The 60,948-nt window shown below is 38.4% G+C and overlaps 3 protein-coding genes and 1 pseudogene across 3 annotated transcripts; 3 read left to right on the top strand and 1 right to left on the bottom strand.

Annotated features, from left to right (window-relative positions):
* Positions 1 to 2,385: 2,385 nt before the first annotated feature.
* On the top strand, positions 2,386 to 12,489 carry LOC137749233 (protein ABC transporter 1, mitochondrial-like; annotated as a pseudogene).
* A 16,316-nt stretch (positions 12,490 to 28,805) lies between these two features.
* Positions 28,806 to 39,593, bottom strand: LOC137707643 (meiosis-specific protein ASY3-like). Its single transcript, XM_068446557.1, has 10 exons — positions 39,441 to 39,593; positions 34,661 to 34,732; positions 32,520 to 34,163; positions 32,263 to 32,416; positions 31,825 to 31,888; positions 31,559 to 31,708; positions 31,422 to 31,480; positions 30,229 to 30,363; positions 29,646 to 29,737; positions 28,806 to 29,150 (listed from the first exon to the last, which is right to left on the bottom strand). The coding sequence occupies exons 1-10, from the start codon at positions 39,591 to 39,593 to the stop codon at positions 29,079 to 29,081; spliced, it is 2,595 nt and encodes an 864-aa protein (XP_068302658.1). The 3' UTR covers positions 28,806 to 29,078.
* Positions 39,594 to 45,144: 5,551 nt separating this feature from the next.
* Positions 45,145 to 49,140, top strand: LOC137708732 (protoporphyrinogen oxidase 1, chloroplastic-like). Its single transcript, XM_068447876.1, has 9 exons — positions 45,145 to 45,711; positions 45,951 to 46,142; positions 46,256 to 46,340; positions 46,862 to 47,009; positions 47,095 to 47,175; positions 47,346 to 47,517; positions 47,733 to 47,892; positions 47,994 to 48,097; positions 48,673 to 49,140. The coding sequence occupies exons 1-9, from the start codon at positions 45,307 to 45,309 to the stop codon at positions 48,970 to 48,972; spliced, it is 1,647 nt and encodes a 548-aa protein (XP_068303977.1). The 5' UTR covers positions 45,145 to 45,306; the 3' UTR covers positions 48,973 to 49,140.
* Positions 49,141 to 58,496: 9,356 nt separating this feature from the next.
* On the top strand, positions 58,497 to 59,486 carry LOC137749428 (auxin-responsive protein IAA30-like). Its single transcript, XM_068489522.1, has 4 exons — positions 58,497 to 58,786; positions 58,873 to 59,114; positions 59,198 to 59,303; positions 59,435 to 59,486. The coding sequence occupies exons 1-4, from the start codon at positions 58,497 to 58,499 to the stop codon at positions 59,484 to 59,486; spliced, it is 690 nt and encodes a 229-aa protein (XP_068345623.1).
* Positions 59,487 to 60,948: the final 1,462 nt, after the last annotated feature.

The following is a 60,948-nucleotide window of genomic DNA, read 5'->3' as shown; positions in this document are numbered from 1 at the left end:
TAACCGGAGCGAATATCTAACTTTGAAAAATAGGTGGCACCACAAAGTTCATCCAAGAGATCATCAATCAGAGGAATTGGATATTTGTCTTTGATAGCAAGAGCATTAAGCTCCCTATAATCAATACATATACGTCAAGTGCCCTTTTTCTTCTAGACAAGAAGTACGAGAAAGGAAAAAGGACTATGACTGTGTTGGATAAAGCCGACATCCAATAAATCCTTGACAACTCGTTCAATTTCATTCTTTGCAAGAGGCCCCTAGTGATAGGGTCGTATATTAGGTGGTTTGGCATTGGGCAGCAATGGAATGTGGTGATCATGTGAGCGAGAGGGTGGAAGTTGAGATGGTAACACAAAGAGGGACTCAAAGTCAGCCAATAGTTTGTTCAGTTGTGTAGATTGAGCTGGGGACAACTCAAAGTCATTAACAAGCATCGGTTGTGTCTCCATAGAATACAACAAAAGGCCTAAGTTGGAATTAGCAACTTCTTTCTCAAGATGCTGTAAGGATACTTCTTGGATAATAGAGGGTGAAGTCGCCGAATGAAACAATTTGTATTGCTAATTGTTCTTCGTGAATTCCATAGTCAAGTGGTGGAAATCCCATAATACAGGACTAATGGAAGAGAGCCACTGAACCCCTAGAACTAAATCATAACCCCCGAGAGGCAATGAATGCAAGTCAACACTGCAATCATAACCCCCTAAGGACAATGCACTGGACCTCCAACAACCTGAACTCTTAACCTTACCACTATTGGCAATCATGACATCAAATGTCTTAGTAGGATGAACCAGTTGACTCATTGTTTTAACAATCGAGCGTTAACAAAGTTATATGTGCTGCCGGAGTCTAACAGAATCCTCACAGAATGACCATGGATAGTGCCCTGCACTTTCATAGTTTGAGCCTTCGGAGTGGCAGTGGTCCCATAAAACGCACACTCACTAAGTTCCATGTGATGAACTTCAGGAGGTGAGTCCGAGGTGAACTCATCAAGCTCCTCATGGTCAGCAACATCAAGCATAAGCAATTGCTTCAACCCACAATTATGACCTGGAACCTATTTGTCAGTGCAAAACCAACATTCGCCCTTGTCCCATTCTAATTGAATTTCAGTTGGAGAAAGCTTCTTAACAGGGTAATTTTGGACCCGAGGAACATAAGGAGTGATGGCTGATGTAGTGTTGGGTTGGTGTTTAGGGACTGTGGGTGATGGTTTAGTGATGCCGCCTTTAAGCTCTTGAAACTTAGTACCTAACTGAACTGTTATGGCAATAACATCATGAACAGAATGAGGCTTCAACAATTTCACATCATACTTTAATTCTCGTTTAAGACCACCAAGGAAACAACTCTTTAACAAGAGAGGACCAACATCACAAGTACGATTAGCAAGTTTGTGAAATTCAGCTATATAATTACGCAGGGTACCTGTTTGGCGAAGTTTGAAGAGTGCCTCAGCACTATCTTCAAACTCGGAAGGACCAAATTCCTTACACAAGGCCTGAGTGAAGTCCTCCCAATAGGGAGTAGTAGTGGAACAATCCATCCATCTATGCCATTGAAGAATCTCCGTCTCGAGGTGGAATGAAGCTGTGACCACGCGTTGAGAATTGGGAATGCCATAATAAACAAAAAATTGTTCAGCCTTATAGATCCAGGCTAACAAATCGTCACCATCACCAAATCGGGAAAATTCGATGTGCGAAGACCACGCTAGCTTGACCGTAGCACTGCCAGGGGTGACCGGACTGCGCAGATCCTGGATTCGGTCCATGTCACGAGGTGGAGGAAGATCGGTGAAAGGAGGAGCAGAACCCTCGCCGCTGTCATAAGCGGCTTGCTCACGATGAAATTGCTCGAAATGCACAAACAATCGAGTTTCAAAAGCATGATCAATGGCTTCAGCGAACTGAGTGGGAAGGTTGACTAAGGTGTTTTCGATGGCAGCAACACGAGATTCCATGGCGGAGATGCGGGTCGTGGTGGTGGGACGGGGCATATACAAAGGGATACCAGAATCGAAGGGTGATACCAATGATATAACCCAAGCCAATACCTACCTACAACCTTCACTGTGTGGTAATGGTGGGTACTGAGGAAAGGAATTACACAACAAGAAGAAGGGAAATTCTAATTGTATTTCATATATGCTTTCAAATCCACTAGCTGAGGCTTTTAAACCACAAGCCAGCCATTACATTCGCGTGAGTGCCATATGGCATAACAGACAACTCAATTAAAACTAAGACCCACAATTAACAAAACTATTAGAATCTAGTCCTTACTCTAGTACAATCTGACCCCATTATTTAACTACTATTTCATAGTGATCCAAGGATTCACTAATAGGCCAAATGCAAGATCATAACAGTGAGAATGGTGAAAGGGGTGTCTCTAGTCGCCAAGGAGTTGGCGAAGCGATCTCCCACTTTGCTGAGCGTCAAAAATGGCGATTTGGAAGCCCTGATCAAGAAAGCCGTGGTGTCCGCCACCGACCTCTCCGGCCTCACCAAAGGCACCCTCTCCCAATTCACCAACAACCCCGTTGGTACTAATGACTTCAATTCCAATACCAATACGAATACCACAGGCCAAAATTCCGTCGTACACTTCACACATAAACAAGTTGAAGTTGAAGCAGCACCACCTCCTCTTTCACCTTCGTCCGCTCCTGCGGCGGAGCATGAACAAGAAGAACACAATCAACAACAGTTGCAGCAACCAGTGCAACAACAAGAAGAACATCAATCCACCACAGTGGACGTCCTTGATTCCGCCAAGAAGGAGAATTTGGTGGAACAAGAGCCACAACCTCAGCCGTCGCCGCAGCCATTGCAGAGGCGGAAGCCCAGAGAGAGACGAGTTCCTTCCACCCCCTTCTCCAGAGCACTCGGGTCTCTACTCTTCTCCTTTTTAGTTTCCTTATGAATGATATCATGAATATGTATGTGATTTGCGATTGTGATTGATAATTTAAAAAGGTTTGTGGTCTCGGAACTGGGCTCGCGTGGGGAACCATTCAGGAGTCTACCAAGAGGTTCGTTTATGGTACGCCAACCTCATCAGACAAGCAATCTCCACTTTCTCCATTTTTGTCCCTCCAAAATGCAGAACGTTTGGCTCTCGCACTCTGTAGAATGCGTGGAGCTGCCCTCAAATTGGGACAGATGCTCAGTATACAAGACGAGTCCCTCGTCCCTGCTCCTGTAACATTCTACTTCTCTCTTTTTTGAATAAAATTCATACGCATTACAATGTATTGCATGTTTTCAGTTTCTTAATGTCTTTGCTATATTCATTTTCTTCTAGATCTTGGCAGCTCTTGATATTGTCCGTCAAGGTCCAGATGTCATGCCCAGGAAACAGCTTAATCAAGTTTTGGATGCTGAACTAGGACCTGACTGGCAATCTAAGCTTATTAGTTTTGATTATGTACCTTTGGCGTCTGCAGGTATAGGCCAGGTGACAGCGACAGACATTGCTTGTTTCTTGTTACTTGTTACTTGTTACACACACTGCTTGTTTCCTGTTACTTGTTACACGCAGTCATGCACGCCTACCTACCCACTGTATGTGTATATGTACAACTTTGCATGGTGGCATCAATGTACTTGTAATGCCATCTCTTTGCTTAAGAATACAATCACAATCAGACAGGAACTTCTCCATCTCTTGATAGATTTCTGTAATTGAAACTGTCATGTAATATACATTGTTCAGACTGTTTATGTTACCATCTATAACATTTTTAGGTTCATCGAGCTGTCACAAAGGATGGTATGGATGTTGCAATGAAAATTCAGTACCCCGGTGTTGCTGATAGCATTGAAAGTGACATTGACAACGTCAAACTTCTTCTAGATTATACAAATCAAATCCCCAAGGGACTTTATCTTGAAAGAGCTATGAAGGTATTTTTATTTTGTATGCCCTTGGCCATTTCATCTGTATGATTCACATGGTATATTAGGAATATTGTAGGTAAGTTTAATTTTTCTAATTGCTCCACTTACACATTTGGCTTTATACTTTTTATTTCTTATGGATGTGTATCTAATCCTCATTGATCATTCCCTTGTGCTCATGAAGTTGGAACTTGATTCCATATGGAATGTATCTGGATGACATTGAATTGTGGATTATGATTTCAAACTCAGAAGATGATAAAATGTCTTAAATGTTCAAAATTCATGCTTATATTCTTCCTAAATCCTTTGTAGGTGGCAAAAGAAGAATTATCCCCTGAATGTGACTATGCGTTGGAGGCACAAAGTTAAAAACGGTTTCGTGACTTGCTATCCAATGCACAAGGATTTTATGTTCCATTCGTAGTGGATGATATCTCGAGCAAAAGAGTCTTAACTACAGAACTTGTTTCGGGCAAGTAAACTTTGCCAATTATGCTATTCCTTTGTTTAAACTATGATATAGTGTTTTTTTACTCTGAAAATTTTATGTTGTTGCTTGGGGGCAATTTCTCTGATTAGCATTTACAGAACTGATTCCCAACTGTTTTGTTTTGTTTTGGGACTTTCTCATGGACCAAAATGCAGAGCTGGTTAGTTAGTTAATCTTCGAACACTCTTACTTGAAGAAACAATGTTTATTTCAAGATTTGTTGTAATATTGAACAGTACAACGTGTTGTGGCACACAAATGCTGATCGAGAGACCACCTTTTGTTTTCTACTAGTGGTGGCAGCATTGGGAATTTCTATCAAAATTGTGTGTGTAGCTAAACTAAGCTTATGAATCAAGGGATGATATTGAAAAGCAAGCTACTAATTGTGTGATGTCATATTCTTTTCAAGCTCCATATGCATAAGTCACCTTCTATCGTAAATGAAAGTAATTACGGACAGTTGTAACTTTTGGAAATGAGTTGCAACATTTCCATTAAACCCATTTGCTTTTGGTTAGAAAGTTCCTTTCGATCTTAAGTTACAGGGATTAAGAATTTTATATGTTAGAAAGTTGCATTGCTGCAATTTGAAGAAAGCATAAAATGGTAATGATTAAAAGTAATTAGGGAACTTTAACAAAAAGCTCCTGGTATTGTTTACTTTAACGAAAAACCATATTTTTACATTAAAAAGTCAATTCTGGTACTATTCACTTTACCCTTTGTTTTGTCCTTATCGTTAAAACTCAAAGTTTTCAAGCCCTTTTCATTAGTTTTCCTAAGTAATTAACCAGTTTTAATGATTTTTTTTTTTTCTGTGGTATATGTCACTTAACTTAGCTATCTTTTCTAGGTTTTTTCTATTGTTATCATTAAAAGCAGTTATCTTTTTATGGAGCTTTCAATGTAGCGTTGGTTGTATCATCAATAGAGGATTAATGTTGATGTGAACATGATATTGCTTTCTCATGCTGCAGGAATACCTATTGACAAAGTGGCACTCTTAAACCAGGAAACTCGCGACTATGTTGGCAGAAAGTTTCTAGAGCTCACTTTGAAGGAGTTATTTGTTTTTCGTTCCATGCAGGCATGTTCTGTGTTATCTCTTCACCTATGCAAGCATATATAGTGTTTTATTTTAATCTTTACTTTGTTTTTCTTACATTACTTTTATAAGCATTCACTTTGCTCAACCTTAAGAATAACTTACTCTCAACGATGAAATTGACTTCTATCCAATGCACAAGGCTTTTTCATTTTACTAGTCATCTTAAAGTATGTCTCCTACAAGCAATCCCACCAACTAAGTTCATTTGTCAGGGACCTAGGGTAACAATATTATTTAGCGGCAGTAGCCAGTAAAGTTGATGTAGCACAACATAAGTGTTTACTACGATTATGGTGGGCTGAAGATGACACAAATATTAAGCAACAACAAGAGCTTTAGAAGAAAGACGAGTCTGGCAATGATTTATGATTGCTTCCGTTGGAAAAGAAATTAGTAAAGGGACCAACGGAGGCTCAATGGGAGTGGTTGAGGAATAGGTTTGCACCATTTGGTCTTGGGTTTGAAACCCGAAGGTACTTATGTAGCAATTGCTAGTGCTTTGTGCCCCTAAAGATTGTAGGGTTTTGGCGATGGGCCCCAGTTTTGAAGCTAGTACATTAGTAATCCTTAACAGGACCCTTTTTATCACGTATGCTGAGTTTTAATCTCCAACTGCAGATTTAAGGTAGCTAATTTCCGTGGAGTGGGGGTCAAGTTAAGCGACACCTTTGGTCTAGTCCAGTTCCTATGTATAAAGGACTTAAATCTTCAGTGCATTTAACATATCAAAATTCTGGGATATCCATTTTGCTGGACAACTGATCCACTGTTATTCATCATTTGAACTTTATTGTATGGTTTCTGTTTTATATTTTTTTTTTCTGCACTACGCTTATAGGAATTAACATTCTGAGAGTTGGCAAGTCATGCATTCTTCCTAGTTTTAGGCTCGCAGCTCATCTTGCTTTAATTGTGCCTTATGGAATGCAGACTGATCCTAATTGGAGTTATTTCTTGTACGAGGAGGCTAAGAAATCAATCTGATAGACTTTGGAGCAGCTAGGGATTACCCCAAGAGTTTTGTTGATGACTATCTAAGAATGGTGAAATCTCCTTTCTCTTTATATTTAACTGAGTTTTGTGGTTGAGTATTAGTTATTTGTTTGATGTTTAAAACTTTTTAGACTGAGCTGCAAGTTGCTGAGGACTTTGCATTGTATTGAAAGTCCTATCTGTGTAATAGGGTTTGTGTCAACCCTAGTAGTGCTTTATCTAGTTGTATAAATGTCTTATCTTGTTGGCAGCTTGTTGGCAGCTAATAGGGTTTGTGTCAACCCTAGTAGTGTTTTATCTAGTTGTATAAATGTCTTATCTTGTTGGCAGCTTGTTGGCAGCTGGTTGACAGCTGATTGGCAGCTCCTTAATTCAAGGAGCTTAATTATGTTTCCTATGTCGACTTCTTAGCTTGATTCAAGGAAGTTCTAGGTTAGAGTCTTGAGTGTTGAGTGTAGTTTGCAACTCACTCAAACTCCTCTATATATTTGTATCATGTTTCTGTTCCTTGTACGACAACAATATACAAAATACACAAACTTCAAAAGTTAACATGGTATCAGAGCAGGCATCCCTCTGAAGCCTGTCTTTGAATATCTTACGCTGTGATTTCTCTTTAGCAAAACTATGGCTGATGAGCATTCGGAGGAAGAGAGCATCATTGCTTCTCCTTCCACTCACATCTCTGAAATGGATATCAATCCAAATCAACGACTCAGTTCAGTGTTACTGAATGAGTTCAACTATTTACCGTGGGCAAGAGCGGTTAGTCTCGCACTAGGTGGAAGATCCAAACTGGGTTTCATCGATGGCAGTTTTCCTGCTCCTGGAGTCACTTCTCCTGAATATGGAGGGTGGCTTTGCAAAGATCAGCTGGTCATGTCATGGCTGCTTAATTCCATGGAAAGGAAGATTGCTGAGATCTTCAGCTATTCCGAATCGTCACTCACTCTCTGGACAACAGTGAAGGAGATGTATGGTAATCAAAATAATTCTGCCCGCATTTTTCAACTCAAGAAGGATATCTCCAGCGTTCAACAAGAAGGTAAAACCTTTGTTCAACATCTTGGCTCTCTAAGAAGCATGTGGAATGAGCTGGATGTCTATAGACCTCACACCATTGATCCCACGGTGCTTCTTAAAAGAGCTGAAGAAGATAAGATATTTCAATTGCTGTCTAGTCTGAGCTCAGACTATGAGGATTTGAGAAGCCATATCCTCATGAATCCTGAGCTACCATCCTTCACTAGCATTTGTGCAACCATCCAACGTGAGGAAGTAAGAAGAAAAGTCATGAACAATGGTACAAAAACCATTGTGACTGAAGCTAGGGCATATCTGACAAATGAAAAAAGATACAAAGGAAAAAACCCCCATCTAAAGTGCCTACACTGTGACAACATCGGGCATGTGAGAGATAAGTGCTGGATTCTCCATCCAGAACTTAAGCCAGATTTCATGAAGGACAAAACCACGCAGAAGACAAGTCGAGCACATCCTCGTGCCAACATTTCATCATCTTCATCTTTCAACAGTTCTGATCCATACAAACAGTTCACTGCAAATCCTGCTACTCTTATAAATGAGTTCGCAGCCTATCTCCATCAAAAGAAGGGTAGGGAAGATCGAGCTGCTGAACATGAAGATGGAAGTACCTCGGCATTGCTTGGCAAGTTTGCTGGTTTCCTGGCTGATGCTGATCACTTACCTCAACAAGGCATGAAAGGTATCATGAATGCTTTCAAAACTGCTCTTAAAATGAATGAGTTGTATGATTTTTGGGTTGTAGATTCAGGTGCCACAGATCACATGACTAATCAAGTGTCAAAATTCCATAAATTCGAGAAACTTCATAAACCATCACATGTGTCTGTAGCTAATGGTGAAGGTGCTAGGATTGTAGGCAAGGGAAAAATTCACTTGATATCTGATCAAATAGAGTCCATGGCCTTATACGTGCCTTCGTTTCCATTCCAACTTCTCTCAGTAGGGAAAATCACAAATTCCTTAAACTGCTTAGCCATTTTTTCACCAGAAAATGTCATTTTTCAGGATCTTGTCACCAAGAGGAAGATTGGTGAAGGATTTTACCTAGATGGTCTCTATTACATCTCGAAAAGCTCTCCCAGTGGATTACAAGCAAAGTCCATACCCGTACATGTCTCCATTCAAGACCAGTTTTTGTGGCACCAGCGATTAGCACACCCATCTCAACATGTTTTGTCCACATTGTTTCCAGATTTAGACAAAGAACAAATTCATTGTGAAACTTGCCACATGTCAAAGGCAACAAAGCTACCCCTTCGTTCATCTTTGTCTAGAGTTTTTCATCTTTTTGAACTTGTACACTCGGATGTATGGGGACCAACTAGTGAGTCTTTTGATGGTTACAAATATTTCATAACCTTTGTTGATGACTATTCAAGAGCAACTTGGTTATATTTGTTAAAATCAAAGAGTGAAGTGATGGAAGTGTTTAAAGACTTTCATAGTCTTGTTAAAAACCATTTTTCCTCTCAAATCAAAACACTAAGGTCTGATAATGGCACCGAATACATGTCCCAAGTCATGACTCAATATTTGAGCAATAATGGCATCATGCATCAAACTAGTTGTGTTGGCACACCTCAACAAAATGGTATTGCCGAGAGAAAAAATCGAGATCTCCTTGAAAAAACTAGGTCATTGATGTTTCAAATGAATGTACCTAAACGTTTTTGGTCTCAAAGTGTTATGGCAGCCACTTATCTGATCAACAGGTTACCTAGCAGGGTTTTGGGGTTCAAATCACCAATGGAAATTGTAAAGAACAGGAAAATAGACTTGTCACACCTTAAAGTCTTTGGATGCATTTGTTTTGTCCATGTTCAGTCCTTGCATCGAGACAAACTTGACCCGAGAGCAACCAAATGCATTTTCCTTGGTTACTCATCCACACAAAAGGGATACAAATGTTACAATCCACAACTTAAGAGGTTAATTGTTTCCAAGGATGTCAGATTTCATGAAACTAACCCTTATTACAGCCAAGCTCTGGATAGTTCAAGTGAGGGGGAGAATTACTTGGATTTGTTTCCATTGCCAAGAACTGAAATCCTTGCCACTGAAGTACCTGATGCAATGGTGCCTGTTCATCACACAAATGTCCCTACTGAAAATGACAACCAAGCCTCAAGTAATGATACCAACAATTCTGAATCAATCCACAGTATTGCTCCTGAGGAATCATCCTACGAGTTGCAATCGACTGCACCTCGACGCAATCCTACTCGTGAAAGACATCCTCCAGCAAGACTGCAAGACTTTGTCACTTACAAACCAAGACATCCACTGTCTCACTACGTGTCCTATCACAAAATGTCTCCTAAACACACTGCTTTCCTGTGTACTATATCTGAACATGTTGAGCCTCAGTCATTCCAAGAAGCAAATCAATCACCAGTTTGGCAGCAAGCCATGCAAGATGAACTGAATGCCCTTGATCAACACAAAACCTGGAGCATTGAGACACTGCCTAAGGGAAAGAAGACAGTAGGTTGCAGGTGGATATACAAGGTTAAATTCAACTCAGATGGATCCATAGAAAGACACAAGGCAAGATTGGTGGCTCGTGGCTTTACTCAAACATTTGATGTGGACTACAAAGAAACATTCGCCCCTGTTGCAAAGATGAACTCTGTAAGAGTACTACTTTCAGTTGCTGTTAACAAAGGATGGCCTATGTTTCAAATGGACGTAAAGAACGCCTTCTTACATGGTGAGCTTGAAGAAGAAGTCTTCATGAGGTTACCCCCAGGCCATCCTCAAAGTCATGAACCTGATCTTGTGTGCAGATTGCACAAATCAATTTATGGTCTTAAACAGTCACCAAGAGCTTGGTATGCCAAGCTAAGTTCAGTCCTCACAACGGTTGGTTTTAAAAGAAGCAATGCAGACTCTTCATTGTTCGTACGCACGGGCACTGCTGGGAAACTGGTCGTTCTTGTCTATGTCGATGATTTAATCATCACAGGAGATAACATGGATGAAATAACTAAGCTCAAGCATTCACTGCAACAACGTTTTGCCATCAAAGATCTTGGCATACTCAGATATTTTCTTGGCATCGAAATGGCTACCTCTCCCAAGGGTTTCTTTCTCAGCCAACGGAAATATGTTCTGGACCTTCTCAAGGAAGCAAACATGAGTGATGCTAAACCTGTCAATACACCTCTTGACACGAAACTCAAACTTAGCTTGGAAGGACAACCACTGCCCAACATCAGCTATTATCAGCGTCTTGTGGGTAAGCTGATCTACTTGACTATTACAAGGCCTGACATAGCCTATTCAGTAAGCATTGCTAGCCAATTTATGCACTCTCCCACCATGGAGCATTTTAACCTTGTCAAGAGACTACTTCGGTATCTCAAAGGTTCAATAGGTCGTGGCATCATCATGAAAAAGAATGAGAGCACTGAGATCACAGGTTATTATGATGCTGATTGGGCTGGTAACTCTATTGATCGTAAGTCTACAACGGGGTATTGCACATTTGTGGGAGGCAATCTTGTTACCTGGAAAAGTAAAAAGCAAGCCGTAGTTGCTCGATCCAGCACTGAGGCTGAATATCGCGCCATGGCATCTACTGCCTGTGAACTAATATGGCTAAAAGGTTTGCTGTGCGACTTAGGTGTCTCTACTACTCAGTCCATGTCTCTTTTCTGTGATAACCAAGCGGCAATGCACATTGCGTCCAACCCCGTCTTCCACGAGAGAACCAAGCACATCGAAGTTGATTGTCACTATGTCCGTGCACAGGTACAATCACAGGTCATCAAAACTCATTTTGTCAAGAGCTACGATCAACTCGCAGACCTATTCACTAAACCTTTAGCATCACCTCAGTTTCAGCGGCTTCTCGACAAGCTTGGATCCATCAACCTCCTGGATCCAGCTTGAGGGGGAGTATTGAAAGTCCTATCTGTGTAATAGGGTTTGTGTCAACCCTAGTAGTGCTTTATCTAGTTGTATAAATGTCTTATCTTGTTGGCAGCTTGTTGGCAGCTAATAGGGTTTGTGTCAACCCTAGTAGTGTTTTATCTAGTTGTATAAATGTCTTATCTTGTTGGCAGCTTGTTGGCAGCTGGTTGACAGCTGATTGGCAGCTCCTTAATTCAAGGAGCTTAATTATGTTTCCTATGTCGACTTCTTAGCTTGATTCAAGGAAGTTCTAGGTTAGAGTCTTGAGTGTTGAGTGTAGTTTGCAACTCACTCAAACTCCTCTATATATTTGTATCATGTTTCTGTTCCTTGTACGACAACAATATACAAAATACACAAACTTCAAAAGTTAACACATTGCATATGTGATCAGGTTCTTGCCTGTGCAAATGGTGATAGAGATACAGTCCTTGAAATGTCTAGGAGACTTGGATTCATCTCAGGGACGGAATCAGAAATAATGTTAGAAACGCATGTTCAAGCTGGGTTTGTTGTGGGATTGCCATTTGCCAAGCCTGGTGGGTACGACTTCCGCGCATCCAACGTCACTCAGAGCGTTTCAAACCTTGGGGCAACCATGCTGAGGCACAGGGTGACTCCACCACCTGATGAGGCGTACAGCCTTCACCGCAATCTTTCTGGCGCGTTTTTGGCTTGCATCAAGCTTGGGGCGGTTGTGCCGTGCAGGGAGCTCTTACTCGAAGTATATGAGCATTATCAGTTTGGCGAAGAAGGCGGAGAGGTGTTGTCAAGTGGGATTGGTTTATATGGGGCTTATAAATGATTTTGATTTAATTTTGAACATGTAATAAGTGGGGAAGGATCAACCACTATAATAAATACGAATGATTTTTGTTGATGAAGGGGAAACTTAGGGGTAGATTTGATTTCTCGTGGGGGATAGTTTTACGGTTTTACCCTTGTGAGATAGAATTTATTTGTATATTCATTCGACCCATTAGAATTTAGATATAAAACATTCTTCGACAGTGATTCATAAGGAGGGAGGAGGGAGGGAAATAAATTTCTTATTATTTTACAATAAAGAGCTTGAAATTTGAAGTTTGATAGGAATTCCACTCAATGCAAATGCTTCGTTGTATTGGCGCAAAAGAAAAGGGATGATGGAAACAGCTGCATAGTCTCTGGCGTCGTTTGGCACGTCGTATAAGAGGTCGGACAAGACTAATAGTATGAACCTGACCATTTGATGTTCTTTCATACTAAATAGTTGCCGAATTAATTTAAGCAGTCGGATGGGATAGTCGGGTATACACCTTCTTAATAAACCCTTCCAAAAGGAGTGGATTATTGGTCCGGTTCCCTTTCCTCTCTCTCGCACTTTGTTCTCCACGACACCTCCTCTCGCTGTCGTCCCTCTCGCCGTCATCCCTCTCGTCGTCGTCGTTCTCCCAGTCATCTCCTATAGCCGTCACCTCATCTCGCCGACGTCGATCTGCCTGTGAGGTGCAGAGAAGAAGAGAGGCTGAGGGGGAGGTCTGTGACAGTGAGGTGCAGAGAAGAAGAGACGCTGAGGTGCAGAGAAGAAGGGGCAGGTCTGTGACAGTGAGCATCGCAACTTTAGGGAGGGGGACGTCTGTGACACCGAGCATCTTCTTCTTCGTTTCCCCTCCCTCTGTTCTTCCCCCTCCTTCCTGTTAGAGTATACATAATCAAGCCATCAGGATTGTGACATGTGTAAAAAGCTGAAAGGATAGAATACAAGAATTAGTTAGTTAGTTAGTCCAAGTTGTATAGGTCAGGACAAATGTAACTAGCTCTTGAAAAAGGATATAAAGAGTAGGTAGCAATCAGAAAGATAATAAGAAAAATATACAGAAAGATTTTATCTCTCTCTCTCTCTATTTCTTTTCTCTCTTAAGATCTTCTTCTTCCTTCTAAGTATTCTAATCTTTTGATACATTAGTAGAGATAACTGTGCTATGGTTAACATGGTATCAATCGCCCGAATTGCTTAGACAGCTTCTTCGTTTCTGGTTTATTGTGCTTCCGCGTCGTCTCTTATCTCTGTGTGGCTTCTTTGTGTTTTCTGGGCATTTCTCTTCACTCTTACGGTCTCTGACTTGGTTAGGTTTTTCTTGCCTACCAAGTGTTTGTTTTTATTCTTCAGAGACAATTCTTCATAATGGTTACAGCTTCTCAACTACAAATCTTGCAGTCTCCGATTACTGGGTTGATTTCCTCTGTATCATCCTCTGTGTCGGTTAAGTTGGATGATTCTAACTATCTTCAATGGCATTTTCAAATGCAGTTGATGCTTGAAGGATATGGGATAATGGGTTTTATTGATGGATCGACTTGCTGTCCACCTCAATACTCGAGTGATTCTGAAGCTTTATCTGGTGGTGTTGGTTCAAGGATTGAGACGGATGATTACAAAGTATGGAAGATGAATGATAGGGCTCTTATGCAGCTTATCACTGCAACGCTATCGTCTGTTGCTATTTCTTGTGCGATTGGGAGTATCAGTGCTAGAGATTTGTGGGTTCGTCTTCAAGAACAGTTTTCCACGGTTAGCAAGACTTCGATTTTTCAACTCAAGTTTGATCTTCAGACCATCAAGAAAGGGGCAGATTCTGTGACTCAGTATCTTCAGAGAATTAAAGAGGCAAGGGACTATCTTGCAGCTGTAGGGGTTAACTTTGAAGATGAAGACATTGTTATTTTGGCTTTGAATGGGTTATCAGCGGAGTATAACACATTTCGGTGTGTAATTCGTGGTAGAGAGAATGTGATTTCTCTTAAAGAATTCCGGGCTCAATTGCTTGCAGAAGAAGCAATTATTGAGAACAGTCAAAGTTTACAATTTTCTACTGCATTGTTTGCCAAGAATCAAGGTTCTAATGCTGGGGTCACATTTTCTGAATCTCAGGGAGTCTTTAATTCTGGATTACAGGGTTCAAATGGTTATCATGGGCACTCCGGTTCCTCTCAGTTCTTTAATAATGGTCATAAGTCTAAGTACAAGGGTAAAGGCAAAGCTGGGAACTTTCAGGGTCAGAAATATTTTAATAATCAGGGACAAAGGTATTTCAATTCGAAACCTGTGGTTCATGATTTTACTCCTGGAATTCTTGGTAATCCTTCTCAGCTTCATAATGTTGTATGTCAACTATGTTCTCAACATGGACACAGTGCTGCTACATGTGTGTATAGAACCATTGACACATCTGAGACTTCTGAGAAATGTCAAATCTGTGATCGTAGTAATCATACTGCCAAAACCTGTTTTTATAGGAATAAGAATCGATCTCAACCTTCACAAATGACTGCTATGCAAGCTATGTTTCCTGGTTATATGCAGACTCCATATATGTCTCCTATGATGCATGTGGTCTCTCCAAACATGTTTACTATGATGAATATGGTGTCTTCTAATTGTGCACCAAATCTTCAACCTTCTGCACATATGGCCACTTCTAGTGCATATGCCCCTGCCTATATGCATGCCTCCACTTCTAATGTTCCTGTCCTATCCAATTCTGCAACTCCACAAGTTTGGCTGACAGATTCCGATGCTACTAATCACATGACAAATGATCTCAGTAATTTGTCTCTAGCATCTCCATATCCAACTAATGAGACTGTTCAAACAGCAAATGGGGAAGGTTTGCAAGTCTCTCATATTGGGAACTCTATTATTCAGCCATCATCGCAGTCTCTCCGATTAAATTCTGTTCTTTACATTCCAAAATTGTCTCATAATTTGTTGTCAGTTCATAAAACATGTTTTGACAACAATTGTTGGCTAATATTCGATGCTTATTGTTTTTGGATTCAGGACAAAACCACAGGGAGAGTCTTGTATAAAGGACACTGCAACAATGGACTGTATCCAATTCCTTTTTTTCCTCATTTACCATCAGGTTCATCATCTCAGCTACAAGTTCATCCACCTGTTGCTCTTCTTGGACATACTGTGAATTCAACCTTATGGCATTGTAGACTAGGTCACCCTTCTAATCCCATAGTTTCTCTTATCCTTCGAAAGTCAAAAGTTGCTGTTAAAACAGATGTGTCACCTACTGTTTGTCAAAGTTGTTTAGAAGGGAAATTTAGTAAACTTCCTTTCTCTCATACCTCTACCAAATCTGTAATACCATTCGAAATTGTTCATAGTGATATGTGGGGACCTGCACCTAGTGTATCTGTGGATGGGTTCAAGTATTATGTCCTCTTTGTTGATGAGTGTACCAGATTCTGCTGGCTATTTCCCTTAATAAATAAATCTGATCTGTGTTCAGTGTTTGTTAAATTCTACCATTTTATCTTTACTCAATTCTCAGCAAGAGTTAAGATATTACAAAGTGATGGGGGGGGTGAATATATTTGTAAACCTATGCAGTCTTTTCTTGCTCAACATGGCATTTCTCATCATAAATCATGTCCCTATACACCTGAACAAAATGGCTTGGCTGAAAGAAAACACAAACATGTAGTTCAAACAGCTCTTACTTTGTTACAAAATGCACATTTACCTTCTAAGTTTTGGTCTTTTGCATGCCAAACTGCCATCTACTTGATCAATCGAATGCCATCTTCCATTCTTCAAAATCAGTCACCTTTTGAACTTTTATATTCTGCTATTCCTGAAATCCAACACTTAAGGGTTTTTGGTTGTGCTTGTTTTCCACTTTTACAACCTTATAACAGCAACAAATTACAACCTAAGTCTGCAAAATGTCTCTTTTTGGGATATGCCTCCACCTATAAGGGATATATATGCTTTGAACTTACTCTTGGAAAGATATATATTTCAAGACATGTCATTTTTAATGAACTTGACTTTCTATACAGTGCTCTCAGTTCTAAGTCACAGTGTTCGCAGTCTCCAAGAGTAAAACCTGATAGTAATACACCAATCCTACCTATTGTGCTGCCAACCTTGCAAAATATTCTTGTTTCTTCATCCTCTCCTCCTTCTCTAGCCCATGAACCTTCTCCCTCTTCTCAGTCATCATCCTCACCCCAGTCCATTGATGCACAAGATTCTCCTGCTCCTGTGGTTCCTGATCATAATCCAGAAAGTTTACAAGTAGTCCTTGATATCCCACCAGTAAATCTCCATCCAATGCAAACTCGTTCCAAGAGTGGAATTGTGAAGAAAAAGGTGTTTTTTGCTGCTGCACACACCTCCACAGTGGTTGATTTGACTACCACTGAACCTGCAACATATAAGTCTGCACTAAAGGTTCCAGTATGGCTCAATGCAATGAAAGAGGAACTTAATGCTCTTTATTCTCAGAAAACATGGAGTTTGGTTGCTCTCCCCCTAACAAGAATCTGGTCGGGTGTAAATGGATTTTTAAAGTGAAGAGACACGCTGATGGGAGTATTGCCAGACATAAGGCTCGTTTGGTCGCCAAAGGGTTTAGTCAGGAAACAAGTTTGGATTATGGTGAGACATTTAGCCCGGTTGTTAAACCAACAACTGTAAGACTCATCCTTGCTCTTGCTGCTCATTATAATTGGCCTTTGCGCCAACTAGATGTGAAGAATGCCTTTCTTCATGGCATTTTAAATGAGGAGGTCTATATGTCTCAACCTCCAGGTTTTGAGGATCCTCAGTTTCCTTATCTGGTTTGCAAGTTACAAAAATCCCTATATGGTCTTAAACAAGCACCAAGGGCTTGGAATGATAGGTTTACTCAATTCTTACCACAGTTGGGGTTCCAAACCACTACTTCAGATCTGTCTTTGTTTGTTAAACCTGTTGATGATGCTATTGTGGTTCTTCTTTTATATGTGGACGATATCATAATTACTGGAAATGCATCCTCTGCTATTCAACAGGTTGTTGCAGCTTTAACCAATGAGTTTGAGCTTAAGGATCTTGGTCCCTTACATTTCTTCTTGGGCATTCAAATTTCAAAAACTGATCACGGATTGTTTCTGTCCCAAGAAAAGTATATTGTTGACTTGTTGAAGAAGACTGACATGACAGATGCCAAACCTGCAGTCACACCGTGTTTGCCTTATAATAGACTCCTCAAAGATGATGGTCAGCCGTTCAATAATCCAGGTCTCTATCGGAGTGTGGTTGGAGCCTTACAATACCTTGTGTTCACCAGACCTGATATTGCTTTCTCTGTGCATCAGGTTAGTCAATTTATGCAAGCCCCAATGCTCTCCCACTTCACTGCAGTTAAAAGGATATTAAGGTATCTCAAAGGGTCTTTGTCTAAAGGCATTACTTATAGTAAAGGAGAGTTACTTCTTAAAGCCTTTAGTGATGCTGACTGGGCTGGGGATCCCAATGATAGACGTTCAACTACGGGTTTGGTTGTTTTTCTTGGCAATAACCCAATCTCTTGGTCCTCTAAGAAGCAGCAAACTGTCTCTCGTTCATCCACTGAGGCTGAATATAGAGCCATGTCTACTACAACGGCTGAATTAGATTGGATTCAACAATTGCTTGTATTCTTGCAGATACAACCTTCTGCTCCTCCAGTGTTATTCTGTGATAATATGTCTGCTATAGCACTTTCTTTTAATCCAATCAATCATCAGCGCACGAAGCACATTGAAGTTGATGTTCATTTTGTGCGTGAAAGGGTTGCAAGCAAGAAGCTCCTGGTTCAATTTGTTTCTTCCTCGGAACAGTTTGCAGACATCTTCACTAAGGGCCTCAGTACACCTCTTTTTCACACCCATTGCAACAACCTCACGCTTGGTTTCTCCACCCATGAGCTTGAGGGGGGATGTTAGAGTATACATAATCAAGCCATCAGGATTGTGACATGTGTAAAAAGCTGAAAGGATAGAATACAAGAATTAGTTAGTTAGTTAGTCCAAGTTGTATAGGTCAGGACAAATGTAACTAACTCTTGAAAAAGGATATAAAGAGTAGGTAGCAATTAGAAAGATAATAAGAAAAATATACAGAAAGATTTTATCTCTCTCTCTCTCTCTCTATTTCTTTTCTCTCTTAAGATCTTCTTCTTCCTTCTGAGTATTCTAATCTTTTGATACATTAGTAGAGATAACTGTGCTATGGTTAACACTTCCCACAAATCCCAAAACCCAATTCCTCCGCAGGCCACCATGAACCACCACCACCACCAGGTTCCATCCAACCACCCAGAACAAGACTCTTCTCTCCTTGCATCTTCTTCTGGCTACCGGATCTCCCTCCTCCGCCGCTGCATCTCCAAACCCTACAAATGAAGCCAGGATGTCAATTTTTTTTTCTTTCCTTTTCTTATTACCAAACAAAGTATAAATAATATGATCATTAGTCCGATACTATACTAAATGCCCGATTAATTTAGTCAGTAATATTCGATGTCTATTTATTCTATCCAACAGAAATAATCAGTACAATCCGAATTACCAAACGAAATCTATACGTGCTTATGCTTATACAGCAGGGAAAGGAGAAGGATGAAGAAATTAAATAGACAAGTTGACACGACACAATCCTCTCTCTTCCCACACTCAGCAATGTCACTGATAATTTCTCTATACAAAAGTAAAAAGACTATCATGACTGATTAATGACCACTTTTACGGATGCTTTTGCTTTTGCTCTTTCCTTTTTTGGACTTTAATGAATTTAACTTTTGGAAGTTTTTATTAAAAGGAGTTGAACTAAGTTTATTTTAATAAATAATTATATTATAAATTTATTTAATAAAAAAATTAAAATATTAATAAAAAACTCTTAAATTTTAATAAATATGACAAAAGAACATAAATTTTAATAAAACGGACACAATTTTAATATATAAAAAAATGACCTGATACTTGAGACTCGTTGATATTTTTATTAGTTTTCTTTTAACTTAACCCGTTGATATTTTTGTGCTTAATTAGTTAATTATGCTAAAGGGAGCTAAATTCTAAATTCTAATACGAGTTTGAGAAAAGTTGAGATAGCTTGCTTGAGGAAGAGGGGAGCAGAAAGGATCGAGGAAGAATGAAGCATCAACCATGTCGTGTGGTGGTGGTTGTGGTTGGTGGTGGTGGTGACGGTGGCATTGGCGGCTGCGTATGCGAACGGATCCCAGAAATATGAGAGAGCAATTTGGTTAGAGTTTCAGTTTGCCGAAAAGGAGGATGTATGGTTGGCCTCAGTCTTATCGACTCTGCTGCTTCCAAAGGAGCTGGTTAGTTCGCCCGAAAAAAAAAAGAGCTGGTTCTATCGTCTCTTTTGAATTGATCATTCAACAGAACTCTTTATTTATTAACTAATAACTCATTGATTAAATTAATTTAAACCCATTGTTTATTATTGAATGAAACTTAAATGGCAATCTGTTTGGATGACACATTGCCTGGTTACCATATTCATGGTGGGTATGGATTGGGTGCAAATAGCTGGCTGATTCAGTTGGAGGGGAGGTGGGCTAAGCAGAGCCCAGTGATGGCAACGGATCGGTTTGGAGACGGAAAGCTATATTCATCCTCATAATCATGAAAATTAACCATATTTATAATCGCAAATTAATCATCGGGTATTATCCATAACCATACCCACCGGATAACGAATTTCCCATTGGTTAACGGTTATATTCATCTTCGTCAATACAAAAAATATATTCGCCCAATTGACGCATGATAATTTAGTAAATATTAATTTCATCATTAAATATTTGATGTATAAAATGATTTAATTAATGGATCTTGTGGAACATAAAAATTAAAGTTATACATTGATAATGTTGGTTGATCTTTGATATCTCGCATAAATACTATTAAATTCTCATAAATTTTGATTCATATCAAAACTTTTGAACTTTGCCACAAAATGCAACTCACACAATGCAATTTTTGTATTCTCAAGGTAATGGATTCGATGAATAATGAATACACACATATATATACACACACACACACACATTTATACATATATATATATATATATAATTATATTATATATTATTCGGTTCGGATTCAGGTACAGATATGGATTGGGGACCCTTATAACCATATAAAAACCATAACCGAATAATACTCACGGTTTTTTCCCATACCGAAAATATACCCGAATTTTTATACCCATATCTAATCCATTCGGGTGGTTATCCACGTTTATCGGGTTTAACGGTTAGAATTGCCATCCGTAGCAAAGCCCAACCAAGATGTCAGGTGGAAATCCAAGGCCAGAGCACCTGGATGGATGCAATGTAAGGCTAATGTCATGCTGACGTCAGCCACGTTATTAAAAAGATTTGCGTCTGGCTCGTGGAGGTGCGTCTCCGACATATTTTCAGACAATGGGGCCCGCATGTCAACCCCACTAAGTTACCATTGCTTAATCAACGTGGCTGCTTCCAAGCCATTGGATTTCTAACAGCTATTTTTCTGGGTCATTGGATTTCCAACAGTAAAAAAAATTCAAACCTTTCCCACAATTAGATGATGTGGCACACTCTGGACCGTTTGATTTCCAAATTAACTGTCTACGTTTTTCAGCTTTAAAATATTTTAAAAAAAAAAAATTACGTTGGGCCACATATCACATTCTGGACGGTTGGATTTTAAGTTTTTTGAATCCAATGGTCCAGATTAATTAAGTTAATAAAAATTTAAATCCGAAAAATTTCAAATTCTTTTAGACAATTATAATTTTTTTTTTCTATAAATACCTTACCATTTTCTCCCACCTTACATCACATTTCAATATTTTCAATGATTCTAAACAGGTAAGGACACGTGACGTGATAAAATTGGTTAAAAATCTTATCAAAATCTATTCACAAAATTGTACTTACGGAGAATGACATGTGGTGTAACACGATCGGTTAAAAAAATCCTATCCGAAATTAAAAATAAAATTATTTTTTATTATTTTATAATAAAAAAAACTAATATTTTAATACGAATTGCCTCGGCTATTCATTATAGGGGTGGATATGCAATAGGCAATTACTGTTCATTAAAAGTAATTACTATTTGTCACGCCCTGATCCCAACATACGTCCAGGATCGACATGTGACGTCATCCAAATACTCGTATAACTCACATACCCCGTCTCAGGAATATGGCAATCACAATTTGAGAATCAAATTGCAAAGAAAATTTTCGTTTACCTTATGGCTGCATCTAACCTCCTCGTTAGACTGCCTACGTCCCCTCAAATAGGGATCAAGCCATTCGTAGTTCATTTCCACAAAACTAGACGTTTATTCTACAAAGTTCAAGCAAAGAAGCATAGCATTCCTCAATCATTTATTATAACCTAACAACATGAAATTCCTGGACTCATGCTACATAACCAACCCCTATGAAAACATGATTTCTCTCCCATCCAACATATAAATCATTATGTCTCACCATGATATCACAATTCACAACATGCATCATATTTAAGAACCGACGAAACACAAAACCATTCTCTAGCCGCATTAATTAATTAATTTGATCAAAGTAATAACAATCATTCCCATATCTTCTAAATTCATACCTTATGAAATCATAATCGAATCATGAAAAATCCTGAAGGAGTCACTCAGACGTCCAACATATTTTCTAACTCAATTCACAAGACTCTCGAAACCATTGACACAAATATATATATATATATATATATATATATATATATATATATATAACACTAAGGCTAGAGTTACATAGTTAGGCCAAGCCTACTTCTCCAAACAATGGGATTTTAGGCCACTCCACGAAATTCAACAATCTCGGGTTCTGGACCATTCAACAGAACCAAACCAAATATGATCGCCTAAAAATGTACCATGTACAACCAATCAACATCACCTCTAGAATGCGTATGGTCCCCCATCGCGGATATACCAAGTAAGACCATCCATGTACCACAACTACGTGGTGCAATCTCATCATCACACATTAAACATAATTATACGCATACCTGCTATTGATTCCACATATCAACCATCATCCAACTATATGGAACACAACACAAGGAATTCCCTTAATTACTAATTCTACTAAAAATCTAATAAAGTACCCAACTCAGCTCCTGACTTCCATCTTCATCTCATGCTAGGTAGTAATGCCAAGTTCACATAGGTATTCAGTTGGCAAGCATATCCAAATAATTATCAAACAATATTTAGATCCCATAATTGTCATAACATTCATCATAATTATCATTCACATTATTAAAAAGTTAATCAAACACACACACACACACACACACACACATATATATATATATATATATATATATCACAACATCAATACACAAGCCAAATCATAGTTAATTAGCATAGGTCTATGGCTAAATATATAAAATTCACATTTCAATAGAAATCATAATTATAATACCAATTTATATTTGCAAATGATACTAATATAAGAAATTAAGATAATAACCATATCACATATGTTAAAGTTTGGTGACATTCCAACGGTCAGATCATCGATTCACACTTTTACCAATTAACGTATCGTAGAGAATTTAGGTTCCAACCATCAACTTATGTTATACAATTACCAAAACTAAGCTCAAGGCATCCAATTTAGCCTAAGAATGAGATCAATTGCCCCTTGGCCAGGCGCCGCCACACGCACAACCGTGGGTGGCGGTCGGCCGCCCCGACTCGCCGGAAAAATCCAACTATTTCCAAAAATTACCCAAATTTATAGGAATGAAGATCTCAATGAGTAGAGTAAACTTTATACCTGTAGCCAAAGCCAATTTAGCCAGAAAACACCCCAAACTGGCCATGAACTGCCGGAATCCCTGTGACAGCCCGTCCCAAATTATTTGTACCGTAGGTGCAAAAAGACTAAAATTCCCTTGGACGTTAATTGGTGTTGTGGGGTGTTGTTTAGTTGTTTCTTTTGGTTGTTGACTCATCTAGGACCACACACCCACACACACACACCCATACCACACTCCCGTGCCTTCTCTCTTTCTCTGTCCCATTCCTCTTTCGATTTTCTGCAACGTCTGTACAAGTCGTACGGACAACACCAAACCAACCCATTTCTGTGCAGATCGAGCTCGTGTTTAGTACCATCACCTTCATCTCATCATCATGAACTCATCTATACCAGTTTTTAGACATGAAACCCTCGAAAACCTAAGAACTGGGGAATCCCGATTTTGTGCACTGTTCATGCACACGTGATCGTGGGGGTTTTAGAAGTTTTTAAGGTCATAGGAAGCTTTAGAATACTCTCACGAAGCTCGGAGAAGAAAGTTGAAGTGTTTTGGACGTCGGGAAGTCCAGTTTCAGTGAGTTGCAGGTTTGGCCGGAATATCATGGGTTTTTCCGATGAGATTCCATTGGTTTTAGGTCCCCAAAGTAGTAAGGTTTTGTTCTACTCTTCGTAAGCTTCATTTTCATACAAAATTCATGAATTTTGGTTGAGAAACGAGTGAGATTTGACGAATGGAAGTTTTTCCTAGTATCTGGCAACGACAATGGAGTCCGACGACTAGCCAGAGAAGAAAGGAGAATACTTCGTTAAGATTAACGGAATATTCATAACGGCAGTTAACGGCGTTAGGTTAGTTTTAACGGTATATTCTATTTTTGGACGGAATATTCCCTAACGCCGTTAGGGTTTCCATACTTGTGCCAGGCACGTGCCCATGCGTGGCCAGCGCGTGGCGACGCGTGGGTGGTCGGAAAATTATTTTAAAAATATGGGGATGTTCGTGAGGTTGAGTAGATCACGTTGGTGTATTCACATCCCATTTGAGCATTGTATAAGAAGTTATTACCTATTTTTGGTTGTGCTTTAAATTGACGTTTTTATAGTTGTTTCGCATATAGGTGAGACCTATCCTGAGGACGAGCGCAGTCACTCGAGGCAAGGGGGTTACGACCCTTCCACATATCAATGAATGGGCTTTTGGTTTTCCGTATATACCTATATACTTGTGGTTTTTCCCAGAAAATGATATGAAATGTTTATATGTTTTAAATGTCATGCATAGCGTTTGCCTATTTATTTATGCATTAGTAGTTGCATATATGTATGTTTGGTGCTGCGGATGCACAGGTAAGTGCCAAGTATGTTTATGGTTTATGATTGTGAATTAGTGGCTATGTGAGATGCATAGAGAGCTCATAACCTGCACCCCCAGTGTTAGTGCTCCCTCTCATAGTAGAGCACAGTCCTTCACGTGATGTTCACCTCCTGCACCATACGCTCATCTTGGATCCAAGTTAGGTGCACAATTCTGTCGTACAGACCACTATAGGTGGTTCCGACTCGTAGGTGACCCGTGATTATTCGCCCAGTCTTCACGTGATCGTAGCTCTTGAGCGTATTTATTTACTCCCAGTCCTGTCGTACAGACCACTTTAGGTGGTTCCGACTCGTGTGCATATATAGTTAGTGAGTTGGGGATTTGAGCTCTAGATTCTACCGCACAGGTCACGTTAGGTGACTCCGGCTGACATGTTACTTGCATTGATTGACATTACCTGGGTTACTTACATTTTATGTGGAGGCATTCGACATGGCATATTTTTTAATATGTTTTCGATATTTGTGTATATTCTATTTTCTGGGAAACTATACAGGTTTTACGGTGAGGGGTTAGAATTTTTGCTAATGAAATGATTTTGAAAAGATTGGTTTTTGTCCACTCACACTTTCTGTTTTACACCCATCCAGGTTTTAGTTAGAAGCAACTTTAGTGGTTCACGAGGACTTGACGGTGGTTCTAACAGAACATCACAAATGTAGGATCATCTTTGGGTGTTGTGTAATTAGTATTCGTTCTTCTGGACTGCACTTAGGCTTTCTGTGCTCTAATTATGTTTATCACACTTAGTCACGCACTAGTGTGTTACTTTAACTAGTTTATTTAGTAGTTTGATTTTTATTTATTCGTACTTTTATTATTATCTTTTTCTTCCGCACTGTGCACATGGCTACGTTACCCTCATGTGACAGCCAGCACGCCTTGATTCCGGTCGGGGTGTGTCAATCCCTGTGGGTTTGTGGCTTCGAACTGGAAAAATGGGAAAGAAATTGGGAAATCTAACACTACAAAGATGTAGGGCTCATCAAGGGCTTTCCGTGGACACCAAGATCACCTAAAACGGAGTTTGGATGAAGGAGATATGGCCGGGTCAAAATTGGAGTTTCGTGGGTCAAAAATAACCCAACTCTGGTCTCTCTCCTTCCCCCTCCTTGCCCTCCTCTGTTGGGTTGTTTCCCCTTCCATAAAAATCTGATTGGTTCCCTTTTTTCCCTTCCCTTTAACCCACATGTGGGAATTAAATAATTTCCACAATTTATAGTTCACAATTTCAAACGTCTATAACTATACCGTTATAATTCGAACTTGCAAACGACTTTCGCCTATGCATTCGTGGGTTCGAGATTTATTTGAAAACGTTACTTGTGACTTAAAAAGGTCCACGAGTAAATAATAATTTTCTAAACTTCACTCTTCGTAACTAGTTTAATTGAAGTCTAGTTTCAAATAAATTAGTATACTTTCTCGAAAAATAATATAAAATCTTAATAATACAAATACGTAGATTATAACAGTGTAATCCGGGAACAAGATTTCATGCTATTCACTCGAGGAGATTGAATTGCTTATTGCCTAGATTGCCTTTGCATTAAAGGCATCAGAAATTGTGTTTTCCACAAAACCACTTGCCGCAGTTCTTCCAAGTACATGGAAAAGCAATTGCTTTTCACTGGATTATTGAGCAATAAACCTCAACAAAACTTTGGTTCGTTGGTTTGCTTAAGAGAAAATTATAGTAATGGTCTCCAACTTCAACCTAATTGGAATAGTGATCTCTAAACTAAAAATTCATGATCATTGGTCTTTTAACTTATCAAAATGTGTAGCAATGGTCATTTTCGTTAACTTCGTTAGAATTCCATCAGGATGACTCATTGGAAGGATCATTGCTACAATTGAGTTAAAGTTGAAGGTCCACTGCTCCAATTGGTTTAAAGTTAAGATACCATTTCTCCAATTGGGTTAAAGTTGAGGGACCATTGTTGCAATTTTTTTATTTGGTTTTTCATATTTGCCTTTGATTTAGCCTCACGTGCGTGGCACGTGACTCATTTTAATGAAAGTTCTAACAAAGTTGACGAAAATGATTATAGCCGCACATTTTGATGAGTTAAGGGACCAATAGTCATATATTTTTAATTGAAGGACTATTGCTCCACTTGAGTTAACGTTGAAGTGCTGTTGCTACAATTTCCTCTTTGCTTAATGCACTCCTTTTTTTTTTTTATTATTATTATTGTATCGATTATCAAATCAAATGCATTTCCAGTTGGACATGCTTAAGTTTTAATTGTTCTGTAAAACAAAAACAATTAAATCAATTAAGAAAAAAAAAGATTGCTATCAATTAATCCTCATAAATAATTGAGGTTTATTTTTAGTTACGCCCCCCTAGAATTCTATTTTGTTCTTAGTTTGCCCCATATAACTCAAAAGTCATCACTTTATTCCCTAAAACTAAAATTTCATTCCACTTTACCATGTTTCCATTTCTTTTGTCAAATAGCTGTTAAAGTTGTTGAAGAGGATGGGTAAAAATGTAATATCATAGCCTTATTTTTAGCTACGCCATTTGAAACTCGATTTTAATTCCACTTTACTCCCTGAAACTCAAATGTCGTCAATTTATAAATTTTCACCATGAATTGTTGAATGTTAATGCAAAGTGGAGATTTATAATCAAATTCATCTCCACTATGTGTTAACATTCAACAATAATAAAAATATTAAGTTAAAAGAAGAAATTAAGGATTGGAACTTTTTGGGGTTGATGTGCTTGAATTGCAGAGATTAGAAGAAAAAAAAAATTGATTAATCTGGTGTACACAAATCTGACTCACAAATTTGCTCCAATTCCACTGGATCGCAAATCAATCTTAGAGAAAAAATGAGAGAGAAGTTCAAAGCAACCTGAGTATGCATACTTAAGCTGGTTTGAATCTTGCTTTTTTTCCATATATGCATTTTTCAATCCACATTAGCATATTTGATGAATTTTGAACGAAATTAACAGAATTAAGGCAATGTGGAGCGAATTTTGAGTTTCATATAAAATGACGATTTTTGAGTTTTATGAGGCAATGTGAGACCAAAAATGAGTTCCAGGGCCAAACTGGGATCAAAATGGAGTGAATTTGACATAAGAAATGGAAACATGGTAAAGTGAAACAAATTTTGAATTTCAGGAAGTAAAGTGATGATTTGGAGTTACATGGGTCAAAGCGGGCAAAATCGAGTTTTGAGAGCGTAGCTAAATATAAAGCCAATTGGCATTGAGGTTACAATTTGATAAATTACTGGTGGAATCAGACTATGCAGTTACAATTCATTTGGTGTTGCAAGCTGCTGACAATAATCATTTGTTGGGTCCCTTTGTTTTGGCTTGCTGAGAATTGCTTTCAAGACCTTGGCACTGCGAACCTCAGTATGTTTAAAGAGAATTTTTTTTTTTTTTAATGGGGGACAATTTAGCATTAGTTTTATTCGTGAGGATCGACTTCAGATATTCCGGTCTATATTTATTATTGAGTAGGTTTGTTTGAGTTCTTGCTTTTAGCTGCGTTTCTCAACCCAAAAATTAATGTTTGTTTTATATATTTGGTGACCCAAAAAAAAAAAAAAAAAAAAAAAAAAAAAAAGAGTAGGCAATAAACAGGTGAAGCATGGTGCAACACTTAAAATTCGTAAAAGTTTGGGTTTGGAACGGAAGAGGGGAGAAGGAGCAGACATCAAATAATTAATTTTCATTTTTCTTTATCATGAGATTTGTAAGTATTGTGATATTATGCACATTAAGTTAACAGAGTGAATTTGTATCTTTTTATACGACATATTTATGCACAAATAATGCTAGGAGATCAAAATTTTAAATTAAATTTGCAAACCAAATGATGTGTTATCAAGAAACAAGTAAGTAGACAATCAATAATCCAACAATCTACCACCATATCATTTGGTTTGTAAATTTGGTTTAAAAAATTTAGTCTCCCTAACATTACCCTTTGCACTAAGTATGTAACACATTTTTTTCAAACTTGTCATCTACAAGATTCAAACTTTTACTTACAAATAAAAATGAATGTTACTATACTATTGTACTAAATAGGTAACCCTTGTTTGAGTGGGAGCTTCTATGGCTTATTTTAAGGCTTTTTTTATTTCAATTTTGTTCAATTAACAGGGACGATTTGAATTCAGCACATCAGCACACAACATGAATTGTAAAATCTAGTTTTGATCAAACATATGCTCTTTCAAGGGAGGAAAAAGAAAGTCATATATGCATTAGGAGATTAATCTCAATTTCCTGTGAACGAACCGAAGAAATCCGGCTGGATCTCTCTTGTTTTCCTTCCCCTACTCCTACTCTATGCTTTTACTACATCATATTCATTCTTCAACTATATATATTCATGCGTTACATGAAATCACATTTAACGGAGGATCGAATAATTCATACCAATTACCAAATACAGACAGACTCAATTAGATCCCTGTTATATTTCTAAGCAGGAACTGCAATAGACCAAGCCATTTGGTTACTTTCAAGGCCTGCAAGAAGTAATCTTTGGGGCTGGGGCTGTCTAGTTCTAAACCTTTCTGTGAGCTGATCTGTACACAGTTTGTGTATATCAACTTAGAATGCCGTCTTTTAAACACAATGCCAGTTCGTGTTTCAATTGGAGCATCTTTTCACGCGCCATCTGCAATTGGTGAGATCAAGGAAATACGTTAGCTATACTAGACACCTACGCATTATCCCAAGTAAAAAGAGCTGGAGGAGATGACAGACTGAGTATTACAAGATGACAACTTTTTTAAACATCTTAAGTTCTTAATGCAACTACGAAGACCATGACTCCACAGTCCAAAGTCAATGATTTCTAGGGAGTTTAGAACTTAAATCCCTGTTGGATGAGCCTGAGACTGAGGGTTTTCCTCACGAAGTCCATTGAGTTACACGCACTGAAAAGTGTATCAACCCATTATATTCAGCCAGCCACCTGTATATTATTGTGGAAATGATCTAGTAGCTAGCTAGATATATACTCAAAACAGATGCTGCATGACAAGTTTATAGCTACGTACTACAACCAAAGGCAAAATCAACAATATGCAACACAATGTCTAGATTACATTATGCAAATAATTGCACAAAACTCGACAATAAATTTTACATAGATAGAAGGAAAACTTGCCCTTTGGGTGACTTGGATTTTTCTTTGGGCATCGTTGAGTTGGGTCTCAATTGCTTCTTCCACTTGCATGAGAAGCTTTCTGTGTGATGCTTCTGCAAGTGAAACAGAATCAAAAGAGTGTACCAGGATTGGAATGTTATTTGTTTGCAATGAGAGTACAAACACTTTTAGCTCATCTAAAAAGGCCTTTCAAGGTACGGTCTGGGGTTCACGTGAATGATTTTTGCTGTATAACACAATGCAGACATGAAAACAGAGTATCTAGCTGCTTATTTAGTTCATCATCATCATACCAAGAAATGCTGGATTTGTGTCCATTTTATTGCATGTAGTCTATATAAGCATAAGATGCATGGAACTTTAATGCATGTTGTCAGCATTCATTGACTACTGTGACTATGGAGATGTCACCATATTCAACTATCATCGGGAAGCTTGTATATCCATTATTTAGATTATTGAAAGTATAATTGATAGGCAAAATCACGATGGACATGATATAACACCTTTACAAACACATTTCCATAATGAATTGACGCATGAAAATAATACAGAGATAATAAATGTAAAGAAGCTGCCATACTTTGCTTATCAACAGTTCCCTTAAACTCTGTCTGGTATACTTCCAGCCCTTCAAGTGTGCTCCTGCATTCCTGAAGATGCTGATTGACTTGTTCCTTGAACTTGTCATAAATCACTTTCAGTTTTTCTTGTTGCTCTGCATAAAAAAAAAAAGGTGGGGTTTCAGGCATAGCTTCAATGAGAAAAAATTCCAATTCCGGGCACACGCAGGCTAAATTGATTATTACACATGCGGGCTAAATTGATTATATACATTGTGATATCCATAAAGCCTTCCCTCCAAGAAGAAAATATGGAGTGTGAAAAAATTTCAACTCAGTATAACTCATGGATTTCCAATATATTAAATGTTGAAGGCTAGACCATCCAATCTAATACCAATAGCCAATAAATGGATAAAAGTAAATTAAATTATTGTGATACAACGATTATAATGTCCGATGTGAGATTCTTTATTCTCAACACAAACCCTCATGTGCAAACTAATTGGGTCAAACAAGTGGTTTAACATATTAGGTGAAGTTGAGCACATGTGGCCAAATTGGACATGGGACAAGATGAATTGCCGTTTTGATACCATGTTAAGTTGGAGCTTCCAACCAAAACCAGTTACCAATGGATAGGGCGGCCTAGGATTTTACATATTACGATGAAAGGCCTAGAATGTTTGATGCCAGACTTCATATTCTCAACATAAGCAATTTAAAACATGTAAAATTAAAACAAGTGAGCCCTATTTCCTATTATGGTATTGGTATATCATATAGTCTTATAGCCAAACAAACAACCTCACGACTTAGGGGATAAAAGGAACAAATTTCCTGGTAAAACTTGCAAAATCACCCAATGCAGGCGAGTTTTGCAGAAAAACCAGCAAATTTAATTTGAGGAAATAATCACATAATTGAAACCACTAAAGAAAGGGTGATTATGATCAATGAAATAAGTGATTATCAAGATATCTAAATATAACTCTTTTCACATATGTCATAAACATATCTGTGTGTAACAGGAGTGTGTACAGTTCATCTTGGTCAGAAAATTGTCAACCACCCTTAAACAGAAAAATGAAAGGAAATAAATATTTGGAGATGGAAAAATAATTTTAATATTAGTTACTTATTAGATTCAAATTAATTAATTCCAAACATAATAATAATCAATTGAAAGTATCAGAAATACAACTTTCAGTACCTTCAAACCTTGTTTCCAGCCTTTTTTTCTTTGATTTACTGAGGTTTGTATGCTTTCCTCTGAAAATCATCCAAAACAACTTAGAGATTGTTGAAATTAATAGGGAAACCTCAAACGTCTCAGTTGAAAGTACCTACATGTCTGTTTGAATCTGAGACTCAATGGTTTGCAGCTGCATATGTACCTCCGCGGCAACAGAGATCAAAATTTCAGAGGATTTCCTATGAGTTGCGCACTTCATTTTGGTTTTAAGTTTTACTAATTCCAATGTAAACAATTCAACAGCCCTGAAACATTGTCAAGTGCAACACATACATCACAAACGCATAGCAAACATAGAAAGCTAGTACATATGCTGCACCAAATCACATATGACAACACACAGAACAGAGAGAATAAAAACCTAGCCAGTCCATCCTCTTGATTATACTCTGAAGGTTCCTCTATCCAGTTGTCTTCTTCAGTCCCTGCAACATGAAAATATTACTGCAGATTAAGAGCGGGTGAGGTAGCTGAAATATTTAACTGAATAAATGTGGTGCTTTGTGGGCTGCAAAGCCTTTCATCTGAATAAGTTTGAATTTAGTTTTTCAGCAGTACTAGTTTCCGGAGCAAATGTATCTATTTCTAAGAAACCTACACAACAGTTAGGTAAACGAAGTGGCTATCATTCTTCCATGTGGGGCAGGGGGAAAGAAACATATCCAGCTTCTTACATCATACAACATACAATTAAAATCAAAAGATGCTTAACCAATCAAGCAAGTTTAACTTCAGCAGTTAATGTTTTTTCAAAAATGCATTTATCCTACAGTTTAGATAAGGGTCTGGATGAACATACAGTTGCGTCCTTGGATAATAGGAGAACCTTCTCCACAACTCCTCAAGTCTCCCTCTTCAGATGGTGATGAAAGAAGGCCATCTTCTGCAGCATTTTCTTCCATGTCAGGTGTTGTTTTTCTCAATGGCGAATCCTTGAGTTCCTCTACAGAATCCTGAAGTTCATTAAAGAAATACAGAAGGCAGAAACAAAATACTTAACAGAGAGTAGTATACTGTGAAAGTATCTGATCAGAACCATTCAATAATAAAGGATACAAAAGATTTTGTTTGTTCATTATCACAACAATCTTGTTTTGGAGTCCAGAAAGTACTGAAACTTCGAATATCTCCGACAGTAAATCTCCTCTCTGTTACAGCAGGACTACTAGCATCTACCATTTGGTCTGAGTTTGGGATTGAGCTAAGGGAAGAAGTTGACGCGGGTGTTTTAATTCCAAATGCAGGACTTAGATCATCTTCTTCTGGATTGGCAGCTTTCCTCAAGGTTGGATTGCCATTGTCTTCCTCGTGGTCTTTATTTGCTGGAGTGACAAAACCCACCTTAAATTTCTTGTTTTTGAGTGGTGATTGGTAGACTTCCTGCTCTTGAATATTTTTTTCCAGTTCGTGATACTCTCTTTTATTCTCATGTAGGTAACCATGAAAATCTCCTATTTTCTTACCTACAGAACTTGTTTGCTTAGCAGATGATTGTGGCTCACTCCTATTAATCTCTTTCTGAGTCTTGGTTGGTTTATCCTTTTCAGGAAGGCAGATCCCATGCAACTCGGTTCTGAAACTTTTGTCCTCGCTCTTCTTCCGCATAGACATTGAGGATCCACCAGCAGAAGAGCCATGTAGCTTCCTATAACATTCTTGTTCAAAGGAAAATATGTTGTTGTCTTGATGTTTCAGTTTGTAACCAGAGGATGGACCATTTTTTGCACTTGCCTGCTGTTTTTTGGTTGGACCTCTCTTTCGGCTCAAAGAACGAGTCACAGGTCTCCTGACAATATTATCAGGACTTTCAGATTCCATTTCTATAGTATCTGAATTCTGTCGGGGTTTGATAAATGCATCACCCTTCTCATCATATTTTTGCTCTGGTATATCAGAGTTATGCTTAGGCTTGACAACTGTGGCACCCATTTGATCAAATTCCGGCTGTGGATTTAAATTATTATCAGCAACCTCAGGAGGCTGAGAATTGGAATGCTGACCATCAGGCGAAGAAACAGTTCCCAATATCTCCCAAAGCTTTTTTCTGAGAGTTTCAGTTCTCCTGCCTTCTGTTGCATCTGTTTTATCCACTATCACGTCCTGATCTGTTGCATCTGCTTTATTAACTGGTGTATCCTTATCCGTCATTACGACTTCCTGTGCAGTCGCAAATGTGAAATCCTGAAGTTCCACTGATCCATCCTTCACTCTCCTCTTTCTGTGGCTAACTCCATCAAAGTTCTTCTGCTTCTTACTATCAGACTGGAATAACGATGTCTGGTTTGCGGAAAACGGAACAGAATATGTAACAGGTGCATTCCTTGTTCCATCCTGTTTGTACTGCTTCCCACTACCAGATGGCAAATCAGAAGACTGTTTTGCATGAAGAACAGCATTTGTAGTATGCATTTTCTGGTGGAATGATGCAGCACTAATACATGGGGAATTCACCTGCTCTGGATCCTTAGCTTGTTTTGTTTTCTTGGCAGCTGTGACTTCTTGCTCCTTGCTTATTTCCTCTGTGGTATTGCCTAAGTTATATGTCACCCTTTCTGCATTTGGCACCACAGCCTCACCTTCCTTGGTGACTCCAGACTTTTTCTTGGTTGATGGATCTACCACAACTCCAATTGATATCTTTCTCGATTGACTAGATGGATGATTAATGCTTCCAAAACTCCTACAATTGCTTGTTTGGTCCTGAAACATATTTGGTGAGGGATTAAGCATATAAGTTTTGTTTGTTTTCAATACTGACTGAAACTTCCTAGTATTCATGTTCTTTGGGGATAATCCCAATTCCACTCTACCATCTTGTTTCCTTTATACATTGATATGAATATAAATCCAATAGACCATCAAGCAAAAGGGGAAAGACCTATCAGGTGGAACAACATTCAGATTGCAGAAATCTGGAATATCTTAACAACTAAGTTATGCACAACCAGATGCAAACAATTTACTAAACAAAGTAAAACCAAAATGCCATCTATGGGTCTTATGCCCGACGACACAGATGTTAACAATTAACAGATGAGTAATCATGAGTAAACGATAGCATATGTATAATGAGCTTTGTAAAAGCTTATGCACCAAGTACCAAATAAGAAGATGAACACTGAAAAGTTAATTGGAAATTTTCGAGAAACTCAGTCATTAGCTATATAACTAGAACATATTAAAATGTTAGTGCTTACATCTCGTAAGTATTGCCGTGTATCCACCTCCATTGTTTGAGAACAAAGAGGCAGCAAAACTGCAGTTGTGACCTGGACAGTAGACTAAGCAATTTAGCTCAAAAAACAAACAGAGTTGCATAAGAGTAGGGGCAGGGCAAGCGAATATTATTTGCTGAGGAAGAAAAAAAAAATTGTGAAATGAAGTTAATAGAAACTCAATATCATGATAATTCATTTCAGATCAGACACAGAGCACCAAGATGGATGGGTAATTTTTTCATATTGTTTGGGAACACACACAAGTAATTAAATTAAGTAGGGATTTATTATTACTTCATCATGATTTCTTATCCAAACTGAACATAGTTTGTTAAACACAAGATAAACAGGACTGTGAGAACATTGGAGGAGAACCACCCACCCAACTACGAATTCGAATCAGCCATCCAACATGAAAAGAATCAATAAATGGTAATAATCACCAGTAAATCATTTCATTGCTTCTGAATTAGACGATAATGATACGACATAAACCCTAATTCACCGAAAATTAAGTTTCAGGCGCTCACAACCTTGAAGAATTTAACATTTTAGGTTCTGAATCCCAGAAATCAGATGACATATCATACCACACATGGAAAATTTACGAATGTGCGAAATTCAAAAAATGAAATTAAACAAGTGAAAACCGGAGTTCAAAATCTGATAACCAGAAAATACATGGAAGAAAAAGAAATTTACAAAAATAGCGAAACAGCTAACAAATCATGGCAAATAGCTTACTGCTTGTGCAGCGTTGATGATTGCTGACCTCCAGAATTCTATTTTCACAATCAATTTTTCTGCCGACGGCGAATCTGAGCGTGTGTGTGTGAGAGAGAGAGATGCACAGTTTGAAAATGTATGAAAATACAAGGCGGGAAGTACATGTGAGTTTTCTCATGGCGGAGGGTGCGCACTCACCTTCAAGTCAGTTGACGATAGTGCCCCGTGCTCTTTATGGATAATAGATCTGTTGGGTTTCGATATTGGGCTATCTGTAGCTTCATGGGCAGCTTCTCCATTTTAAATAGAGTTCCAAACTATTATAAAAATTCAGGAAATGGGGAGTTTCAAACAGCATATGTGTAAAAACACTTGGATATTAAATCACAAGTTGTTTTACTTTTTTTTTAATTTGTCTTTTTTTACGTGAAAAAAAAAACTTTTTTTTTGTCAAACGATAGATTTTATTAAATTAAACATCGATGGGGTTCGAACCACGTCATCGTGCAAGAGCACAACATCTTTCCACCAATATGGTAAAGGGCCACTTGCAAAAAAACTAACTGACCCTTTTTTTTATGTGTTTATTGCTTGAGAAGTGTTGAGATGAGCTGGAATTTTTCTTTAGAGCAGTTCCAGTGTGTAAAGGCTCCCCATGACAATAGGCAATTCAATCCCCTCAAGTGAATAGTTATTGTCTTTAATAAACAATAATTGCATCTTCATCTCTAAACTAAATAGTTCAGACAATTCGTATTAAATATTAGTATTTTTTTATTTAATAAAATAATTTTATTAGTAATTTCAGATAAGATTTTTAACCGATCTCGTCATGCCACGTGTCATTATCCGAAAGTACAATTTTTGGTGATAGATTTCGGTAATATTTTTATCCAATTTCGTCTCGTCACGTGTTGTTACCTGTTTAGAATCGTTGAGCATAGATTTCCAATAGATTTTTAATCAATCACGTCACCCCACGTGTCACTGTTTGTTTAGAATCTTTAAGAATAGATTTCGATAAGATTTTTAATTTTATTTGGGGTGTTTTTTTAAATTCATTTAGTGTGTTTATTTTAAGTTTATTTGGTGTGTTCTTTTATGAGGTTTATTTGGTGTGTTTTTGTAATTTTATTTGGTGTGTTTATGTAAATTTATTTGGTTTGTTTATGTTGTTTGAATAAAGATGCTCTTAGTTTAAATAAAGTACCAAATTAAATAAAGATATTCTTAGTTTAAATAAAGTACTACATTAAATAAATACGAAATTACATAAAGTACTAAATTAAATAAATACAAAATTACATAAAGTACCAAATTAAATAATACGAAATTACAACCTAAAATGAATGGAAAATTATGGGTTCTAATTTTACAACAAATTCCCTAGTCATCACCTAACCAATTTGTGGTGCTAGGACCCATCACCTAACCAATTTGTGGTGCTAGGACCATCTCCACTTGCTCCTTTGTCTCTTGGACGCCTTCTTCGCACCCCGTCCCCTTTCTCAGAATTCCAAAATATTTAGAATTCGGAAACATTTCTTCTACAGGCGTGTTCATAATGTCACGATCTTGTTGAGCCCTCATTTCTTCTCTAAGCATCTCTCTTTCTTGCCTAAGTAGCTATTTCTCTCTCATTAGCTTGAAATAATCTCATAGTAGCTGCAGCTTTTGCCTCATCTCTAACCTTATCAACATCAAATTTAGCCACTTCCCACGCCAAAGTCAATTTTCCTTCACGAGCAAGTTCTTCCATATATTTTGCATAATCATTCCTAGAAGAACTCCTTTTTTTCTTTGAAGCCTTCTTACCTTAAGGCCCGAGTAGATAACGAGTCAGCCCTAACACTTCTTCAGGGGTCGCCCTTGGCACTTGTTATGTGTCGCTTTCATGAACATGCGAGTCGTAATCTGGCGTAGAGTGTAGATGGGTGTTGTTCATGACAACTTTTGGATCGATATGCACAACTTTGTATTTGGGACAATCTTTAACTATATTCCAACATTCTCACTGGTTGAATGAGTTGTTTTGTTTTTGGCATGGTACCAAGCTTGTGCTTGAAGTTTAATGTAAATTTGGGCATAATACAAACAAATAAATAATATATTGTTACCTGATCCGCATAATTTTCACCACGTCGAATATTAGTACTAGATTGTGCCAAGGCATCTCTCCAACAAGTAAATGATTGGTTGAGTATTCTCCAACGACTTGTGAGAGATTGTTCTGTTCTTCTGCTGTCAATCTTCTAGAGAAACAGGGAATGAATATTCTTCCACATTTCTCACAACTTCATCTCATACCCTTAATTGGATCATGAGTAGCTTGAACCTAGCTAGAACACAACGGAATATCTTCAATAATTGACCAATTCGCACCTGCATGATTACCCATTTTTTGCAAACAAAAGTATATGAAAACTTTGAGAGAAAGGTTGGAGTGTGGTTGAAAGTATTTGGAAATATGAAAATGTGGTGTAAGGTGAAAGAGAATGGTAAGGTAAAAAATTAAAAACTTTTAATTTTTTTTTGAAATTTTTTTGGATTATATATTTTTTTAATTTTTTTTTATTAACTTAATTAATCTAAACCATTGGATTAAGAAATTCAATAGTCCAGATTTCGACACTTGACCCAACGGTAACAGTCTATTTTTCTTATTTTTATTTTATTTTTTTACATTTTTTAAAGCTGGAAAATGTGGACTGTTGATCTAGAAATCAACAGTCTAGAATGTGCCACATCATCCAGATGTGGTAAGAGTGTGAAATTTTTTTGACCATTGGAAATCTAACACCCTAGAAAAAATAGTTGTTGGAAATCCAACAGCCTGAAAGAAGCCACAACAAAGGTACATGAGTGGGCTGCCACGTAGGCCCCATTGTCTGAAGCCCTGTCGGTGACACGCCTCCAGTCACATTGTTGCTCACGCGTCTGATGTAAATTTTTTTAAGACGTGGCTAACACCACATCCATCCAGGCTCTCGGGCCTTGGATTATCGCTTGACTTGTTGCTTAGGCTCCCTTAGCCCAATTGCCCAAGGTGGGCTTGAGGGGTTTAGGAGGGGGATTGGATTTAAATTGAAGCCTATCCACATGGGTATTACCCACAATTAAAGTGCTCTTAGCGGGTCTCGAGCGATGGAACTAAGCAAAATGGTTAAGACTATAGGGTCTAAAGTCCATAGGTAAACTAAGATTAAATATCAGGTTCAACATAGGTTTGAAAGAAAAATAACATGTTTGAGGAAATATACCAAGTTCAACTAAATATTTTAGGATAGGGCATAAACTTAATTGTAATGTGAAGGGAATGCTAGCTGAACTTACCCCTAAAGAGAGTCCAACCTGACTCGCCAACCACGTGGATTTCGCTTCAATTGTAAATGGGACCAGGATTCTAGCCGGATCTGGTCGGGATCAACTCATCCTAGCAGTACACAACGTATCCTACGACTAGGAATTATTTTTGAATTTTTTTAGCCTTTTTTCCTAGTTTGCACGCACAACTCACGAGCCTCGTTTCCCTTTCATCCATTCTTCTCCGTTCACTAGACACCGGAAACACCTCCGATATCACCTCCCTATACTCATTGTCATTTCGACCTCTTTTCCTACCCTACAAGACCCAAAACCTGAAACACCTATCCAACCTTTCTTCCTACCCTACAAGACCCAGAACCTCCTAAGCACAAGCTTCTCTGCCAGGAGGACTAAGAGAATGTATGGCGAGAGATTTTGATCTTGCAACACCTATCCAAACACCCCTAAGAGCATCTCCAAAGGAGATGTTAAATTTTAAACATAAAATTTAAATTTGATAGCCTATGTAGCATTTTGACATTTTTCAAAATTTTACCATCCACCCGATATGTCAAATTAAATATTATTTTATTGCACTATTTTCCTTTCATTTTATTTTATTAAACTATTATTTTATGCCCCTTATTTCTAGACTTCTTCTTTTCTGCAATTTCTGGAGATTTGATAAAAAAAAAATTTCTGCAATTTCAATTCCCATCGCTTCTACCATGGTCTCAATGTCAGAAACCTTTGTCCTCCCCAGCGCTTTCGGTAACCTTGTCTCATCTGTCGGTGCCACCCACTTCTCCTCCAACCTTTCTGTGTCAACCCCGCCCCAAAATCCTCCTATCTTTATCGTGGAAGCCATGGCAGCACTCATTTGTCCTCGTCGGACTTTTCCATCATGGAATTCATAGCAGTACATGTGACAGCCCGTCCCGAATTATTTGTACCATAGGTGTGAAATGATGTTTTTTGCCCCTAGTGGTTATTTTTCATTTGTGTGGTTGTTTTGAGGGCTTGGTTGGTTGCATCTGAGCCACACATGCATCCTCATCTCCATCACCTTCTTCCGTATACCTTCTTTGTCCTGAAGACTCTCTCTTTTCTTCTCTTTCTTCGTATGGACAAGACCCAAAACCCATGAAAACGTTGCAGATCGAGGTGGAAAACTATACCTTTGTGTTCGTGAGGACTATACGAGTTCAACTATACCAATTTCAAGTAGGAAATCCTTCGATTTCACGTCGAACCAGGAATCTCCGTTTTGGTCACTGTTTTATGCACACGTGAAATGTTGTGTTTCAGGGAATTTGAAGCTTGTAAGAAGCTTAGTGAGGTCCTTAGAAAGCTCAAGGTGGTTCGTTGGAAGAATTTGGAAGTCGGGATCGTGAGTTGTAGGTTTGGCCGGATTTTGAGAAGTTTCTACGGCGAAATTCCGTGAATTTCAGGGCTTGCAAGTGGTAAGGTTTTGTTCTACTTGTTGTAAGCTTCATGTTGGTACCAATTTCATGAAATTTGGTTGAAAAACGAGTGAGAAACGAAGGTTTGAAAATTTTCCAGTTTTCCAGTGATGGCAACGGCATGGGAGGTGTGCCGGAGAAGAAGACGGAATATTCCGTCAGTTTGGACGGAATATTCTTAACGACATCAGGTTAACTTTAACGGAATTTGTTAGTTTTAACGGAATATTCTCAAATGCCGTTAGGGTTACCACACGTGCGCCAGGCACGTGCCCGCGCGTGGGAGGTCGGAAAATTATTTTAAAAATATGGGATGTTCGTGAGGTTAAGTAGATCACGTTGGTATATTCACACACCCCATTTGAGTATTGTATGAGAAGTTTTTACCTAGTTTTAGTTATGTGCTTTAAATTGACGTTTTTATAGTTGTTTCTCATATAGGTGAGACTTATCCCGAGGACGAGCACAATCACTCGAGGCAAGGGGGTTACGACCCTTCCACATACCAGTGAGTGGGCTTTTGGTTTTTCCGTATATATCTATATACTGTGATTTTTCCCAAAAAATGATATGGAATGTTTATATGTTTTAAATACCATGCATTGCGTTTGCCTATTTATTTATGCATTAATAGTTGAATATATGTATGTTTGGTGATGCGGACACACAGGTGAGTGTCAGGTAAGTTATAGTTTATAGTTGTGACGTAGTGGTTATATGAGATACATAGAGAGCTCATAACCTGCACCCCTGGTGTTAGTGCTCCCGCCCAGAGTAGGGCACAGTCCTTCACGTGATGTTCACCTCCCGCACCACACGCTCATCTTGGATCCAAGTTAGGTGCACAGTCCTGTCGTACAGACCAATATAGGTGGTTCCAACTCATAGGTGACCCGCGATTATTCGCCCAGTCTTCACGTGATCGTAGCACTTGAGCGTATTTATTTACACCCAGTCCTGTCGTACAAACCACTTTAGGTGATTCCGACTCGTGTGCAGGTATAGTTAGTGAGTTGGAGATTTGAGCTCTAGATTCAGCCGTACAGGTTACGTTAGGTGACTCCGGCTGATATATTACATTGCATTGATTGACATTACCTAGGTTACTTACAGTTTATGTAGAGGCATTCGACATGACATATTTTTGAGTTGTTTTCGATATATGTGTATATTTTATTTTCTGGGAAACTATACAGGTTTTACGGCGAGAGGTTAGAACATTTGTTAATGAAATGATTTTGAAAAGTTTTGTTTTTGCCCATTCACACTTTCTGTTTTGTGCCCCTCCATGTTCTAGTTTGGGTTGCTCTTTTGGTGGCTTACGAGGAATCCACGGCATATCTGACATATTATATCCAATGTAGGACCCCCTCTGGGTGTGTTTAGTTAGTATTTGTTCCTCTGGACTGCACTAGGTTTTTTGTGCTCTGAATATTATTTTTCACACTTACACTTGCTCTTATGTGTTAACTACTCTGTGTGTAGTTTGGTTTTTATTTATTCGTACTTTTATTATATTTTTTGCTTCTGCACTGTGCACATGATTACGTCACCCTCACGTGACGGCCAGCACGCCCTGATTTCAGTTGGGGTGTGTTAGTACAGAAGCCCAAATTTCCCTAAATAATTTCAACCTCCTTCATAATTTTTCTTCTGGGTGAAATTTTCTTCTGGGTGAAATTTTCTTCAGCCAAATTTCCCCAAATAGTTTCGCAGTCAAATTATCAAATCATGCAATGATTTTCTTTGGGTAAATTGGGTATGGGGAAGTCATTGAAATTCTTCATGCACGTTGGGGTCCCAAATTCGGAGACTTTGAGATGGGATTTTGGTGGGAAAAGGGTAGTGTGCTGCGAAGAGAGAGAGCAGAGGGTAGTGTGTTGCGGAGAGAGAGTGTAGAGAGAGAGTTCCATATCTGATAAAAAAATTAATAAAAAAATATTTGACACTGCTATCAAATTTGACAGCAAGGGGAAGAGCTGCCATTCCATGTCATGCCACATCAGATTTGGCTTTTCGGTTGGAAATCCTTGTTTTGCCTTTTATGACTGTTAATGATGATTTAGACAATTTGACATCTCTTTGGAGATGCTCTAAGTTTTCAGAATCTGAGGCACCTATGAGGCTGCCGCCGTCTATTTGGTTTCCCAGATTGAAATGAAACTCTTAATTGTTGCAGAATTGCAAATCTTTCAACCAAGCAAACTCCAAAATTTTCTTTCTCATATCATTTTTATTTCCCTAGAAATTCTCAACTGGGGTTTTGTATTTTCATTGAAAGCTTGAAGCTTTCTTCCATCGATGGCGAGAGAATGGAGGAGAAAGAAGAGATGGTGAAGACTGAAGAGGAGAAAGTTAGGGGTTGGTGGGACCCAATTTTTGTTAAAATATAAACAAAATAATAATATTGATTTATAACCGTTTGATTTGTGGTGAACAGTCAAAATTACTTGAACCCTTTGATCCTCACCTTTGGAATCCGAAGAGGATCCTTGTCCTTGTAAGTGCTCATTCCTTCTGGGTTCCCACTATTGAATGATAGTTCTCTCTCGCGTCTCCTCTTCCTTACCCTCTCTCCTCCCCTCTTTCTCTCCATGCCGATGAAAGTGAAACCCAGAAATCTATTAAAAAAAAAAAAAAAATTTGTGGTTCTTTCTCTCAAACCAAGAAAGGGTCATGGCCCCTATGTTACAAAAACTCCATTAAAAACTTACCAAGCAAACCCACTAACTCATAGTCCACAAAATATACAAATTATCCACGGTTCAAGAACATATATTGTATCTAACATCCACAAATTCCCGATGGAAAAAATTTAGAGAAAAAAAAAATATGTGGGGAGAAACCCATAGAAAAATTAATAACTTTGGAAAAGAGAGAGACAAACTCAAATTGTAGATTTACCCCATATTTTTTTTAGTTCCAAAATTTAGATCTTGGGTTGTTTCTTTGGTTTACATTTTCAAATCCTGAGTTTTCCCAGTATATTTCGATGGATATTTGCAAATTGGCAACCATGGTTACCAATTCATAGTGAGAGAGAAGAGAACCGAAAACTTTGGGGAGAAGAGAAGGAAGGCTTTGACAATGCTTCTGGTTTTATCAGAATGTGAAAGGGTGAGGAAGGAGAAATTTTTTATTGTCACGGGAACACGGGTACATCACGTGTTTTTATGTAAGTGGTGAAAATTTTTATTTTTTAAGTTATTGATTTTTTAACACACATATCCCATAATTTGTATAGTGACTTTTATATTGACTTTTTAACACACATCTACCATCTCGTGTACCGATCACACTGAAAAATGAGGCTAGAAATATTATTTTTTTAACAAACAATATTATTTAAACTAAGGAGTGGGGTTGGGCTTAGTCTCATTATAGACTAGTAATAATGATGTTTAAATTCGTCTTTGGTGAGAATCGAACATAAAATCTCTCACTTACAAATGAAAAAGAATATTACTACACCATAATAATAAATGGTATATCATTTTAAAATTACAATTTTTTTTAAGTTATATTAACAGTGGGATCCAAAGTGCCCTGCCAATTGAAGCGAAATTCATGTGATAGGCGAGTTCGGCTGAACTCTCTTTGGGGGAGAGTCTGGCTAGCATTCCCATTGTGTATCTTTAGAGCAAGTCCACCGTGTGCTCTACCTTGAGGGACAGGCGCAGGAACAAGGCCATGTAGCCCCAGTGATGAAGTCTAGTGTGTGCTGGCGAGCAACCCCGAGTACACCTGAGGGAGTGGCTCGACGATTTGTGTCGGCCCGAGTGCCTAAAGGCAATGTGACGTGGGCTAGCGTCAAGGCGATGTCAGCCATAGTATAAAATTAATAAAAATATAAAATATTAATTAAAAAAATTAAAAAATTAAAAAAATGTAAAACCTAGCCGGCTTCGACTCCATGCACTCGCGATCCCCCTCCTTTTCCGCCTCACCTCAGTCCATCCTCCGCCGCAACTGCCGCCGCACCCCACACCGCCTTCGCCTCCACGCACTCGTGATCCCCTTCATTCCACTCGCACAATTTGGGTGTGTTTTTTGGGGAGAGAGAGAGAGAGAGAGAGAGAGATTTTAACTAAGGACTTGGCGATCCTTTACCTACTTAACTAAGGAAAAATTGTGAATTTTTGCGCGGATCGGCTATTGATGTTGTCAGAGTCTGAGGCCCTGCCTCCGAAACTCAAGTAAGAGAGAGCTGCTGAGCTTGAAAAAGAAAGGAAAAAAACACAACTTTTGGAATGGTGCATTGGCACCATGTGAAAAGAAGAAGAAAAAAATGATAAAAAAAAGGATTTGGAATGGTGTGCTGCACCATGTAAAAAGAAAAAAATTAAAAAAAATATTTAATAGAAAGTGGTACAATAAGACCGATTAAAAATCTCATACGAAATTACAAATAAAATTATTTTGTATTATTTAAAAAAATACTACTATTTTATTGCCTATTGTCAGGGTTATTTAGTGTAACGATGAAGATGAAAAGGCAGTTACTATTTACTGGATGAATTAAATAGTGAATAGTCGGGCCGCCTTAGCAACGGTGGAACTACTCTTAACATGAGATGCAAAAAGTTGCATGTCATTGACTTTTTTTTTTTATTGGAAAATTCTCCAATAATTAAATCTAAATTATTATCCTTCACCGAAAGATATAAATAAAAACTTAAATTTATAATAGAACCTCAAGTTTCCAAATATAGCTACTCTCATTGAAGTCAAAATTTACATCTCCCAAAATTATAAAATTTACATTTTAAATTTGCACTACCCATTTTTTTGGATCAATATTAAATTAACCATGAGATTCGGACTGACATCGTCATTCAAAAATTCAACTCTTTATTCAACTTATTTCTATCATTGCAATAAAAAAACCACTTACAATTTACACTCCCCTTTTGATATACATGAATGAAATTAAAACCCGCGCCAAACTATAGGAAAATGTCAATACGCCTTATAGAAAACTACCAACTCGGTAGTTCCAACTCGTAATAATATATCGAAGCCAAAAATAGGACTTTGTGTCAGCCAGCCTTAAAGATCAGAAAACGGTGGTTGGGTGTCCTCCTGTTTATCTCAGTCGACGCCGGTGGTGGTCCCTGCCATCCAATCGCCATGAGCACCGCCAGAATCGCCGCCACTCAGCCTCTCTTCTTCCCTGCACTCCACTGTCACAGACCTCCCTCTATTTATATGGTGGGCTCTAAACCAAACAGAACCTCCCCCTCCCTAAAATTGCGATGCTCGGTGGCCAAAGAATCGCCCATATCTCCATCGGGGCTCAGTGGAGAGGGTACACAGTCGGGCTTCTTTGACTGCGTGGTGGTTGGCGGCGGAATCAGTGGGCTATGCATCGCTCAGGCGCTGGCCACCAAGCACGGCGACGCCGTTCCGCATATCATAGTCACTGAGGCCAGGGACCGCGTGGGAGGCAACATCATCACCGTCGAAAAGGACGGCTATCTCTGGGAAGAAGGCCCCAATAGTTTTCAGCCGTCCGATCCCATGCTCACTATGATGGTATTGCTCTCTACTTCTCTATTCTGCTCTGGCAGCGTTCTCGTTCTGGCATTCACATTTACATTGAATTAATTAATTTAAAATTAGTCAACTAGAACTTAGATTAGACTGCTAGTGAGTCTGCTAGTGCTGAGCTAGTGGTTGGGGCATTCAGGATTCTTCCTTAGTATATGAGTAATGACTGTATAAATAATGTATGTATAGTGATTTGTGTATTGGGTATTTCTTGTGTTTGATAGGTGGACTGTGGTTTGAAAGATGATCTGGTTCTTGGGGATCCAAATGCACCTCGGTTCGTGTTGTGGGATGGCAAGTTGAGGCCCGTGCCATCCAGCCCAGCCGACATACCTTTCTTTGACTTGATGAGCATCGGCGGCAAAATCAGGGCTGCCTTTGGTGCTCTTGGCATTCGCCCTTCTCCACCTCCTCCAGTTTGTTCTCTTTCTTTTACTTTATTTTTCATTTGTTATGTCACCATTTTCACTCATTCCTCAATTCATCAAGTGCACTGCTCATTCCACATAATCTTTGACAAAAGTGACAGTGTCTCGAAGAATCGGTTGAAGAGTTTGTTCGCCGTAATCTTGGCGATGAGGTTTTTGAACGCTTGATTGAGCCTTTTTGCTCAGGTCATCTCCATTTTCAATAATTATGACTACATAATTAAGTTCTTCTCGTGCATTTCTCTAGTTACTCTAATATTCATTTGCTGCTTCCTTCTATTTGGATCCTAAGATGGGTTCGGAACCTACCCAATTGTTGCGTATCCCATTCAAACTTTAACCACAATAAAAAATGAAAAAGAATTGTTGTTCGCACTTTTGAATCGACTTCTTCATTTGTTATTTATGCAAGCAAGCGCCCTGTGACATCATGTGACCTTACACAATTTTTATATGGCACTTTTAACTGAACTGGCATTATTTCACACAGGATCTGAATTTTAACCACATTTATTTGTTCAGCCATGCTCACTTATCTATGTGAACTATACTTGTCAAACTAGGCGCATAAAGCGTCCTGTAAAAGCTGTTCAGTTAATTTGGTAAATTGGTATACGTTCATTAAAATTTTAAAGTGGTGTAGCTTTTTGTCACTTCAGCAGGTTATAGTGACATTTTAATTACTCCGAAACTTTTGTCATATTCAGGTGTTTATGCGGGTGATCCTTCAAAACTGAGTATGAAAGCAGCATTCAGAAAAGTTTGGCAGCTAGAGCAAAATGGAGGTAGTATCATTGGTGGTGCCATTAAAGCAATCCAGGGGAGAAACCGTGCCCCTAAGACACCTCGAGATCTGTAATAATAGATTTGTGTCTTCGATGTTATTATGGTTTAACTTGTAAAGTTTATTTTCAATTCCCTGATTTTATTTTTTCAATAGGCGTCTCCCAAAACCAAAGGGCCAAACAGTTGGATCTTTTAGGAAGGGACTTGGTATGTTGCCGGATGCAATTTCTACAAGGTACTTTCTTTCAACAAAGGATAAATACTCTTTACTCTAGTTGGATGGTCATCCTTCTTTGTTAGCAAGGAGAGAACATTTGTAGGTTTTTTTTTTTTTATAATTTTTTTCATGTGCAACACTTGTTTTTCACAGCCATATGGTCATACTTTGTTCTGTTGTGTTAACAGGTTGGGAAGCAAAGTAAAATTATCTTGGAAGCTTTCAAGTATCAGTAAATTGGATAAAGGAGGGTACACTTTGACCTATGAAACACCTGAAGGATTGGTTTCAGTTCTTAGCAAAAGTGTTGTGATGACTGTTCCATCCCATGTAGCAAGTGGTTTATTGCGTCCTCTATCTGTATGTTTCCGTCCTACATGTTTGTTATCTTTATTGCCACGTGTTTGACAGTTAAATCTTGATTTCGGGGCATTTACAGTTGGGATTTTCAGTCAAAGTTTTTTTTTTGTTCTGTAAGGACATGTCTCTGTAAATAGTGGTGATCAACAAGACAAATCAATGGGTTTCTTGAACTGACATTCCATTTTTCCTCTTTTGTCTTGTTTCTTTTGCAGGTTGCTGCTGCAGATGCACTATCAAAATTTTATTACCCACCAGTTGCAGCAGTTTCTATTTCATATCCAAGAGAAGCAATTCGGACTGAATGCTTGGTCGGTGGTGAACTAAAGGGCTTTGGTCAATTGCATCCTCGTAGCCAAGGGCTGAAAACTTTAGGTAGATTCGATTTGGTTTGGGAGTTCATTATCTATGCCTATAACTGATGCTTGACATCAGCGATCACCATTTCTTGCTGATTTTTCCCATGGGTTTTGCAGGAACTATATACAGCTCGTCACTCTTTCCTAATCGTGCACCACCTGGAAGGGTTTTGCTCTTGAACTATATTGGAGGTGCCACCAATCCTGGAATTATGTCAGAGGTAAGACGAATGCCGTATGATATATGATTTTGTGGTGGGAAAGATGCATGAAGGTGATGATAAGGCTGGTAATACATGCATTTAAAGTGAATTGATGTTTCTCATAAACTATCACGAAGGTCTTAAAATGTGCTTCGCTTCATATATGGCACCCTAAAGGAGCACCTACTTTATCCAATATCCCGATTCCTTTTTTGTAATTACCTTCAATAACTATCTGGTGAACGTTTCATTTTGGGCGTCAACATTCATACTTAAATTTTTATATGAAATAAAGCATTGATGGGTTTTCATATGAGCACCATAATTGAGCAATCATGCATGAAACTTGGATCTTCATACAGGGCAGAAACTTGTGTTTTGTTAGCAGGCTTTGTTTTCCAAGGCATTGTGCATTGCTGCTTTTCTTCTAGTCTCTCTTTGTGTGCATGAGCACTTGCATGTACATTTAAAATCACATTCTCCTTATTTAAACAGCGCGCATGAGTGTGATTTACATTCTCAATTTTTTTTTGTTCCCAAGCCTTTGATATATTCTTTCTGTTGACTGTTTCTGAAAAATAAAACACTGACAGAAGGAGAGCAAGCTTGTTGAAGCAGTAGATCAAGATCTGAGAAAAGTCCTCCTAAACCGTAATGCTAAGGAGCCACTTGTATTGGGTGTGAAAGTATGGCCACAAGCCATTCCGCAGTTCTTGGTTGGTCATTTTGATGTCCTTGATGCTGCAAAAGCTGGTTTAAGTGATACTGGGACCCAAGGGTTGTTTCTTGGTGGCAACTACGTTACTGGTGTAGCCTTGGGTCGATGTGTTGAGGGTGCTTATGATGTTGCGGCTGATGTGGCTAATTTTGTATCAAAATATACTTACAAATAGTACAGTAAACGGAGATCCTGCATCTTGTAGAAGTGCAGTGTTAGGAAGTAGAACTTAAGATGTTCCTTTGGATGCATCTGTGGCATTAATTAATAATAACAGCTTCAGTGCCAAATTTTGTAATTACTTGAAACTCTGAATGTACTTGATTCTTCTTTCTGTCTTAAATCTTGAGTTGGAAGGCAATTTGTATGAAAATTTTTGGTCTTTGCAGGGTTTTTCCCCTCCACTCCAATTCTATGGTAAAACTCAGTCAGTAGAACATGTGTGAATAATCTCTATCAGTTTAGTATTTTTCTTTTGGGTCCAATATTATACTAGATACTCGTGAGTTGTAATAAGTTTTTCTTTGGTAAATATGTTACATCTTTTATAGATAATAGATGCCTACATTCTAAAAGCTCCTTGGTCCACGTACTCATCTCTACTCACACCCACACAATCTTCTTCTAATGCTTTTTGCTATGAATAATTATGGTGCCGCAGTAACTTGAAAAGTGCAAGCAGAACCGCCATTTGTCTAGTCTATGGGTGCTAGGAGGATTAGGGAAGGGGGACCATTAGTCTATTTATTGGTATGCTCCTTCCCTTGAACATTAGGGACCTCCAAGGTGAAGGTTTTGCCAACACACTACTCGTCTCTTAGTGTTAGTGTCGGCCCAGCAGAGTGCTTTCGCCGTTAGTGTTCTTTCTGATCTCTACGCATTTCACCGCTCCACCAGAAATTCCCTCTGCCCCTACCGTACTCCACTCCAGTTGTTGCTTTTCTTTCTGTTACTTCGGAAGTAGCTGCTTTAGCTTCAGCCACTTGAATTTTTGATATTCCTTTTTATTTCTCATCAAACGAATGACATCTTCTTCTGGAAATCCTAGCTATTCTTAGCATGATATTGGGGAATCTCATTGCTATTACTCAAACAAGCATGAAACGTATGCTTGCGTATCCGTCCATAGGTCAAATTGGATATAGCTGCTATTGTGCTAACTTTAGGCAACTTTTTTGAGCGAATTGGAGAAGACAAATTTATTTTGAGATGTCATTGTGACCGTATCTTAAATTAACTATGCATTGTTTTACACTATAGATTTTTTCACGTATCAATGCTTGTTTGGTTTGAAGTACCTTCGCAATAACATTCTTATTGTATGGGAGCGCTTCTCCTAGTTGAGGTCAAGGAGCTCGCAAAACACTATTCAATGTAATATATTTTTATTTTTAAATATTAATTAAACGAATATCATAGGGAGTAGCATATATCCAAGCTCTAAAGGATATGTAGGACGAAGCAAAGATTGTTGCAAGAACTCATGAAGGACAAAACAAAAGTTTTTCCATAACTTTAGGGTTACATCAAGGCTTATCTTTAAGTTCTTACATTTTTGCATTGGTAATAGCTGAGTTAATGGGACATATCCAAGATGATATTCCTTGGTGTATGTTTTTCGCAGCGATATATTGTTGATAGATAAAACTCATGAGGGAGTACATGTGAAGCTTAACCTGTGGCGAGAAGTGTTGGAATCTAAAAATCTTTGGTTAAGTTGGTCAAAAACAGAGTATATGGAGTGCAAGTTTAGTAAGAATAGAGGTTCAAATCAGTTAGGGGTGAGGATTGAGATCAAGAAGTATTAAAGAGCGAATGCTTTCGATATCTTGGATTTATCTTCCAAAAGAACGGAGAATTGGATAGAGACCTCAATCATAGAATACAAGCTGGATGGATGAAGTGGAAGAGTGCATAAGGTGTGTTGTGCAACCGTCATATGCCACTAAAACTCAAGGGAAATTTTATAGGATGACAATAAGGCTAACAATGCTTTATGGCACAAAATGTTGGGGAGTGAAGCATCACACAAAATGAGTGTAGCAGAGATTAGAATACTTCATTGGATGTGTGGGCACACAAGAAAGACAAGATTAGGAAATGAGGATATCCGAGGTAAATTAGGAGTAGTCAAAATTGAAGATAAGATGAGAGAAAATTGGTTAAGGTGGTTTGGACATGTGAAACGAAGACCTACAGACGCTCCAGTTAGAAGATGTGATTACAGGATAGAGGTTCAAGGCCAAAAGGGTAAAGGAAGACTTAGGAAGACTTGGAAAGAGACTCTAACAAAAGACTTGGACTAGTTGGATCTAACGAAAGACACATCACAAAACCGAGCACAATGACGTTCTAGGATTCATAGAGCCGACCTCACTTAATGGGATAAGACTTTGTTGTTGTTGTTGTAATTAAACATGTTAGCATGAATCAACAATAAAATAGGAATGTGATTGTATTTCCTAGTTTGGGTAGAACTCTCCTAGTTTAGTGTCTTTAATATTCCTTGTGGTACAAGGACTGAAGTTGTATCTTATATATATTGCCTCCAAAAGGGAGAAGAATAAGATCAACAATTAAACCCTAAACACTATAATTTTATCTTGGTATCAAAAAAGGTTTCAGCCTGTCTCTTTCTCTTTTACCCTTGCTGTCGATCGTTGAATAGAAAAAATTCCATCGTGGTCTTGAAGCTAGAGAACCACCCATTGGAAAAAAAAACCTATCAACCAAAAACACCAAAACCTCAAAGGCACCCTCACCCCACAGAAAGAAAGAAAGAAAGAAACCTAGAGTCTAAACCTCAGCGTCTCAAAGCAAGAGACATTGCTTACCCTACATTGCTCACCCCATGGATAGAAGAAGAAAAAGATTGAACTCAGAATCAAAATTTTATCTTGGTCTCGACATGAGAGATTCTTGTTGGCTTCAAAACCAAGTTGCAGGAAAAATCAAGGAGTGATCTCGAGACAATAGATTCATACAAGACCTAAATCCTACAAAACCTAAACAATAGAACCACCAAGCTGCTGTTTTCAAATGGCTGAACAGCGAAACCAAAGGAGAATTTCAGACGCTGTGCATGCAAAAAATTCTGACATGAGCCATGGGCTTGCGGTGCCAACTTCACGTATGCCAAACCGTGGACTTGCCGAGTTTGGAGCCCAAACTCCAAGGAGACAGATGGCAGGTGCATCCATTGGGGACGATAGTAGATTAGGCATGGGCCCGCTTACTTTACTGGTAGACATTCAAGAAGATTGGAACCCGGACCCAGAAAATTTGGGACCACAACTATCACTATTAAATTTGATTGCTAAAGAGCAATTAGATGATCCAGGTAACACATGCACATCTTTAATTGGCATATATTGATCTTGATATAGGTTGGATTATTGACTCTGGAGTCACTGATCATATGACTTATGATCGTACTTTATTTAACTCTACAACACCATCACCACATGATAGCATTGTCACTGTTAATGAAGGTGTTGCTCCCTATAGGGTCGAGTAATTTCTTGGTCTTCTGCTGGGGCTTGTGGATTCAAGGGTCATTGAATTATTATCATGTATCATATGGAATGTAAGACAATGTATCCGTATAGCCCTAAAACCTAAAAATTAAAATAAAAAATGAAAAGAAAATGTGATTACAGAGGCGGGTTCGATATCACTCACTCATTCTCTCTCATTACATAACTGTTTACTTGTTCTCACACTCGCTAGCCTTTTGTTATCAATGGGACAAGTCACTAAGTAATTAGATTATGTTGTGCAAATGTATCCGTCTTTTTGTTTACTTCAAGATATTCAGACTCAGACGATCATTGGGCGTGGTACTAAGATGAGGGGGTTGTACTACGTTGATGATGTTGCACAAGGTTGTGTTCATCAAGTTCAAGGTTGAGATAGTGGAAAGTTAAAGATTGTTCTGTTGTGGCATCGTCTTTTTGGTCATGCCTTCTTTGGTTATTTACGAAAATTACTTCCATCATTGTTTAGTAATATTTCAGATTGTTCTATAGTGTAATGTTTGCTCATTAGCGAAAAGCCATCGAGCTTTGTATCCTCCAAGTTTTAACAAACGAACAATTTCTTTTGAGTTAATTCATTTTGATGTGTGGGGGCCATCTCCAGTTACTACTCAGCATGGTGTATGTTAGTTTGTAACATTGTTGATGACTGCACTAGAATGACTTGGTTGCACCTCATGAAAAATAGAAGCAATGTGGATGGCATCTTTAAAAATTTCTATCACATGGTCTATCTTCAATATTCACTCCCTATTAAAGTGCTTCGGTTAGACATCGGTGGTGAGTATCTAAATTAGGATCGTTCTCAATTTTTTTTATGGAAAAAGACATTCTTCATGAGACTACTTGCCCTCAAACCCTACATCAAAGTGAAGTAGTCGAACGAAACAATCGGCACATGCTTGAGATTACCCGTGCTCTTCTTATTGGTAGTTGTGCACCCAAGACATATTGGGCTGATGTAATCACTTATGCTATTTATTTCATGAATTGAATGCTATCTCATGTCCTCTCTTTTAGAACACCTTTAGCCGTGCTTGCAGATCATACTTTACTCTCATCTGCTCTTCATCTTCAACCTCAGGTTTTCGGTTGTGTGGCATATGTCCATCTTCATAAAAATCAAAGAAGCAAGCTTGATCCATGTGTAGTGCGGTGTGTGTTTCTTGGTTTTAGTCCCCAACAAAAGGGCTATAGATGTTATCATCCATCCACTCAACATACATATGTCACCATGGATGTTACCTTCTCAGAAGACAAGCTCTTTTTTCCTCCCAGCTATACTCCTCAGGGGTAGACAACCTTAATTGATGATTATGGCGAGTTTGACTTATTTGATGCACGATCTGAGACCATGACTGTGTGAGCCCACATAGCACAGTAACCCAACCGGCAATTGGGCGTATAGAAATCGAACCCGAACCTGCAACTGCAATTGGACCGTGTGCACTAGAACCTGCAATTGGGCCGTGTGCACCAGAACTTGCAATTGGGTTGTATGCTACTCCAGAATTTGTATGTGTCAGCAGCCCACTTAATCATTCCGCTACAGCTAGCCCAAGAGGGCATGATAATCAGGAATATGGTACCAGCCCAAGTGGGCTGAATTCAGCTGTCATTAATGCTGGCTCGAGTAGGCCTAGTTCAGTGTTTTTTGATGAAGGCCCGAGTAGGCTTACAAAATTGTTTGAACAACGTAATAGCTTTAGAGAAGCAAAACACGACAACTCACCCCATTCTCCTTAAGTACACGACCATGATCTAACAAATATCTCTAAGGTAAGTGCTCACTCAAATATTAATAAACCTTGTTACCTTATCGACAAAATCGAGGAAAACCACCAGATAGATACTCTCTAGAAGGAAAGGTGAGGTACCTCATTGAAAACTACATCTATATGCAGCGACTCTCACCAAAATACTATGCACTTGTTTAGTAGATGGGAATTATCACAATACCCATAAGAGTGGAAGAAGCTTTAGAAGATCCGAAATGGATAGAGGCAATGCAAGTTGAAATGGAAGCATTACAAAAGAATAATACTTGGAGTGTGGTTGCACTTTCTAAAGGAAAGAAATTAGCAGGATGAAAGTGGGTGTTCACCATCAAACATAAGGCAGATGGAACAATTGATAGGTGCAAGGCAAGGCTAGTGGCAAAATGGTTTACCTAGACCTTTGGAGTCGATTATCAGGAGACATTTTCTCCGGTTGCAAAAATGAATACCATTATAGTTTTATTGTCTCTTGCTACCAACCTTGACTGGCCTCTGAGAAGTTTGATGTAAAAAATGCTTTTCTACATGGAGATTTAGAGAAAAAGGTATATGTGGATATTCTACCAGGGTATGGTGCTGCGAACTCTAATGGGAAAGTATGTAGACTTCGGAAGACACTGTATGGTCTTAAACAGTCACCCAGAGTGTGGTTTTGGCGGTTCACCCAAGCAATGAAAAAGTAAGTGTCTCAACATGGTAACTTAGACCATACTTTGTTCATCAAATGCAAGGATGGCAAGGTAACCTTGCTTATCATATATGTAGATGACATGATTGTCACAAGTGATGATACAATAGAAATTGAATGAATGCAGAGGTATTTGTCTTATGAGTTTGAGATGAAGGATCATGGGGGACTTAAATACTTCCTGGGGATTGAAGTGGCTAGATCTCGGGAAGGAATATTCTTATCTCAGCGAAAGTGTGTGTTGGACCTTTTGTTTGAAACTGGTATGCTAGGGTGTAAACCAGTAGATACACCAATTGTGCAGAACCATCATCTAGCAATCTATCAGGATCAAGTCCTGGTGAATAGGGAGAGGTATCATAGGTTGGGAGGGCGGTTGATTTATTTGTCACTTACAAGGCCAGATGTTGCTTATGCAGTAAGTGTGGTGAGTTAGTTTATGCATGCTCCTAGTGAGGATCATATGGCAGTAGTAATGCGGATTATGAGTTACTTAAAAGGAGCTCCAAGAAAAAGGTTAATGTACAAAAAGCATGGACATATGAAGGTGAAAGGGTATATCGATGCAGATTGAGCTAGAAATATTACTGATTGGTGGTCTACGTCGGGATACTTTACGTTTATAGCTGGTAATCTTGTGACTTGGAGAAGTAATAAGCAAAATGTGGTGGCAAGGTCTTTGGCTGAGGTTGAGTACAGAGGAATGACTCATGGTATTTGTTACCTTCTATGGCTTCGGATTCTACTCACTGAGGTAGGGTTTAAACCAAAAGGGTCTATGCTGTTATATTGTGATAATCAAGCAGCACGAGAGATAGCTAACAATCCGATGCAGCATGATAGAACCAAGCATGTTGAGGTAAATAGACATTTCATAACATAAAAGTTGGATGTTAAGTTGGTTGATATTTTGCTTGTAAAAACAGAAGATTAGTTGGCAGATATTCTAACTCATGCAGTTTCTGCTAGAAGATTTCAAGACTCACTCGACAAGTTGGGCTTAAGAGATATCTATGTACCAACTTGAGGGGGAGCGCTGACGTGAATCAACAATAAAATGGGAATGTGATTGTATTTCCTAGTTTGGGTAGAGCTCTCCTAGTTTAGTGTCCTTAATATTCCTTGTGGTACAAGGACTGAAGTTGTATCTTATACATATATCGCCTCCAAAAAGGAGAAGAATAAGATCAACGATTAAACCCTAAACATTATAATTTTATCTAAACATACATCGTGTTTAAAAGATAATAGATGATTTACTGATGCAGCAAAAAATGAAAACAAGTTGATGCAACAATACATTCTTGTTATGGTATGGGTAGGGGTGGTGGGGAACATGAAAATGCACTTTTCCCCTTTCCCTTGTTTTCTAAGTCGTCAATTCTTGTGTTCTCAATTCTGATTTAGGTCTAAGCAAGAAAGATATTCATGTTCCCTCCCTCCCTCGGTCTTTCGGCATCGGTCTCGGTCGTGATAAAAACATGGAAAATCTAATCCAACCCAACATATGAGAAAAAGATGGTGAAACTTTGACAAAAGTAAAAGTAAAAGTGGAGCAGAAAATCTGACACATGATCCATCGTGATTACACAGTTTATGCACGTGGAATATTAATATAATGGAGAAGCTGCAAATTTAATTTATTCAAAGGAGGAAGAATTTGAATTTGACTGCACTAGCTAATACTAGTAATTAGTGTCTTTTCTTTGTCCCATTCTTTCCCTAATTCTTAGTGTGATTAGTCTGCAGTGGAAATCAAGCTAATTGCATTGCAATTGCATTCATGTCTCCCGGAAAGGATTACGATTCTTACCTCCTATAATTATGTGATGACAATAATTCAAAGGCAATTAACACTAAGGGTTTTTGATTTCATTTTGAGAATTAGTTAGTGTCGATAATAGCTCAAAGTATATATCCAAATCTACTAACATTAGTGAATCTGATACCACCAGGGCTCTTATTGATTGAGCATCCATCCCCCTAACCGTTGTCAATATCAATTATCGCTAATTTATTGGTTAAGTATACATTAAGGAAACAAAAAAAAAAGATTAATAAAGAAAGGAATTATCCTAGAAACACACGCCAATGTATAATTTATAGATACTTGTTAACCATAGCCAATGCCTTTGATTAAGTGAGTGACTCCACCCAACCCAAGGCCCCCCATGCGCGCGCAACACCATGATTATATCCATTGAACATTAATATTATACTGTATATATATATTGTCTCTTGCTATATATGTAAATGGTTCCAAGACTCCACGCAAGCAGTCTAGATTCACTATTGAATTAATTCATAACAAAGAAAAGTAGAAAAAAGGAAGATCGAGGAGTCTAGATTCATTTCCTCTAACAAGATACAATCAACTTCTCTTTAGACATTTATATATTTCTTAAAAGAGCTTGTCTCTAATTAGCAATCCCTAACGTACATTGTGTTCCCAATTAAGGTACCAAGGCACAACGTATTGCCTTTATTTGAGTATGAATGCTTGAGGTATTTGACCATTGTCTATGTCACAATTCGATATTTTCTTTACATTTGTGCCTAATGAAGGAGAGAAATTTATCTATAACAAAATTGTAACTACGGAAACATCTTAAGTCAACTATGCACTATTTAAGAGCATTATTGCATAGTTAGCTTGGTATATGAAGAAAGTTGGGGTTCTACCATAAAATCAATTAGTAATATCGGGAGTAACTCACCTACTTAGAAGCACAAGCAAGGTCCTAACTCTCATCAATGTAGGATTCACTCTCAATACACCCCCTCACATGTAGCGAATTTTCAAGTCTAACACTCATCAATGTGGGATTCACTCTCAATACACTCCCTCACATGTGGCGAATTTTCAAGTCAAACACGAGGAACAACTTGACTCTGATATCATAAAGAAAGTTGAGGTTACAACATAAAACCAATTGGCAATAACGGGAGTAACCCACCTACTTATAAACACATAGAAGGTCCATCATCTCATCAACGTGGGATTCTCAACAACACACACCATTCCATTGGTATAACCACATTGGCCATTGCAGTAGAAAGTAGAAACTTGCAAAATTTTCAATGGAACAGCTCAAAGTTGCAATATACGTAATGATTTATACGGCGATAAAGATGTTGATAAGTCCACCCCCTCTCTTTTAGTATAGTTAATATTGTTTGTTAAAAAAAAAATATGAACTTAATATATCAAACGTAGAGAAAAAGGATACAACTTACTTTTTGTTTGTTTATCTGCATTTTTTTTTGAACAATCGATATTATCTACACAAAGGGGGAGTGTGTGAGTTTAACTTCACAATAAGCTAGCAACAATGTGGTTCAAATTCGCCTTTGGCGAAAATCGAATCTAAAACCTCTTACTTACAAATGAAAATGAATACAACTAAACCGTAATACTAAGTAACTATTTATCTGCATTTTTAAATGCATATATATTCACTTGAACATTGCATTTGCAGTCAAGAAGTTGAAATGTAAGTATTTTAATACTAAATAAAGCGGATTTTGAAACGTGTACTAGTTGTCGGCTGGCCTGAGAGCATTCGAGTTCTCAGGTCGACACCTACCTAGTAGTATCACTGTATCAAATCATAGAAAACATATCCAAATTTTGATTTTAATTTATATTCTTTTTCCCTCCAAAGTTATAGCTATATAAACACCATATAAGCACCATATGTATAAACACACAAAGTTGGTGGGCAATGGCAATGGCGATGGCGCGGCTTCATCAATAAATTTGCTAAAAAGTGATGGGCAGAGGCAGCAGCACACCTACAACTACAAGTACTACTTCTTGTTCACCGTCGTCATCCTTGTCGTCGTCCTTGTCACTCTACTACTCACAGTCGTTAAACAGTTGAAGAGAGATCTCACCACAGATCTTCAGCTTGGGCTTAGCTTATCACCCTCTGCAGCGTCCCAACGAGTACAACGCAACCCCTCTCAGTATCCGTCTGCCGAAAGGTATATATTATTAATCATAATTAAATCCATTCCATATTACTACCTAATATTAATTAGTAACCCGTCACTGGCCTTCTATATAACAGGGGGAGAGCATCGGAGAAGAATTTAATTGGGTCAGTTATTCAGAAGATGAATGCAGCGACAGCAGATGATGAACACAATGATGTTGAGAGCAGCAGCAGCAGCAGGAACACAAGAAGAAGACTGTATGTCAAGGTTTACATGGAGGGGCATGCCATTGGAAGAAAGCTGGATCTATTAGCCCATCATGGTTTTCACGACATGATACGGACACTCGAACACATGTTCAACACCAACATTCTCTGTACTTACCCACCTCTAACTTCATTATATATGTGTGTACATATTATAAATATTTTGACATATGACAAATATTTACAATAACAGGGGGAGATGATGTGGACAGAGTGCACTCTGGTCATTACGAACTTCATGTTTTGACATATGAGGACGAGGAAGGGGATTGGCTCATAGTCGGTGACGTTCCTTGGGAGTAAGTCTATTTCACCAATTCATTATCTCAATCCATCTTTTTAATCGCTTCCTAATTCCCACTTAGTTTTCAGTCACAATATTTCCCGTCCTTGCACTTAATTTGATTCTACATCAATTTTATGCGTGCAGGATGTTCTTGTCCGCAGCGAAAAGATTGAAGATCACAAGGACTTTTCCATGATGATTTTCAAATCATCCATCTTAATTTCACCTCCAAGGACAAGCTATAGAGCCCGTAGTTTTGAAAATAGGTTGGGCAGCTAAGTGAGGGAGTGACAATGGGGGTTACTGGTAGGGTGTTGGGATGGTGCTGGGCCTTAGAATGCGCGTTTTTGAGGCCCACGTGTGACCTCTCTATTTGTTATAGTGAAATGCTGCGAGCAGTCGCCTACAACAGCATGCATCTATCATTTATCACATCTCATCTCATCCTTTACAAGAGAGAGATTTTGTGTATGACAATATGTTTCACAAGCACAGACGAAACTGTAGTTTGATATTTCTTTAGCTCATTAAAATAAAAATTTGACCTCGGAGCGCATGAGGCACGTAATGAAAAATACAAGAAGACTCTTCAACAAGCTGATAAGTCCTATACAAACAATACTGCATGTGATTATATATGCAGTTAGGCACACTTTTAATCAGTAAGTAATAGTCTCATTAGTGGCATATTTGCAGAAGCAGCTGCCTAAAAATGAGGACAATTTAAAGAGGAAGGAAAATGCAAAATTACTCACAACTGACTAAAACTCGGGTATCCCCGTTTATGATGAATCGTTCTCTAGGTGCATGGAAATTGACCCTGCATTTCAGTGATGGATAGAGCACAGCATGGTTGTTGTACCTTTTATTATTGTCATCAGGGTGAAAAAAACATTGTTTCTCACCTGATGTTCTTTTCCCAAAGCAACAAAGGCGCGCTCTTCTCTAGCAAGGAAAGGTAAACCCCTTCCAACCCACCCTGCATTTCAATAGCATTTAAAGGTATTCCCTCCGTGAAATGAGAAACTACTTAACAATTAAGTTCAAATGCAAGATCCAAGAATTTTCCAAGTTTCAATAGAGAGCTATCCAATCAAACAATCAACTATTTGCAAAATCAGAGACATATAACAGATTTCTTAAGCTAAACTGATTGATTCTCAATGTCAAGATGATGCATCCAGCAGTCACCTATGCAACAATTTTTAGAAGACCAGAATTTTTTTTTTATGAAAATTGCATAACAATATCAACGAATGTTGAATCAATTGCTAAAGTAGGCTTTAAATTGGTTTTCATTGTACATACCAGCTCACAAGAGGACCCACATACAAAATTCTTTGATCAAATAAAGCGTGAAAGATAAAGCTTCTCTGGGAGGCATCATCGTCAAATTTGTTGTTCTGAGGGAAACTGCACACCGGAGAACGTCACCAAACTAGTTAGCTGATACATTTCCTTTGCATGCAAATAAATCCAACAACAAGCACTGCTCTCACATAACATTACAAGATTATAATTTGCTCACTACCAGCATATAATGTACAAATACTTCCTACATGAAGGGATATGCACATATTCAATCAAAACATAACAAACTAAATGACAAATATATGGGATAAACTCTTAAAAATCATCCCACAAGCATCTTCCTTTTT

Source organism: Pyrus communis, chromosome 11 (assembly GCF_963583255.1).
Source record: "Pyrus communis chromosome 11, drPyrComm1.1, whole genome shotgun sequence".
NCBI classification, from domain to species: domain Eukaryota; kingdom Viridiplantae; phylum Streptophyta; class Magnoliopsida; order Rosales; family Rosaceae; genus Pyrus; species Pyrus communis.
The sequence above is the reverse complement of the archived record's forward strand: the minus strand, read 5'-3'. Positions and strand labels throughout refer to the sequence as shown.

Excerpts from the sequence above, each read along its gene's own strand:
- LOC137708732 (XM_068447876.1), top strand. The coding sequence starts at position 45,307 with ATGAGCACCGCCAGAATCGCCGCCACTCAGCCTCTCTTCTTCCCTGCA. Across the intron at positions 46,341-46,861 it reads GATTGAGCCTTTTTGCTCAG|GTGTTTATGCGGGTGATCCT; the intron begins GTCATCTCCATT and ends TGTCATATTCAG. Across the intron at positions 47,518-47,732 it reads GTTTATTGCGTCCTCTATCT|GTTGCTGCTGCAGATGCACT; the intron begins GTATGTTTCCGT and ends TTTCTTTTGCAG.
- LOC137707643 (XM_068446557.1), bottom strand. The coding sequence starts at position 39,593 with ATGAGTGCTGCCATGGCTTCCACGATAAAGATAGGAGGATTTTGGGGC. Across the intron at positions 32,417-32,519 it reads ATGAACAAACAAAATCTTTT|GATTCTGTAGAGGAACTCAA; the intron begins GTATCCTTTATT and ends AATGAACTTCAG. Across the intron at positions 29,738-30,228 it reads GGGAACTGTTGATAAGCAAA|AAGCATCACACAGAAAGCTT; the intron begins GTATGGCAGCTT and ends TTTCACTTGCAG.
- LOC137749428 (XM_068489522.1), top strand. The coding sequence starts at position 58,497 with ATGTATAAACACACAAAGTTGGTGGGCAATGGCAATGGCGATGGCGCG. Across the intron at positions 58,787-58,872 it reads CAGTATCCGTCTGCCGAAAG|GGGGAGAGCATCGGAGAAGA; the intron begins GTATATATTATT and ends TCTATATAACAG. Across the intron at positions 59,115-59,197 it reads GTTCAACACCAACATTCTCT|GGGGAGATGATGTGGACAGA; the intron begins GTACTTACCCAC and ends TTACAATAACAG.